At 47.3% G+C, this 71266-nt stretch overlaps 2 protein-coding genes across 3 annotated transcripts; one reads left to right on the top strand and one right to left on the bottom strand.

Moving 5' to 3' along the window:
- Positions 1-25593: 25593 nt before the first annotated feature.
- Positions 25594-28813, top strand: LOC122898593 (group IIE secretory phospholipase A2-like). Its single transcript, XM_044236301.1, has 4 exons — positions 25594-25634; positions 26400-26538; positions 26708-26814; positions 28671-28813. Exons 1-4 carry the CDS (start codon positions 25595-25597, stop codon positions 28811-28813), a joined length of 429 nt encoding a protein of 142 aa, XP_044092236.1. The 5' UTR covers position 25594.
- A 6002-nt stretch (positions 28814-34815) lies between these two features.
- Positions 34816-65435, bottom strand: OTUD3 (OTU deubiquitinase 3). Of its 2 annotated transcripts, none has more exons than XM_044237310.1 (8): positions 65171-65435; positions 57708-57856; positions 53022-53134; positions 48518-48640; positions 42996-43127; positions 42392-42488; positions 40877-41061; positions 34816-39869 (listed from the first exon to the last, which is right to left on the bottom strand). In XM_044237310.1, exons 1-8 carry the CDS (start codon positions 65389-65391, stop codon positions 39693-39695), a joined length of 1197 nt encoding a protein of 398 aa, XP_044093245.1. In that variant the 5' UTR covers positions 65392-65435; the 3' UTR covers positions 34816-39692. The 2 variants fall into 2 exon arrangements, with proteins under 2 accessions (XP_044093245.1, XP_044093247.1); XM_044237312.1 differs by having other exon boundaries at positions 40877-41055.
- Between the last annotated feature and the right edge of the window lie 5831 nt (positions 65436-71266).

Genomic DNA, 71266 nt, shown 5'->3' with positions numbered 1-71266 from the left:
GAGACTAAAATCGGCAGTCCCTGGGACTGTGGGCTTGGGAGGGGAAGGAGAGGAACAAATGAAGGGCTAAGGGCAGCCGAGCAGCCTACACTGTTTTCAACAGTTCCTCACTCCAGCAGGGCTTTGGACAGTCCTCATATTTGCCTCCAGAGCTTAAGCATCTCAGGGTGAAGAAGCAAAGGGACAGGAAAAAGAGCATTCCGGAAGATTCCTGTCATCTTAGCCAGTCATTGCCAAAAGAAACAGTCCTCTGCTTCGGGGCATGGCCGGTCCCTTCTCCCCAACAACCATCCCCAGCAGTGGAGATCAGATTCCTCTCTCCCTGAAAAACCCAAGCTTCTCTCTCTAATCTGGCTTGGCCACATTGGCTTCAGCTAAGGGAGCCAGACACCTGGGCCAGTTTGCAAACTTGACAGAAGAGAAAAGGGAATGTATATCACAATACCTTATGTATAATTTGAGAGCACACACAGAGGCACTAAATATCTTTCAAGCAACCATATATCTAAATAAACATATGAAGAATAAATCCCTAGGGGAGAGAAAGAATGAAATTAATAAAATAAAACGTGTCTTGCACAAACCAATAATAACAGCATGCTGGGAGGGAAAAGTGTGGTGTAACAGGATAAGCAACTGGTCAACTACAAATGCCTTTGCCCTTTGACTTAGCAAACCTACTCCTGGAAATGTACCCCATCATGCACATATGCACACACAATGTGCACAAGCAGTGTGTAAGGAACAGGGAGAATTCAAACCCAGAGCTGTCGTGATCCAGAGTCTGGTTTTATTGCCCCTGATATTAAAAGCTTGACCAGAATGTCTGTGTGAGTAGCAGCCAACACACCTGCCCGGCAGGCCTCAGGATCCTAGTTTATACAGAACGTTGCTTTTACAACCTCACCTGGCCAGGATGAAATCCGAATTCCCCAATGTTTGCTATTGCAGGGAAGGAAAAATTCTTCCTCTACCCTTCGCGGTCTTCCAGCAGGACTAAGCATTACATTTACATGAGACAGATTGATAGGAGAAAAAAGGAGGGTTTTATTACATGGTCATGGGGGCCCAATAATGAAATTGAGACCTACAGAAATGACCAGGACAGGCAGTTCTTATACTTTTTAGACAAGAAGATAATAAATCTGAGAAATCAACAGAACAAACAATACTGAAGTTTGGGAACTTCGATTAGTAAATAATTTTACACCAAACTTGGGCTGGGGTAGTAAGTGAGTAAAAAGTAACAAGGGTCGTTTATATGACCTTCTTGGCTCAAATTTCCCATCTCTGGTGAAAGGGATGTCTCTTTACCTCTTAACAAGGGAGGACACCTTTCACATGGGACATTTATTTCCTGCTTTCAAGAGGGTGGGGGGGCGGGGGCAGTGTCTGAGAGTCCTTTTTGTGCAGGCTGTCCCTTAAGTAATGTTATTTAAAATAATCAATATGCAGGGGCACCTGGATGGCTCAGTCATTGGAGCATGCAACTCTTGATCTCGGGGCTGTGAGTTCGAGCCCTGTGTTGGGTGTAAAGATGGCTTAAAAATAAATACATAAAATAAGGGATGCCTGGCTGGCTCAGTCAGTAAAGCATGACTCTTGATCTTGGGGTTGTGCCCTACATTGGGCATAGAGATTACTTAAAAATAAATCTTTAACAGTGATGATCCAAAATTTTTGCCTACAAAGCATGTCAGCCTAAGCTGGAGCTACAGATCTGTTAACACTTGAAATACAAAGCAGTAGTTGGAGCAATGACAATAAATAAAATTCTTAGGAAAATTGTATAGAAAAGTAGGATGGTCAAATTTTAGAGAGAAAAATAGAAAGAAAGACAACTAAATAATGGTGCTAAGTAAGTTTACTGGTTCTATTTCTGCTTTTCATAACTTTCTGGCCGATCTTTTATCAGAAGCAGAAATAGAATCAGTAAAATTTGTTTGGAAAGAATGCTAAAGAGTAAAGAATTCAATAAAGAGGTTATGGTGGACATTTAAAAACTCTTTAAAAATTAAAATTAAAATTAATAAAATGAAATGAAATGATCAATATGTCAAAGTGACATATTTGGGGGAAGCCTGCCCTTGGCCCCTGCACTATTTCTCAGCTATCTTAACAGAAATCACACATAATCCAAAAATCATTTTTGTTTGGCCTTGGTCCTGAGTTTTAGGACAGAGTTCAATGGATGCAAGTAGAATAAAGTCAGGTGCATACCAAGTGGCAGGAAGGGGACCGACTGAGACTGAAAGTCTTCTATACACAATACAGTGAGATGTAATTAGGTGCATGAAGGAGTGAATAGCAGATTGGGAGAAGCTCAAGGATAGAAACCACACCTGGTTCATCACCGGAAGCCTGGCCTAGATGCAGGCTGCTGAGGATCCAGGACACAGGTGGGGCCTCAAGATTCAGGGGGCACCTGGGTGGCTCAGTCCATTAAAAGCATCTGCCTTCGGCTCAGGTCATGATCCCAGCATCCTGGGATCCCCCACTCTTGTGTGCTCTCTCTCTCTCACTCTCAAATAAATAAATAAAATCTTTTTTAAATATTAAAAAAAGAATATATATTCATATATATAAAGAATTTGGGGAGACACATCAATGGTGTCTGACACAGTCCTCCCCTTGAGCCAATGAGTTCTACTCAATCATCCCATTCTACCCAGCTTCCACTGTAAACATGGGGCCTCCATCATCTCATGGTAACAAGGTGCCCTCACTCCTACACTGAGAGGGAGGCATAAGGCCAACGGTTCACAGTCTTTTTCAAGACCCAGTACATATCTCCTAAAAGACTTTAATCAAGAAGGTTAGTGATATCGCCACATCCCCGCTCTTTCGGCTACTCCTAAGGACTTAGATGATACTCACATCTGCTTCCTCCCACACTCATTCCAGATTCCTCTCATTCTCAAGCCAGCACAGTGGCTTATTTCTTGCTCACATAGCATGGCATCTGTCACCTTCACTCAAGAAGATGGACTTGGGCAAACAACCCACAGGGGCCCTGGAGATGACTCAGGGTCATTTGGGCAAGGAAATTTCAGAGTCGCGAGCACCAAGAACACAGTCTAGAAGGGGAACCACAGGCACCAGGGAGGCACAACCTTGGCCTGCAGAGTCCTCACCCCAGGGCAGGGGCACTAACTAGCTCTCTGGGTCTGAGAATGGGACTGCTTCTCTCTTGGCTCAAGAAACTCCGAGAATGGACTCTTGGAGAGAACTGCCCCCAAAGAGGGGGCTGTTTCAAGAAGGGCTAAGCCTTTGGAAGAAGCCAAACTGTTCTAACCACCTTCCTGCAAAGATATCTTTATTTGATTTCCACGATTTTATTTGGCCAGTGAAGCAAGGAAGGTTTCACTGGTCTCTGAGGACCTTGACAATGAAATCCAGACCATCTGAGCTTCCCACATTTAGTTCAAACCTAGCCCCAGAGACTTTTTTCAAGGGCAAAGCTACTGATGAATTCCCTTCCCTAAGGGAAATAAATCACATCAACCACTTTATGTTGCATGGATGAGATGAAAAAGCCAGCTGGCTGACCAAGGGACTTTCCCACTTTTCAACTGGGTCATGGCCTGGGAGTAATTTCCATCCGAATGAGACTGTGATGGAGAAAGGTGTTTAGAAATTGAGATATTGACAACAGCAGCAACAACAGTGCGTCTGAACAACTCCCACTCGCTGGCACGCACGTTGTGGCAGGCCCCAGGCCAAGTCCCCCCCTTTTTTTTTTAACTGAAGTATAATTGACATGCAATATCTTACCAGTTTCAGGTGCATAGTATGGTGATCTAACAGTTACATCCATTACAAAATGTTCACCCCAATAAGTGTCTTCACCCTCTGTCTCCACACAAAATTACTAAAGTATTACTGATATTCCTTAATCTGTACTTCTCATTTTAAATGCATTTCTTGCATTCAACTCACTTAGCAATCCTATGAGGTAGATTATATTGTTTTTCCTGCTTTCCATTCATTCATTCAATAGGGTATTTATCACAAGAACTTTTAATGTTTCAGGTGTAAAACCAGGCACTGCCAAAAAAAAAAAAAAAAAAAGCCTGACAGGCAAAGTCCCTGCCTCTTAGACTTACAAGTCCCTGGGAGGAGATGGAGATAGCCAATAAACAAAGCAAAAGGGGAAAAAGATAGTCATAAGTATATAAAGAAAATAAGGCGGGAGAATAAGAGAAGGCAGGATATGAATTTGAGAGAGAGTGGCCAGGAAAGATATTGCACAGGAGAAGATTTCTGAAATGAGGCCTTCATGATATGAGGAAGTCAGTCCTAAGATGATCAAGGAAAAATCAAGCCAGGCAGAGGAAGCAGCTAATGCCAGGGCAAAGAGACAGAACTGAGCTTGACATATTTGAGAACAGAAGAAAGAAAAATGTGGTGCAGAACAGAAGCATAGGGAACCCGAAGAGGAGCAGTTAGCAAGCAGGAGAGTAGAGGAAATAAAATCGAGACTGCTTAATCCTACCTATGTGGAAAATGTTTTCTCAGATAAGATAGATAAGCAAACGGGGAAAAAGGAAAGAAAAAAGTCTTAGATATCTGGAATAAAATATGGTTAAACGTATATAGAGATCTGGAGGTTTTCAGAATTGATAATGATAATAAGCTTGTGTCTCTGGATCAAACTGTACCTGAAACCCCCTAATCTTTTTTCTTTACAGAAGTCAATAGATTTCCTTTATTGTTTAAACCAGTTCAAGTCAGGTTTTCATTTACTTGCATTAAATCATCTTAAATTATTTGCATACATCTTTATGTTTAATATTTTTCAACTTCCTTAATGAAATAGTTGTAATTAACGCCACCGTATAGGTGAAAAACTGAGAATGAAAAAGGTCAAATGATTAACACAAGTTCTTATTTCATTAGTGGCAGCTGGAATGAGTGCTTAATCTCTCTGATATGTCAGGGCTATGGAACCACAGTGACAAGTCTTCACAAAGCCTGAATCCCAGGATCTTTCCACATTTCAGCCAGTCCCTTGGAAGGGCCAAAGAGAGAGCCAGGAAGTCCACCACCAGAAAGGAAGAGAGAGAAGAGAGCATCACTTCCGTGTGCTTTACTGTTTGATTTTTGAAAAAGTCTGACATATACAAAGTAAACAAAATTATATCATGAACTCCTCTGTGCTCATCACCATGCCTCAACATTTATCAGCATCCTGCCTTCTTGTATCATCCGTCCCTCCACCCACTCTGCACCTGCACTCAGCTCTCATCATCATCATTATATTTATGGTTCTTTCTTAGAGGGAAAATATACATATGCTGAAATGCGCAAATTTTAGCCGGACAAGTTTAACAAATGGATACACCCACGTAACCCACATCCCATCATAGTATAGAACATTTCCGCTTCCCAGAAAGTTCCCTCCTGTCTCTGCCCAGTCAGATCTCCAGATTGGGTATATTAGTCTGTTCAGTGTACCATAACAAAGTGCCACAGACTGGGTGCCTTGAATAACAATTTGGAAAGCTGGAAATCCAAGATCAAGGCCTCAGTGGGGTTGGTATCTTCCTGTTGGCTTGGGTATGGTTGACTTCTCCCTGTATCTTCACAGAGTCTCAGGGTAAATCCCCAGCCACTCCCTTGTGGGTATTTGTCCTGCTTCCACCCCAGAAAGAGTAGGGTTTTATCCTCCAGGACTTGGGGCCTTTTTGCTGTTGTGTTTTTGTGTCTTTCAACCCCAAATACTCTCACTTTACAACAATGGCGCCTTGTGGCATATAAAGAGTAAATGGACTTCTCCAATCCTGGCTCTGTCACTAAGAGCAAATATCTTAACTTCTCCAAGCCTCGCATTTCTTAGGAGAAAAGGACATGAATACCTAGGGACTTTTTGTTAAGATTTAGGTGTAATACCACTCCTCTCCTGGGGGTGGAGCTCCGGCACAACAGATGGACGAGGGTTGCCCCAGGAACTCACTTGGGAGGATGCTGCCCCAGCCCTACTCAGGGAAGGTCCCTGCAGGGAGCTTCAGAGGAAGAGGGCGCTTACTTCTGCAGCATGCAGTATGGAGGAAGAGAGGAGGTCTGTGGTGGGACAGGGCAGAGCTAGTGGGGGGACCCTTGTCCCTAGGGTCCACCAATAACTTTCCTGCCCAAGAAAAGAATGAGCTGCACAGCGCACACTGGGCACCCCCACCTTTGGCAGCCGGGGGCTCAGGGTAGATAAGGGCAGGCGTCGGGACAAAAACAACTTGAACATCCTTGGGAGAAGCAAGCTGAACTTCTCAAAGTTATCCAGGTCCTGATCCCTGGAAACCGTGACTGTCACCTAATGTGGTAAAAGGATGTGGCAGCTGTGATCAAAACAGGAATCTGAGATGGGGACGTTATCCTGAATTATCCAGGTAGGTCCTAAATGGAGTCACAAAGTTGTCCTTCATTGCAAGAGGAAAGCAAAGCGAAGGCTAATACCACAGAAGAAGAAAGTAGAGTGACCACTGCAGCAAGACTCCTTGCTGGCTTTGCAGACCAAGGAAGGCGCCATGAGCCAAGGAATGCAGCTCCTGAGGCTAGAAAAGACCTGGAGACAGATTCTGCCCGGGGCCTCCAGAAGGGAGACCAGCTCTGACTACACCTGCATTTCCACACCATGAGGACTTCTGCCTCTGATTCAGTAAGAGAATCCCACGTGTTATTTCAAGCCACCAACTTTGTGGTAAGTTTAGAGCAGGCATAGGAAGCCAAAACGGAGACTAGTAAACAGAGGTGAATTTGGGAGGACTTGGACCACCAGGAAGGAGGTGGGAAGAGCCTGTGGTTGACTGGCAGCTGACCCTAGGGCAGCCTTGGGCACCCGAACAGACCACCAACTCCAGATGGCTTTGCCCCCAGAATAACACGTGGGCGGGAAGGGGTGCTGACACCAGAGCAAGTTCCTGGCTTGGCAGCTCAGAGCTAGGGCCTTGCAGAAGACTTTGGAAGTAGCCCCAGCATGACTGGTGACACACTGACCAATGACCTTGCCACTGACCAATGACCTTGCCACTGTACAAAGCTCACCTAAAAGGCACCGGGCCTGCCCCTGTTTTGCCTCTTCTTCCACTGTCACTAATAGCCTCATTCTGGTCTTGGACATGGGTTCCAATTCTGAGTGCTCCACCTTAAGGGCTGAAAAGGGGACTTCCTGATTTCCAGAACCACTGAGCAGGTCTTGAACACCCCAAACCAGGTGACTCTCACTGGGTTCCCCTTCTCAGGCATCTTCCCTCTCTCCAACCCTATAAACCAGTGCATTCATCCTCCACCACCTCCTTGAAGAACTGTGGGAAATCGACCCATTCCCAAGAAAGGAACAACCAGGATCAGATAAATAGGTGAACCAAGCCAGGCCAGAGAGGACCTCCAATTGCCCCCTCTCTCAGAGACAAGAAGACAACGGCAGGTGGATCGACCCAGGCTGCTGTCTGCAGGGTGGAAACCCAGGGACATCTCTTGGAGACTTCAGGACCCTGGTCAGTGGTTTTGGGAATCTGGAAGCCCCTCCCTCAGACTTTAAGGTGAGGGACTCGGGATTTGAGCCCATATCGAAAGACCAGAGTGAGACCAATAGAGACCATAAAAGAAGGGGCACAGGAGATGGGCAGTTTTGGTGTTGCAAATGGAAGAACCAAGCCAAGCAGACACAGTTAACTTCAACAGGCAGTGAGAGGTCTACCCCATGTTGCAGCTGACCGGTAAGGAGCTTGGCTACCTCATCTCAGAGGTTCGGCTGTGGTTCAGCTGTGCCCATCCCCCGTGCCCTGGGAGAGGACAACATGGATGCTGATACCACCACCACCTCCTAAGGGATTTCTTGTCTCCTCCTAATTCTGCACATTTGTGCTGCTCTCCCTTTCTCAGGATCAAGCTGACTGCAGATTATGTTATTTCAGATTTTTTTTTTGCTCTTGAATCGGCTCTTTGTCAGTTCTGCTTTTTTTCTGTATTATCTATTATCATATTTTCTTGTCTCTCTTGCTTTCTTCCTGCTTATTTTGTCCTCCTTTTTCTAACTTCCTGCATCAAATAATTCATTCACTTCTCATATTCTTCCTGATTTATTATAAATGTCTTGAAGGCAGTAAGCTTTCTGTACACGGTTTGATCTGTAACCCTGAAATGTGAAATGTTGTGTGTTCGTTGTTATGTTTTTCACTATCCTGTAAGACTAAAAATGTCTTCGTGTTTGTACGAGTCGTTTAGAAGGATTACCTGTCCAGGTGGCTGGGGACTCTCCTTCTGTCTTTTGTTAATTATTACTGCTTCTTTGTGCCTAAGAGACCAATCCACCCTCTTTTTGCTTTTTTTTTTAATTTATAGGGCACAGAATTAGACCAATTAGATTCTTTATAGCATCATCTAATAAACATTGACCGAGCATTGACTATGTTTCAGCACTGTTCCATATGCTCAGAGCACATCACAAACAAAAGTAAACTAAACTAAACTAAACACAGATGTCTGACCAAGGTCCTGGGGTGGCCACGGGGAGCGAAGAGGAGAGAGGAGACAATCAATGCTCAACAAGCCTAATTAACAAGTAAGTTACATAGTATGTTAGAAAGTGACAAGTGCTGTGGAAATAGGAAAAGTACAGCAGAGGGAGAGGAAATGCAGTCAGGGGAAAGGATTGTCATTGTAAGTACGGTTGGGGGTGGGGAACCTCAGAGAAAGTGACATTTGAACAAATAGCTGCAGGAGACCAGGGTGTGGACCATGTGGCTATCTGGGAGGGGACACCTGCCAGGCAGAGGGAACCAGCAGGGCAGAAGCCCCAAGGCAGGGCAACCAGAGCCAGAGTAGAAGGAGCAAGAAAGCATCCCAGGGATTGGGATTAGGGGGTTGGACCACGTGGGGCCCCGACCGCCACCGTGAGACTGTGCCTTTCACTCTGTGACAGAGTGAGATGACATGACTTGCACGTGACATGATTCACTCCGGCCGGTGCGTGGAGAAGAGCCTGTAGGAAGCAAGGAGGGAGCTCGTGGCAGCCGTCCAGGTGAAGGGCGTGTGACAACGGCGCGGACAAGGCGGTTTCCGTGGAGGCGCTGAGAAGCCATCAGTGGCTCGATGCCACTGGAAAGCAGAGCCAGCAGAACCTCCTGACAGACCGGATCACCGGAGTCAAAGATGAGTCCAGGTGTTGAGTCCGAGCTCCTGCAAGGAGGCGGAGCGGTTCTCCGCAGGCAGGGCAGGAGTTGGCGCCGCGTCTTGCGGAGTTTGAGACTCCCAGGGGACATCCGAGTAGAAAGGTCAAGCAGACAGTCGAATACATGCCCCTCGAGCGGCCGGGCTGCAGGGATAGACTCGGGACTCACCAGGCACACAGAGCGGTGCTAGGAAGAGGATTGCAAAGCTGGGGGCGGGGTCGGTTGTAGCACCCTAGGAGGGAGTAGGAATCCATGCCCCATGGGGTTAATGAGGCTGAAACCCGCAGAAAGTTTAAAGCATGTTTTTCATCGAATTGTTTCTCTCTAATCAGCTACTATGTCTTTTCAGACCTCACGAACTAGCTCTCTCTGCAGAAGCCTGGACTCAGGGTCAGCTGGTAGGGTTCTGGCCTGGGAAGGAGGGAGGCCCCACCTTTCCTCCCCGAGATAAGGAGACACCGAGCCCAAGCCAGTTTGCACCAGCTCTCAGAGCGTGCCCATAGCCCTTCTCCTCATCCTGAGAACCTCCGGAAGGCTGGGCTGAATAGGGCCTGGTTCCAGTGTCAAGTCTCCCCCAGCCCAGGTGGACATGGAATGTTACATGGATGCCACTCCATGCACATGTCTGTTCTTTGTCGTGAATGCCCCCTAGTTTCCCAGCCCTTTTCATCAGTATGTGTGCTATCTCAACCCCTGTGATTATAAAAACCTGTTCTCACCCCTTCAAAGGCAGATTTTTGAAGTTTGTCCTCTGGTCCCCTCCTTCGGCTGCCTCTGGAATAAACCCTTTCCTTGCTGCAGACCTGATGTCTCAGTGACTGGCTTTGCTGCCCATCAGGCAGAAGGACTTGGGTTCGCTTGCCGGTACGGAGAAGAGAACAGGTTCAAAGACAGCCTGGGACACCCCAGTGGGAGGGACGGGGAAGGAAGACTCAGAGCAGTCAGCAAAAGGGACTGGGGGGTGGCCAGGAGGTGGGAGGGTGACCTGGAGAGGAGAGGTCCTTTTGGCAAGGATGAGCCTGGGCTTGGTAGGTAAGGGAAGGATCAGTGTGTTCAGTGCTGGGACAGGTCCACTAAGATGAGTGTTGAGAATGAGCCTCGGACCGGCAGCATGGTAGTCATCAGTGACCTGGGGGAAGGGCCATGTGAAGCCCTGGGAGGGAGGCAGACTGACCAGAGTAATATTTTTAATTCCATGGTGCCCGATATGAGCAACAGAGCTGCACAGGAAAGAAGTACACGCTCAGGACTTACTGAAGGGAAAGACCATTTTTTCAGTTGAAATGATGAGGTCATGAGAAATGTTATTTGTTTTTGTGGGACGGATCTTTCAACAGAATGTTTCTAAAGAAAGCAGAGTAAACGATGTGACCAGAGAAAAACCACAGTGGCCCTGATCAGAGTAAGAATGAGAAGCCCTCATGCTGCTTCCTCAAACTCTCCCCTCCTTTCCATCCACACTCTCCTGATTTTCCCCTCACCTCACTGGCCACTTTCTCTATCTCCAGGGCAGGCATCCTCCTTTATTTGACCAGAGTTCCCCTGAAGTTGGCCCTCATCCTTCTCCCTAAGTGGAATGTGAACATGATAGCTGGCACTCAAGCAACCATATTGAGCCATGAGGTCCTACACTTAGAATAGCAGAGCAGCAGGATGGAGGACACCCAGTCCTCAGTGCTTATGAACTCGTTTTTATGTTCAAGAGCCCCTACTTCCAGACTTCTTTTCTGCGAGAGGGAAATAAACTTCCATCTTGTTTAAGCCATCATTATCTGGGGTTTCTGTCATTACAGCTGAACCTAGTTCTGATACACCACCTTGAACCCAAGGCTGAAAATATATTCCACATTCTGTTACCCATTTCATGTTCAGCCTCATTGTCCAACACAGCTTATTGGGTTCAACAATGAGTTCAGATGACATCAGAACGATACTCTAACAACAAATTCCTCCATTGAAATGAACCCTCTTCTGTTAGTCAAACCCCCAGGAAGAAAGTGAGGTCTGAAAATTACCCTAATACATTTATTCTAAATTGCACATTTCTCCACTCATGTTCATGCATCCAGACTTGATGCATTAATACCATCCAGACGCAATGACAAAAAAATCAATGACAATTGACAATTGTCTGACAGGGAGCATTTTCTTGACCCAGTGGTGTACAAATCTTCTGCTGACCACTTCAGGTAAGATCAAAGCAGAACCAACATCAAAGCATATTAGATTAAAGAGAGTATAATTTTGCCTTGCATACTAAAATCCAAGGGAATTTTGGTTCAAACTGTGTCCTCCCCAGCTCCTCATTGGCTCAGTCTCAGTGGCAGATCTCAACTTCTCCGGTGTGTTTCTATCTTTCTAGCTGGTTCCCTGATATCTCAGCCTTTCTCCCAAGGCAGTGGTTCTCCAACCAGCGTGAGCAGCAGAATTACCTGAAAAACTTCTAAAAATGAGTTCCAGGGCCCTGGCCCTAGAGTTTCTAGTTCAGAAGGTTTGGTTTGCATTTCCAGCAGGTTCCCAGGTGCTGCTGCTGCTAAGAACCATAATTCGAAGGAAAGCTCTCCCCCAAATTCACCTGCCTGTTTCTATTTTGTTTCCCTTCTTCTATTGCTCTTGTTGAGATTAAAAAAAAAAAAAAAGGTAACTTATCAAATAATTCTGACTCTTAAAAATTTCCTGTATCCCGGAGTAGTTGCATCATTTCTGTACTCAGTACAAGTGGGTGGTGTGTTATGTTTATAATAAGAGTGCCTGCTCCTTTCTCATTATTTTCTATTATAGAACCTACCCTCTGTCAGTGAATCCAGTGTTCGGCCATGATCTGACTTCTGCAATTAGTAAATTGGAAATAATAAAAGCTAACTGGAGACTTCCATGGGACTGACCACACTGGGCAAGCCATCGAGATACAATGCTGGTCCCTCCGCAGGAGGGTTTTTCAACCTCACACTATCAACAGTTGGGGCGGGATCATTCTCGACTGTGGAGCCATCGTGGGCATCATGGGATGGTTAGCAGCTGGCCTGGCCTGGCCCTGCTGGATCCCAGGAGCTTCCTGCCAGTTGTGACTGTCAAATTCATCTCCAGACATTGCCAAATAACCCCTGGGAGCCCAGATCCCCCTTGGTTGAGAGCAGTCCTCTATACCATTCTGTCCCTTGGCTCTGAAACAACGCAAGTGGAAAGGAATTTGGGCAGTCCATCTACACCAACCAGACAGGGCTTTAATGCTAAAAGCTAAAAGCCTCGTGTCCTAGAGTGGACTTCTCCAAATTTAACATGCCCCCAAATCACAGGCAATCTTGTTACAATGCAGATCCTGATTCCAAGGTCTGGGTGGGACCTACCTGGATGCCCGAAGCGTGGTCCAACCCAGACTAAGTGAATCAGAATCCACATTTGAACATGATCCCCAGGTGATTCATATGCAAGTTAACAATATGAGAAGCACTGCTATATAAAAACACTCGAATTTTGCCAAAGCTAAAGTCCTGGCCTGCGGGCCTGGCCGAAGAGATAGGAAAGGCAGCCAGTAGTCCTTCTGCCCCCAGCCTCTGCAGGACTTGCCTGGGGAAGCCTCTCTCCCCATCCAGCCCCCTCTTAAAGGAACCATGGCTCAGCTGCCCAGGTTCCCCGAGGCTCCCACAGCCCTGGGACATCTGCTAAAGACCCCTGCTATCCCTTGCGCTGTGCTAGGGCTGGCCTCTTCTGATTCAAAGTCAAGGTGAAGTAGTCTATACCCCAAGGCCTGCATGGCCCATGTTCCCGCTAAGTCCCTCCCAGGAACCCGCCCATGTCTGCTAAGACTGTCCCCCAAAGCTTCAGCTATAGGCGAGCAGCAGCTTGTCACAGATGTCCCTCGCGTGTTCCTCCCCACGGCTCTCCTCCTTACACATTTCTTAAATTCCTAGCCAACATCCAATTTGGGATTTGCAGTCATTAAGTAATATGTTTTCCCCTTCCTATGTTAGGTGGCTGTTGCAGCGGGCCTTAAACTTTCTTTTGTTAACCCATTCCAGAAGACCATCTTATCTTTTTTAACATTTTAACACAAATACTACAGAATTACATTTGTAGGGGCGCCCTGGTGGCTCAGTGGGTTAAGCATCTGCCTTCAGCTCAGGTCGTGATCCCAAGGTCCTGGGATCAAACCCCATGTCACTCAGCCAGGTGTCTGCTTCTCCCTCTCCCTCTACCCCTCCCCCGCTTGTGCTCTCTTTATCTCTCTCTGTGTCAAATAAATAAGTAAATACAAATCTTAAAAAAAAAAAAATGAATGACATCTCCACCTCTCCTAAACCTGTCATAAGCTGTTTATCAGCTTCTACTGAGAGTTAAAGTTATTTCTGCACCTGCTTGTCTCCTCTGTGGGACAACAAACTTGGAAGACAGGCTACCTATTTGATTCCTTTTTGCACCCGGGGAAAGCTTGCACTTAAGAGATGCTCAGTAAACATTTGTCTCATGAATGGTTGTGACTGTTTTCACTATGCCCCTTGGTCCATTTTACATATGAATTAGGTAATTCTTCAACTCCTTCCAGATGTGATATAGAGCCTGGTTCTCTGGGTTAGACCACCCAGAACAGATCCGCTCCCACACACCGGAAGTCTGACATTTCCATCTTATAGATCATATGCCACGTTGTCTGATTTGCTGATTGATTTCTCCTTGTATTTTTCACTGCTAGCCTTTAGCTAATGTTTGAAGTCCCTTGTCTGCTTTCATCTGTTCTCAGATCACCTTTCCTCCATTACCTAGGCAAAGGGTATGATTAACAAATTATTTCAGATCTAGATCTGAAAATGTTCTCTGCCTAACATCAAAGTATAACAAGGTGACTCTGGGTAGGAAAAGACTCGAAGCTGTTTTAGTCCTTGGTGAGGAAAAATGAGACAGGGATGGGCTTGAGCTTGGCTGTTGGTATCTCCCACATGGGCAGGGGGAAAACATGATGAGGACAATAAAAATGATCGGATAGAAGGGGGAGTCATCAGGATGATTTCTTCCACGACACTCAAGTATAAAGAATATCTAAAACAGATCAATTTGGCTCACCTTGCCCCAGGTTGGTACACTATGGCTGTACTTCCTGGTGGTCAATCAGTCTGTTTACCTCCATAAACCACCCAGGGGTCTCCTGATTATGAGTAGACTAGATTTCCCAGATGAATCTGTATCCTTTATCAGTTTCAAATGGCAGACCCAAGTCAAGCGAGCCTAAGTCACAAAGAGAATTTACTGGGTCACATGATTTGAAGGTTCAGAGTGGGAGTCAAACAATGGTGGATCCAAGGGTCTTTGTCTCTGGGAATCCCTCTCTGCCTCCAATAGCCCATTAGCTCCCTTCTATAGGCAGCTGCTTCCAGGTAGGTAAGAAAGACTTGTATGGTCCTTATAGCCAAGGCCCCAGAGAAAAAGAAGACTTGTAATCAAAATCTAATGAAACGTTCTGAGTGGTACCATTTGGGTGCTTACACCTGGAAATTTCCCCATGGTTAGGAGAAACGAAACTAGTGTTTGGACATCATGAGTCACAAGCCGACCCTTGTGGCAAGTACAGGGCCCCATGACAAAACCCTGCAGGATCCCATACTATGGAGCAGAGTGATGGTTTTTCAAGGAAAAAAAAATTATTACTACCAACAAGATGGACAGAAGGTATTGACATGAACTGCTCACTACAAGACACACACACACACACACACACACACACACACAGAAAGCCTAGTGCCTGGGAAGCCATTCTCCCCATGCCCTACTGTACCACCACCACAAACTCCAAGCAAAAAATCAGAGGACTTTTCTCTATATATGATAGCTGGAATTCTTTAAATCAAGAAAGTGTTGGAAGATAAAGTCAAGATATTTCTCAGAAAGTAGAACAAAAAGACTGTAAAAAAAGAAAATATTACAGAAAAGATAACAGACTCAGAGGATCAGTCCAGGAAGTCCAACAGTCAACTTTAAGGAAATCCAAAAAGAGAAAACAGAGCAACAGGAATTCTCAAAGAAAGATGAGTATTCCACAAAACTGAAGAATAACAGTCCTCAGACTGAACGATCCCACTGAGTGTTAAACACTCAGGTGGGAAAAAACACTTATGCCAACCCCATCATGGTAAGCTTTTAGAACAATAAAGACAAAGCAGGGATCCTAAAGGCTTCCATGAAAGAGGGGGAAATATACAGTTTGTCTACAAAAGAACAAGAACTGGGCACAAGGTCCATGGGCCCTAGTCTGCCAACCACTGGGCTGGACTTCTACATCCAGAAAAAGTATTAGGGAGCCACGATATTTGGGGACACAGAAAGATTCAGATGTTTGCTTGTTTTTCCCAGAAAATTATCTGAGAATGCATTCCAACAAAGTAAGAAGGTAAGCTAAGACAAAGATATAAAGTCAAAAAAACAGTGCATCAAACTCACAAAGATACTAAAACGAAGTTCTACAAATGAATGACAGCTGTGTCTGATAGAAACTCAATGCCAGTCTTTCTTCTGACAGGCTCCAGGACTCTAGGGATTTCATTCAGCTCATTCAGATGTGTCAACCACACAAATCAAACGAAACTCAGAGGGTCACCGGCCCCACCCATGCTCTGAGATCTCATCACCTCACCCACTGACTACCTGTCATGGTGACCCCACTCATTTGTCCTGGTGACTACCTGCTGCCTCCTGGCTGTGCATCCCTGGCCATCCCTCAACGCCTCTGAAATAATTTCAGCTTCAGCCCTTCCATCAACATCTCTGGTCAAGAAAGAAAAGCCCAGGATAAGCTTTCTTAAAATTATGACACCCCCCCACCCCAATCAGGTTCTCAAAGTGAGAGTGACGGAAGAGAAATCTGGACCCTAGGAGGTTCATTGGGGTGATGAGTGAGAGAAAAGCCAGGGAGCATGGGATAGAGAACAATCAGAAATTCCTGTCTCCTCCTCGCGCATCAAAACAATGAATCTGGCTTTCCATGCTGTGTAGCATATACCAGTATTTGAACTTGCCAACCCAGGCAATATTAGACTCAGAGGGTTGCCCAAATCCTCACCCCGAATTGCAGAACCATGGCCAGGGCACCCATAGTCGTATGTCCAGCCTGACCCAACATCTCATTCTTGATAGAGGAGCCCCAACATCTATGCTCACGATTTCTCCCCAGATTTTGGATAACATGAATTAGCAAATCCCTTGGATTCTTCCTGGGATAACTCTTTGCTCCTTGCTCTGGAAATCCTCAACTTGAGCTAGATGTTTATTCCCACCTGCATTTGCCCGTGGAATGCTGACATGCCTACTGGGTGCCCGGCATTGTTCTAGGGCTGGAGATGGAGCTATGCTCACCACAAAGTGTTTGTCTTCAAGGAACCCACATTCTCTTTGGGAAGAACAAAAAAAAATAAACAAAAAGAAACCTGACATGGATTGTGTAAGGCGAGGCCAGGTATGATAAATATCTCCCTCTTTAATTACCCTTATTTTGTCAAAGCAACCATCCCATCATGAGGCCTCCCCATTCTTCATCCGCTTTAAATTGTTCTATGTCAGCAACCACCCAGTCCTCCAAGGACTCGGTGAGCAGGAGGCTATTTAGTGACTGTCGGTATCCCGGTCCCACCTCTGCCTAGTTCCACCTCTCCCCTCCGGGCCTGAGGCCTACAACCTTCTTCCTGGTATTACTGAAATATCTTTGCCAACCGTAGAAGCTTCTGCCCAACCAAAGCCAAAAAAAGAATTGGGTTAAAGGAAGTTGGGTGTCTCGTGAAATAGGAGGGAAAGCTGATCCAGCAGGGCTTGGGAAAGACAGAAGGTGAGGAATCGCCAGCGAGACCACGTTAGTGTCTTTAGGACACTAAGGACAGGGGCACCTGGGTGGCTCAGTCAGCTGAACATCCGACTCGGTCATGATCCCAGCGCTCGCTCGGGTCATGATCCCAGCGTTGTGGGATGGAGCCCCAGGTCAGCTCAGCACGAGTCTGAGATTCTTTCCCTCTCTCTCTGCCTCTACTTCCCCTACCCCACACTTTTTTTTTTTTAATACATTAAGGACGGAATGGCTCTGTCCATCTGCCCCAAGCTAGGGCCTGGTTCCGCGGAGGAAGTGGAGTTCCTGTCTGATTGGTCGCTTTGGGCCATGTACCTCCCCTTGAGGGTGGGGCCTCACTGTGATTGGCAGCTCCACCAGGACCACCTAGAATTTGAGGCGGAAATTGGGATGATGGTATCCAAGGGGAGGAAGGGTTCCGGGCAGGGAAAAGCAAAGACGTCCACAGGACTTCTGAGCCCCTGGGGATCTGTACCCACGGCTCGCGCTGCGTTTCCCTCCTCGGGGCTTCCATCCGCTGGACCCAGTTCGCCCTTCAAGGCCCAGCTCAGGTGACAGCTCTTCTCCGTGCAGGCAGAGGGAATCGTTCCCTCGGTCCTCCACGGCTCCTTGGCGCTCTCCACCAGCCTGCTGCAGGGGTGGCCCGCGCATTTGCTCGTCTGTGCGCTGGGGTCCGCGGTGGGGCCTGTTCCTCTCGGCGGTGGACACGTGTGAGGGCCCTACATGGTGGCCAAGTGGAAGGTGTTGGATTCTTTTCTCTCGTCGCGGGGACTCGGTAACCATTAATTTGCACCTACTTGGGAATCTCCAGGCGACCCTGGGGCGTCCGTTCGCTGCTGCCCTGGCAGTTTCTCTGACTTCTGGTAGCTCCTTTATTTCTGCTGGGAGCCTCCCTAGGAGCCTCTAAGCTTTGTTTCTGAGATGTGCTCTTTGTCCTTGCATTTGACCTTGCCGGGCTATCTTCCTAAGGCCAGCATTTCTCTGTAAGGAAATCCAGTTGTTTGCTTTGGGTTCTGGCTGCCGGGGAGGCACCCCAGCCTCCGAGATCCTCCGTGCGCGGACTTCCCGGATATCACACACACCTCTTCCAGCGACTTCCGACAGCAAGATTCGTGTCCTTGGCAGTCAGACTCTGGGGCTTAGAGAAAATACCTCCAGAATTGCCCAGCCCCAGCAGGGGTCCTCCTGGATTTTCCCTGCCCCACCAGGTTACTGAGTCGACTTGGATCTGGTTCAGGGGTTAGTGGCAGAGCCCGAAGCCTGAGCTCTCACCTCCTTGTTTGGAATTCTTTCTTCGTGCCTCTGTCTCGGGCCTCTTACGTTCTGACCCTTACCATGGGTCACTGGGGATGTCAGACGCTGGATCTCAATCAGAGGAGGAAGTTCTCAGTTTCAAGGAATCCAGGTCAGGAGCCAAAGAAACCTTAAGGATTGGGTTCTGGGTACCTGGGTAGCCCGAGGGAGGGCAAAGCATCAGGCTGGTGGAAAACCAAAGTGCAAATGGTCAGAGGAAGCCACCGAAGTCAGCTTCAGTGCTTCCACGGAACTAGACACCAGCTTCCAGGACCCCCTACCGAGGGCACCTGAGCGAGCAAGGACGGCAGGCCTGTTCCTAAACTCACCACTGAGAGGCAGCATGGAGCAACAGCAGGAGACCGGCTTGGGAGCCATCCCGGGAATTGGGCAGTCTGTGGCCTTGGCTGGTTCCTTCCTTGGCAGGGCTCTGAGCCTAAGTCTCGCCATCTGTAAAACAGCAACAACAATGCCCACTTCACAGCGTTGAGGTGAAGGTTAAATGTAAAGTCCCTAGAACACACAGGAGGTGCACTACACCAGGCCCACCGTGGCTCCTGTGCTCCAGAGGACCCACACTTCACACAGGTGCACACACAAGCACGCACAGACACACACATGCACACATATGCATACACACAGATACACACACACACACACACACACATGCACACACACACCAAATTTGTTGGAAGGCCCTTGAGTGCCACTGCCAGCACCCAGCTCTAGGTCAGCACAGTTCCTGGCCTCTTGGCTCCTCGTTTGCAATTCTCTTCTCTGTTCTCATAATTAACACTGTTCGGCCTGGTGAACCACTTCTGGCATCTCCTGCCCCGTGTCCTGGCAACGAAAGGCGTCTGCATGGAAATCTCAGAAGGCTGTGAGCCGTGGCTGCTACCTCGTGGTCACTACCTCGTGGTCACGTGGTTGTTGGGGGCCATGGGTGGGCAGTGGGTGCTCCGGGACGGATGACCTCATCAGAGCCTTCCTCTGGAAGACACACCAGGTCTTGCCTAGCAAATATCACTTCCCACCTGTTCCAAACACCCATTTTCTTGTGCATGGTCATTTCCAGTTCACGGTGTCAAGGCACTTGTGGGCCCCAAGTTTGATAAAACCCTGGGCTTTATCAAACAATGCCTGTCACTGGGGAATGTATATCAGGCAGGTTGATGCAAACACTGTGTGGTGGGAGCAGTGTCTGTTATAGGTAGCTGCGTGACGCCGAATGCCTGGATGGCCAATAGTCTCATTTTTTAAAAAAAATTTGGCAAGGGACACCTGGGTGGCTCAGTGGTTCAGTGACTGCCTTTGGCTCAGGTCATGATCCTGGAGTCCTGGGATCGAGTTCCACATCGGGCTCCCTGCTTGGTGGGGAGTGCTTCTCCCTCTGACCCTCCCATCTCTTGTGCTCTCTCTCATTCTCTTCCTTTCAAATAAAATCTTTAAAAAATATATATTTGGCAAGATGTGATTCAACAAAAATGCTTCCAAAGAGCCAGCTCTATTCAAATCATTTAAAATTTTTTATATTCATTGCCTATAATTTATATTTTGCCTACTAAATGTAATAGAGAGTTCAGAGTATTTTAGAAGACCTTTTTGCAAGCAACAGAATATTTTCAATTTTTCTCCTTAAATTTACTTTTTCTTTAGATTTACTTTGTTTTTTATGAAACAAAGAATTTTTTTGTTTTGAATATTGTATTGAAATTTGTATTTGATATTGTATTAAATTGGAACTTAATATTTGTATTTAATATTGTATAAATAAATTATATAAATAAATAACTATATTTAATATTGTATTAAAATTTTATTTGAATCATATTCGCTTTGAATACAATTACATTTTAAAAATCGTTTCAATCATTATGATCAGAGGAGCAAAAACTACATAAAAATTTGATTATAATGTATTTGATTATAATGTAATTGGAGATTTTGCTGAAATGAGAGCAAGAAAAAGGTACAACCATTTATGAAATATGTTTGTCTATATTCTATAAGTGATTCAAACATGATAAGCCCATCAACAAAACACCTAGACACACACAATAATAATTAAACTTGAGTGACTTGGACGTGTCTGACTTGATTCATGTAAGAACTGTGACTTTCCATATATTCTTTAACCTATTGTTAGGAAAGCATATTCAGATAGAAGGATAGAACATATTTTATTTCCCACCTTGGCAGCTTGATTATAACTTTTCAATATTTAGACATATGACATGGGGATCCTCACATGTACTCTTGACCCAGACCCCCTAAATATTAAAGTCTAAGGGGTGAGCCCCACCACCACTACCCAGAACAGGTTCTGGAGTCTTCTGGGAAAGAAAGGATGGGGAGGGGGCTCCAAACAGGAAGGGGTTTTACAAGGGAGGCCCGCTAGTTAATCTGTGTTAACTAGTATGACGGCTCCTAACAGGTTCCTCTTCTAGACACTCCGCAGGTCCTGTTGGATTAACTCCCAACCATATCAGGAACGGGTGCCATCATTATCCCCATTGTACAGGTGGGGAGACTGAGATCATGGGAAGTGAGGTTGTTTGCCCAAGAGTATCTGGTTAGCCAATGGTAAAGTCAGGCAGCCCGACCCTAGAGCCCAGAATGTCCTCTCAATCGGGACACTACTGCACTCAGGAGCAAAAGGGTCCCCCACAGTGGGTGGGGGTCTACGTGTCCCCAGCATCCAGGCACTCCGAGACACAGGCATCCCAGCAAAACGCATGGATGCTTGTGCCGCACCAGCCACCTGCCTGCACCTCTGGGGGCATCCCTACACCCCTGGGCCTCCCCACTCCCTCTACCTCCTTGGATCAGCCTCGTGCAGGAGCACTTTCACAGGACAAGGGTCTGTGGTTTCCTGTCCCTCCCCCATGACCCCCACATCCATGAAGCCCCAGTGAACAAGGTGGTAGCCCCCTACACTCCCACCATCTCTCAGATGCCACTACCCCCCTGGTCTGTCCCAGCACAGCCCCTATGTCAACCGATACCTGCAGCCCACACCATCCTGGAGCTGGCCATACCTGCGAACTGCGCTTCTCTTCCCGGCTGGGGTCCCTCCTGTTGGATCCCTCTGCGGCCAGCACCATCCTGTCCAAACACGGCTATGAGCAGGACGCCTCCTGGTATAAAACCCTTCATTGGCGTTGCATTGTTCCCTGGACAAAGACTAACAAGGCACAGCTGTACCATTTTACAAGGACGTTGGCGACCTTATAAAAGATGACAGCAGGCCCACGCCGAGGAGTCTTGTTCTTTCCTCTCCATTACAAATGGGAGAACCCAGCTGTGTGATGACAACTGTACAAAACCTGTTCCCAGCAGAGGGGACTAGTCTCCCTGGACTTCGGGTGCCCATGGTGTCTCCCCATTGGGATGAAAAGACCACAGGTCTCCTTCTGAGAGGGTCCTCATCTTCATGGGGGAATCCAGGGTCCTCTCCAGCATTCTTCAAGCTCTAGACCACCTGCCCCTCAGGCTCAAGCAAAAGGCATACCATGGGGTGAACAGGAGGTCAAGTTCCTGGGGTCAGCTTCCCAGTGAATCATGCCCTTTGAGGCCCGCCCACCAGCAAGTAGCACAGCAACCTCTGCCGCCTCTCAGCCCTTCCTGGATGCATGTCCCTCAGACCACAGGACCTTTGCACAGGCTATCTCCCTATCTAAACTCTCTCTGTCTTCCTCTTCACCCGATTAAATTCTTGAGACTCCTGCTAAACAATTTTTTCCTCAGAGGAGCCCTCACTGGCCCCCTGCCTGGATCAGACACCCCCATAAATGCTCCCATAGGCCCATGGAACATCCTGTCAAACCACTTATGCCTATTTGTAAGTTTCCCTTCAGTGTGTAATTACTAATGTCTGTCTCCCTGCTGGACTGTGAGCTCCACGAGGGCCAGAATCACAGCGTGTGGCTCTTTGGTGTCTGCTCCTTGGTGACTTGCCCATAGGAATTCCCCCGTGGAGGTGACTGACTAAAGAGGCAACAAATCCTTTCAGGAATCCGGTTCCCCCCACTTCACTGGGAGACGTCTGCAGGGGTCCCTGGACTCCGAGGGAAGCCACAGAAGTGATGAGATCAAGCCTTCAGTCTGGTGCCTGCAGCGCGTCTGGAGCTTAGGAGACAGTGAGATGATGACAGTGATGGTGGTAGTGGTGACAGCTTCTAAGCTACAAGGAAGTCACTTACACCACAAGGAAGAAGACGTTGCTTCGAGACTGGGCTCTGTTCCTTCTACGCGCCTCCCCCCGACCACCCTCCATTGAGGAAGTTAAAATTCTATCAGTCGGGGACCATCATCCTATCCTATCCCTGGCCTAGCCACCTGTGCTCCACCCCAGCAGGAGTAGGTGCTCGGAGCTCCTGGGACAGCGACCGTCTCCCCTGTGGCCAGGTAAGGAGGAAAGGAAGGAGGAACCCAACATTTGTGGGTGCCTCCTGTGGGCGCGGCATCCCACAGAGAACTCTACACCCTTCATTTCCTTTCCAAACTCATTTCCAGTCCCAAACTCTGCAAGGTAGGGCCAATGACCCCCCTATTATGGATGACGAAGCTAAGCTCAGAGAGGTGACAGGCCTGGCCAAGGTCACACAGCCCCTACGGGGCTGAGCAAACACTCCAGTCCTAATCCTGTGGGTGCAGAGACCCTGGCCCTTTCCACCACATGGTGTCACTGTGTGAAAACTATAAAACCAACCACATGTCCTGAATCCTGAAACTCTCCTCCACATCCGAGTCCTCCCCAGAACCTCAGCAGCAGACACCTCTGCCTGCAAGCCCACCTAGATTTCTCCACCTGGCTCTGCGACCCACCCCTACCCCAGTCCTTGATTTTCTGCTCCAGGCACACATGGGAAGAGCTGACAGGGGCCCCATCGTGGCCAGGCCAGGAGTCAAAATGGCTCACCCAAGGAACTGCCTCAGAAACTCAGCCCTTCCTGGGAAACACCCTTACGCTGCTGCAGGAAGGGCTAGGGGCCAAACCTCCCAGGAATCAAAGCTCCTTTTCAGTTGTTTAGACTTAGCTCCTCAGTGACTCACTGTTTGGGCTCTGATGACCCAGGCCAGGAGCCAGGGGCTGCCAGGAGGGGCCCTCGTTAAAATCAAAAGGCAGTGGTGAGCCATGGGGAGCCCCCTCTTTGGAGCCCATGACTCACAGCTGCTGGGTGATCCTGGCCAGGTGCACACACCTCCCTGGCCCTTCCCCACCCCCTAGTCTCATGGGGTGGGGGTGGGGGGTGCGAGTTCCCAGAGGATCAGGAGCAGGAAATGGGAGGGGTGCGAGGCAAGCCTGAACCCCAGCTCAGCCAGTGCTCACCCGGCCTTACCTTGCATTAAAAACTTTTAATCCCAAATCGTTGGCTAAGATCCCGTCACCCAGATGTCTCTTCCCCTCCACAGGTGGCACCCGCCCCAGTCCTGGACCCCTGACCTTCACCCCCCAACCACAGTGTCACAGATCTTGTCGGGAAGTCCGTCCCGTCTGCAGGCGTAGGACCCAGCCTCTGCACCAAACCAGCTCCTGAGCGGCTGGCCTTCTGCCTGGGGTCAGTCTCACGTGGCGATTTTCCTCCAAGGGCACTTTCCTCCATTAAAATAGAAAAGAAAAAAAAAAAGTGAAAAGCATATGTATGACCGCATTGGTAGGAAGGCAAATATAATCTAGGCTGTGTTATAATCATTCTGATTGTAAAGAAATTCATGCATTTTGGGAGCCCTTAAAACTACCATGCTAGGCACCAGCCTTACTGGAAGCACGAGGTAGGCTCTTTAAACTGTCCGGGCCCATATTCTGGCTCACCGTGGACTCAGTTTACCTCTCCATAAAGTGGGGATGATCAGAGCAGCAGCAGCATGGGACTCCTTGAAGCCTCCTTGAGATCTTGCCTAAGAAGGGTTTTTGGCACCATCCTGGCCATAGCAAGTACTCAGAGGGGGCGAGCTGCCTGGTGGCATTTGAGCTTCCCATCCTGCCAGGAAGGAGACAAGCTGGGATGCCTTCCGTCCCCATAATACAGACAGGAAAACGAAGGAGACGAGCAAGGCAAAGGACCTGCCTAAGTGGCAGAAGCAGGACCATGAGGCTGCAGATCATGCAGCTCCCAGGTGCTGTGCTGATGGAAATCGCTGGTCAAGTTCTCCCCACTCCAGACCAGGAACAGGGAGGGCAGGGCATGAGGAATCCCAGGCCAGGAAAGGGGGTATCTTGCTTCCCCTTCTGCCTCCGTGGACTCAGGAGTGTGGGCAGCAACCAGCCCACGAGGCCACGGTGCGCACGTGACTGCTGGGACTTCGCAATCTCCTAGCACAACAGAGCTGGACCCTCCTTCCCATCCCTCGGGCCCCTCCCGACCTCTAGCCAAGCTCTGAAGCCTGGCCTCTGTGTTCTGACCTCACCATGGGGATGGCAGCTCATGCTGGGAGACAAGCTGGGCCAGGGGGTACTGTCTCCCCAACACATTCCCTAAGATAACATCAAAAGGATGGAAGTTTCCAGTCCATGCTGGAATGTGGGTTTTCCAGCTGACTCAGACAGAGTCTATTTCTATGGCTACACACTACACCACTGCCTGGGGATCTAGGGAGACAGAAGTCACATCTGGGAGCATTTTCACTGCTTGTCAAACAAGCAGGAGCCTGCCCAGGAAAGAACAATGAAGAAAAATCCCTAAGCTCAGCTGGCTGAGCTCCCAGCCTCTGGCCTATTCGATCTTGGACAAGTGGCCCTCCAGGTCCCCAAGGGTCCTGCCTCCTGGTCAAGCTACACTCAACACTCTCCTACTGGGTAACATGGAGCAGGGGACACGGAGCAGAAGGCTTGCTGCAGTAGCTAACGGCATGGAAACAGGACAGACTTGGCCATGTGGACGTCAGTTTCTTAGCTTCTCTGGGCCTCAGTTGCTGCATCAGTAAAATGGGGGTGAGAAAAAGATGCCACAAATGAGAAGCCTTTGGTACAGCCCCTCGCTCACAGCCCAGCCAGTGAGAGCTATCACCATGGTTTTTGGAAAGGGGTAGGTGAAGGGAGAGGCAGGGAAAAGAGAGAGCCACAGACTGCTCCCTAAAACCCCTTGGGAACCAAATGCATAGGCCCCCGACTGGCCCCTCCCCTGGGGAATTGACCAAAGACCTGGAAGTATAGTTGCATCACTGCGCATTTGGGGGTTAATGATGGGGAGTGGACAGGACCCAGTATTTAACTAACTGGGGAGGTGCCCTGAGATCAGAAGCACCCCACTCACTTCCTTCTCCCGCAGCCCAGCTCCTCTGCCCCCTGCTCACCTCCCCTCCCCTCGGGATGAAGCCTCCCCCTCTTCTGACCTTCCTCTGCCTCCTGGGTAAGTGACCTATGTGATCTTCTCTCTTCCTCCTCCCCAGCTGGGAGCCGAGAACTCCCCGGAGATCCTGGAACCAGGTTCTAGGGAAGTTGTAGGGGGTCAGCTCTAGGCCAGTTGTGCCTGAGGCAGCACAGGCCAGGGAAGAAGGATGGTGGGGGGAGGGAATGCAGCCCGGGTGGCCTGGGAGGGCACAGGAAAGGGGCTGGTGGGGACACTCGGTAACACAGACGGGGTTCCTGCCCCCCGCTCTCCACGTCTTCCCCATGAGCTTCCCTTTGGGGCTCCAGCCTGCCTGGATGGACAAACCCCCACTGCTGTATCAGCAGGATCTGGAGGCATTCGGGGAAGTCCAGGAGGTCATGAAGCCGATCCAGTGGCATCTGATGGGACTTGGTGGGGAAGAGCGCTCTGGGGGCATGGAGCTGATGCCTGGGGAAATGACCAGGACCCGCTGGGAGACATTTGGGGTGCAGTGGGGGGGCAAGCAGGAGGATGAGTGGGTGGTAGTCTGGAGATGAGGGAGGGGGGCGGGAGGAGCCCTGGGTACGTTGTCCCAGTGGGGTGAGCACTAGGGATCGGGGTGGGATGGACGGCGTGGGAATATCATTACTGGTTGGCGTCTTTGTTGTTGGGAGCAAGGTGCGTGGTGAGGTGGGCTGGACGAACTGGAGGTGTCTGACTCAGATTTAAGGGGATGTGAGGGAAGCGGGCTGCAGAGGGCAGGGCCCTGATGGGTCTGCCTGCCTCTACCCTCCGTCCCCGCAGTGGCCCTGGCCAGCGGGAACCTGGTCCAGTTTGGGGTGATGATCGAGAGGATGACGGGGAAGCCGGCGCTGCAGTACAATGACTACGGCTGCTACTGCGGCGTTGGGGGCTCCCACTGGCCTGTGGACCAGACGGACTGGTGAGCAGATGGCCCTGCCGGGGGTGGGGGGGCTCCCGGGGGCGGGGAGGAGCTGGGACACCCTGCGAGAGGAGGCTGACCTCTCCTTGGAGCCCTGGGCCCCCCGGCAGCCCCTGGTCCACCCCAGCTTGGCTCCCGGGCCCCTCCAGACTGACCGTGACACTTCCAGGTGCTGCCATGCCCATGACTGCTGCTACGGGCGCCTGGAGAAGATGGGCTGTGAACCCAAGCTGGAAAGGTATCTCTTCTCTGCCAGCAAGAACAACATCTTCTGCGGTAAGCGAACAGCTCTGGAACGCCCCAGACCCCAGGTTGGATGGGGGAGGGCAGCTTCAGACAGGAGCCCCCCCCCCATGGCGGCCCCTGCTTCCTCGTCAGGGCCGGACCCTGGGCTAGAGGGATGGGCAGGGTGGGTCTTCCATCATCAGGGCATTGTAGAGAAAGACTGAGCTCCCCCCACCAGACTGGTATCCATTCTAAAGATCGCAGGACCCGTGGGCTCCTGCCCTGGCTCCAGGCCTTCTCCCCACCAGAGACCCCCCAGCTCCAGCCTGGGAAGGAGGCACAAAGGAGGCAGAGCTGAGCCAGGCCCAGAGGAGTTATACCCACACCCCCTCTCCAGGTTCAGAGCAATGTCACCAGGATAGAGCCTCGAGGGCACAGTCCCTGACTGAGCTAGAGCTACGATTTGGGCCAGCAGACCCCATTGTCGAAGGCTGACTCCCCCTGGTGGGGCTCTCAGGCTATTTGCTCAGCTTTACCAGATCCAATGCCCACTTGAGGATTAGTTTTCCTCTGGTCCCCAGCCCCATGGAAGCCTCCCAGACCAGGTGGCAGTGTGGAGGGAGCCCAGATCCAAGCATCAAGCCTCCCCGCTGCAAAGCCAGAGCCGCCTGGAGGGAGGGCGGGGGCTGAGTGAGGGGGTGGCTGAAGAACCCAGGGGAGTCAAAGACAGCTCTGATCTCTAAGGCCTGTCCTGGGAGCAGGTGGGCAGAGCCAGGACCAAAACCACTGGAGGCAGATTTAGCTCAGTCTCTTGCTCCCACAGCCATTTACACAGCAAGGCAGCTTTGACAGGTAGTGAGCTCTCCGTCACAGCAGGGTTATGCAAGGTAGGAACGAGTCACCTGTCTGGAATGGCACTGAGGGCATGATTGCGGAGAGGTGTCAGGAGGACAGGGTCAGAGGATCAGGGCTTCACTTTCTCCCCCACTGGGTGACTTTGGGCAAGAGATGTGACCTCTCCAAAGCCTCTGTTTCCTCATCTATAAAATGGAGCCAGTCACACTCCCTTTCCCAGCTTAATCTAGCTCCTAGCAAGAACCACCCAAAAGAACCCAGGCAGCCGATAAACCCCTGAATTTTGCTGGAATAGCAGATGTGGGCAGAACCCTGGTGGGAAGTGGAGGCTGACCTTTGAGGGGAAAAGGAGGGGCCCTGGTCATTTCTGTGAGATGTATTCATGGGAACAGGGAGGAGCCAGAGCTGCCGAGGGCCAACAGAGGCCTTGGAGAGAAGGGGAGGCCGTGGGACCCCGCTGTTTAGAGAACCGAAGCCGGCTGTACCCCAGGCCAGGTGTGAGCACACACTTAGAGAAGGAGTCTGAAGACAAGTGCCAGAAAAACGGGCTCTGTCCCCTCGAATGGAGACAGCCCCAGGGACCGAGCAAGCCCCGAGCTTCAGTCCCAACAGGCTCCAGTCTGGGCCCAGGCTGCTCCGGGACACACAGGTCACCCGGGACTGAGTTGCTGTCATGTCTTGCTCCCCTTTCAGCTCGCTGGCTGCCCTCCAGCACCATCCATGGCTCCCACAGGGAAGGGGTTGTCTAGAAATCTGTCCTGGGGCTGGAGCAGGTGCATTAGAGACCCAGACGGCCGACCAGAGGGCCGGGGCGGGGGTGGGTGCTGCATGGGCGTGGGAGAGGAAGGCAGAACAGCTAGGACAGATGTCCCCCAGCTTCCCAGTGTCCTGGGAGTCCCCCAGACGCCCCCTGGGCCCTGCCCCACCCCCACCCCCACCCAAAACACCCCCGCGGCTGTGGGCTCCCAGCAGAATGGGACAGAGAGCGCAGACCTCAGAGAGTGGGAGGCTCAAGCCCTAGGTAGGGTCCCTGACTCATCTTGTCCCATCAGCCGGCCGAACCGTCTGCCAGCGTCAGACCTGTGAGTGTGACCGGACTGCTGCCCTCTGCTTCCGCCAGAACCTGGGCACCTACAACCGCAACTTCGTGCGCTATCCCAACACACTGTGCAGCGGCCCCACACCGCCCTGCTAGGGCCAGGCCCACCTCTGCACTGGGTCTCACCTCCAGCGGCCCCGGCCTGGGCAGCACTGACACCAAAGGCTCTCCCTCCAGAAAGTCCTTTCTCACACACCCCCTCCCCACCCCCGAGAGCTCCCAGACTGTGGCCTGGACCATTGCTGGTCCTCCTAGGAAGAGCCAAGGGACCCTCTAGCACCCAGAAGATTCTATAACCCAGCCCTGAGATCCCCGTTCCCTCTCCTAAGTAAGTGAATAATGTCCTATGATTCTAATATTCTCTGATTCCGAGATTCTATCATTATAGGATTTCATTAGTCTGTAGTTTCTTTCATTCACTTTTTTTTTTCTTCCGAGTCTCTACCCTGTGCCAGCAATGTGCTAAATAAGCCCTGGGGATGCGGCAGGAACCAGTGGGACATGGTGACCTCTGCGGGTAATTCTAACATTCTGCCCTTTCCATTTCCCCTTATAGTAAGTTTTTGTGATTCTCTTTTTCTAACATTCTACAACCTTATGCAAGACAGTAATGGCGATCTCCAGAAGGAATAGATCTGGCCATATGGTGTCATGTGAGAAGCATGAAAAATACCAACCTAAAAATATTGTCCCCACCATGTCAGCAGGCCTCAAATCCCTCCGATTAGCAGAACGGCTAAGTGTGAAAAAAAAAAAAAAAAGCTCCAGAATCATCCAAATCCTTCCTTTGACCGAAAGGTGGCCAAGGGACAGAGAGGGGACGTTCTACCTGCAGGGGTGTCCTCACTCCCAGCCAGCATGCCTCTGTTTCTTCACGCGTTGGTATCATCCAATGACACCCTGCATGGGCACATATGGCCATGTCAACGTAACCCTCTGGTTGTCATCTTGGAGAGCCCAGAGTGGCCAGAGAAGATCCGCTGAGACCGTGCCCTGGCCAGGTCAGGCTTCTAATGGGGGGGGGGGGAGATGTCAGCCTCCGGCATCTAACTCTGGAGCCACGAAGATTTTAAGGCACTGAAGGGTTCCCCCCAGGTGGGATGCAGCCAACCCTGGAAGCAAGGTACGTCAGCAAAGTCTACTCACTACGGACAGAATTCTCTCTACTCTCTACAGTAGGGTGATAAAGCCTGCCAGGACTGGGATGAGCCCATCCAAAGAGACAAGCATGGGACAAGGTATTACACAGAAGGGACAGAGCTCACAGCAGACACACAATAAATGTTCACGCCATTTGTCGTTTTCATGGCGCGTGTGCAACTTTCTGGACTTTGAGCGGGGGAAAGAGTGAGAAAACATCAGAGAAATGATCGTCATAAACTTTGAAAGGTGAAGATGTTCTATGTTAGCAAAAACAAAAGGGGGAGGGGAGGTGGTGAGCGCACTTTGCCACTTTGAATGATGTGGTCCCCTGCAAGGAGTCACAGGACCATCAGGTCTTAAGAGCAACACAGGGATTGGGGAGGCGAGCGAGCGCGTATGTCGGGAAGAGTGGTCCTAAGGCGCCCTCTGGTGCCCACTAGGTTTAAGCTACAAGGAGGAAACCTAAATTCAGCTCTTAACAGATTTCCCTTCATCAGGGGACAAAGTAGCTTCTGGGCGGGTGAAATGGGTCCCTCGGCATCATCAATAATATGCTGAGAAAAACCACAAAGCCCTTACAGACATCTTAGAACGCTAGATGTCACTGCATAAGCGAGGCACATGGGCAGAGGGAGCTGGCGTGGGGAGATGGAGAGAGGTCACGCTCTGGGCGCGATGGGTGTGAGGCAGCAACAGGACGGCCCCCGGCTCACCCGACAGGTGTGCGGCCATCCGGCCAAGTGAAAACTGGAATTTCCGAGCTAGACCCGTGCGGTCCATTTTCCCAGTGACCCGTAACGGTTCGTGGAATCAATCAATGGGTCTGGACTCCGTGTACATGTCTGTGGTACGCACATTCGCCGCCAGGTGCATACTTGCAGCAATGACCAAAAATCCCTGAACTTGAGGTCACACAGTTCCCAGGTCAAGACCTCTCTGCTCAGCCAGTTAGCCACGGTGCCTCTGTTCCAGGCCTGTGGCTCTGTGCAGCCCGTGGACACCAGCAACTGCATCTTCCGGGAGCTTGTCAGAAATGCAGGCTCTCAGACCTGACCCCAGGCCCACGGAGGCAAAACCTGTAGGTTAACAAGACACCCCCTTCCCCCGAGTGACTTGTGTGGCCATTGAAACCCAAAACACCTGGACGCGGGGCCCACTGGAACAAGGCGGGTGGGTTGTGGCAAGGTTTGAATGACTTAGCATTTGTGAAAGTGCAGACAATGCCTAGCACATAATAAGCGTTCGTGTCCTGTGAATGAATGACAGCCATAATGATAGTTGACACTTTAACAAGTCTTGGCACTTCTAAACGCTTTCTGTTTATTAAAGCACTGTTCTAAGTGTTTTGTGTTTAGTAACTCACTGAATGAACGAAGGACCGCATGAGGCCTGGGGGCTACCTCAGGGCTGGGGGTGGGACCCTGTTACCTCAATGTTCATAGATGGCCTCTCCAATTTTGATGACACAATCTGGATTGATTTGCTTTGTTCCACTTAACCCCTAACATAAGCTATTCACGAAATGCTTGATCAAGTAACTTGCTGAGTAAGTGATGAGAAATCAAAGCAGATGGGAGTTTCCGATTAGGATTTCACCAGACCTCCATCTGCTTCTTTGGGACTCCTTCGTGGTGTCACTGCTGGAGATTTGAACCTCCGGGAAGTGTGTACGTGTGTACACCGGTGACACAGCTGGTCCTTCGCTGAATGCCAGAGATAGAGACATATCAGATGTGGCCAACATGCAGACAGGCTCCTTATTCTACACTAGTGTTTTCCTAGAGCAAGACTAGACCAGCAGGACCCTCTTCTTCCAGCCGGTCACCATCCGAGGCGGACTTCCTCTTCCCCCAGTTTGATTTCCATCATGTCGCTCCCTCCTCTGCCCCCGAACCATCAGTAGCTCCCACTGTCCATCAACCCGTGGTGTTCAGGCGTGGCATCATCTGCTTTTCCAGCCTCGGTGACCCAGCCGTATGTACAGTTCTTTATAGCGCACCATCATCATGAACAGTCCCAGAACCTGCCTCCACCCACCGCCTTTCAGCCTTCACACCTCTGTACAGAGCTGTCTTCAGCCTGGAAGCTTCCCTGTTCACATGTGAAAATCTGCACACTTGAAGCATATCTCAGATGCCACCTTATCCATGATGCTTTTCCAGCTGGAGATTTCACCCTCCTCTGAAATGCCAGGCAACGTGTTGGCACCTTTCCTGGTCCACTTACGCCCCATCATCAGGGTCCCTGTCTGGGGTTCCTATGCGGTGCAGTGGAGGTAGACTGCTCTAGATTCAAATCCTGCTGCCCGTCTGCGATCGTGGGCCTGTTACGTCTTCCTCGTGTGTAAAATGGGGATGGAATCACCAGGCTCACAGAGTGGTTCAAAGATTTAAGTGAGACAATGTATTCAGAGTACGTGGAGCCTTCCAGAAGCTCCATCCCGGCCGAGCTGCTCTAGGCATTTTTGTCTCCCCTACCGCACCCATCACAGTTCATGCTAGATAAGTATCTGTTTGGTTGAATCCATGGACACATGATAATCGGAATTATTTTAGGGGTGTGGCAGCAGGCACAGGATAAATCCTATGCTCATTTATCCAAGGAGCCCCGGAGCTCACTACTCTGAGTGCTCACTGATCTTAAGCTGAGACATTTGAAAATCATTCACTGTCAGTGCCCCAAGCGGAGGTCCAACAGAGGAAACACCTGGCCAGAGAGAGCGTGCGCAGCTCTGTTCCTGGAGGGCTGCGACCTGTGCAGAGCCTCAAAATCAAAATGCACCCAGAGGCCAACTCCCAACACCACTGAACAGTTAGGATGGGCGAAGTCCACCTCATCTTGGGGAGTCGCGCGGCAAGCACGGCCTTGGTCATTCGGTAGCAAAAGCCACAGGACACATGTTTGAAGACATGCCCAGTCTGGGTGCCTCGGTGGCTCAGTCAGTTATGTGTTTGCTTTTGGCTCAGGTCGTGATCGTGGAGTGGCAGGACAGAGTCCCACATTGGGCTCCCCGCTCAGCAGGGGCTCTGCTTCTCCCTCTGCCTCTGCTCCTTCTCCTGCTCCTTCTCTAATAAATAAATAAAATCTTAACAGCAACAACAAAAAGTGCCCAGTCTTTCCCCAAACAAACTGTATATCTTTAATAAACTCTGTCCTCAGAACATGCGATAACCCCCATAGGGTCTCCCTCTCTCCCCTTTCGGCCCAGGCCCAATGTCGCTTCCTCCGCCAAGCCTCCTTGATTTCCCTCGGAGTTCACGGGGGAACTAGTATAGGATCACCTTTCACATCGTGTGTATGTCCCCTTTCACTCCTGGAAACTTGGGAGGACAAGAGTCCATGCCTGATTCTATGCCCAGAAATAAGAACTGGACAATACAGGTCCAGTAAAAGCAGCATGGACTCTTGGATGCTTGGATGGGTGAAAAAATTGAATAAAAGGGGGAGAACCTTGAGGTACCGAAGTCACTCTGCCATAGGGAGGTTCAGACAAGTTTCTCTAGGAAGGGAAGTTTTCCTTCTGCCAAGCCGGTACCTATGAAGCGGCAAGATTGGTCCCGGCCCCTTACGAACAAACAAGTTCTCAATCGCTGAGTCACTGTAATCCAAGTGCCCACGTCGTCCAGCGGCCCAGCCAAAACCCACACTGGCACAGAGCATCCTATGACCAATTTTTATTGTATCTCAAGGCACATCTCCACCTCCCGAGCATTGGGGCACGTGTAAAGTCTCGCGGGACAACTGGTAAATAACAAACGTTACACCTGGGTTTCCAAACCAGCTTTCTCCTAGGCAACCATGAAGTTACTGAAAAGGGACACATACCAGCCACTGTCCCCCTTGTGGTATTTCAGTCTTTGGCATCCTGCTGTCATTCACCCTGAGTGAGCACTGCCGTATAGCCTGGAGGAAAATGTGAACAGCAAGCTTCCTATACTCTGATCATTCCCTACTTGGCCCGAGAACATTTTAACCTCACAGGCTCAGCCCGCCCCATAGACAGGACCTCATGGGTCACCTGGGCCCAGGCAGGAAGCCCCTGGACCCCCGCCTGAGCTAGCAGGTGGCACCTCGGTCTCCGGTGAATCACTGCTGGCTGGAATGGAGGCCAGGGAACGGTATCCAGCTGAGGGAGCACCTGAATTGGGACATCGCTTTGATTCTAGTAGGTTCTTTCAGAAAGATTCTCAGTTGGGTTGACAGGATCTGGACCCCTGGCCTCACGGACTCAGGAATGTGCGCCCAGAGGTCTCTCAGTCATGGACGGAGGCGAAAATCATTCAAGGAGGATAGTGACCATGGGGAAACATCTGTGCCAGTAGCCACATTTCCTTTCACGCAGGGTGCTACTGGATACCTTCTGGCATCAAGGTACCGTGGAGCCAATTTGAGTACAAAATTAGAAAGAGAGTGGGAGTCTCGAGGCCAAAATTCCCAGGATGTGGCAAGGCCCAGTGAGATCGCACCGGCCTTGACCACGTGATTGGCCAGAGCCTTCGTGTGGGTTGGCCCCTGTGACCGCTGGGGACTTCCCTACCTCCTGGTTTTCTGCAGCTGCCCTTCTCCCTGCCCTGCCCCCTGAGGACCTCTCCCGGCGTCTGTGCTCCAGTCACAGCTGCCCACGCGTCTGGTGGGCTTGGCCTCCTCCCAGCATGGGTCAAAGCGACCCTTAGAGCTCTGGAGTGGCAGCCAACAGAAGCTGCTCCGTATTTAGACAACTCCGCATCCTCAGACATATTCCTAGGTATCCACCCACCTTCAGCGCCCCGTCCTTCAGGGCGGCTCTGCCATCGAGCGCGGTGGTGGCGCCCACCTGTACCGCAAGCCTGCTGAGAACCCAAATGACCGTGCCCTCCCTCTTCCATGCCAAGGCCTCTAAAAAGGCCACTTGCTGCCCTGCTCTCCCAGTCTCCTGCCCTCCAACAGTGGTCCCGCTGGTGAAAACAACGCGAAGCTTTGTCTTTAAACTAGAATTTATTGGTATACAAAACTCCATTTCATAGATAAAGTGGCACATCTTTGCAGCTTCTATTGCACCAAGTATGGAAGATTAAAAACACAAAAAAAAGAAACATTTGGTTTTGAAAACACTGCAAATAGCCAAGTACAGTACTTTGGTAAATAAAAATAAAATGGTTCAGATGAACACAATCTGTGAAAAGAAACCACTGAGAGGAAATGAACTATGGACATCAGACAATGGTCACATTTCTCCCCGTCGAGCTCCAGAGATAAGGCAAGACTTGCTAAGTCTAAGGCTCGTGACCCCATGGAGGTCTTAAGTATCTCCAGACTGAAGCTAGGACAAGTATAGTGCAATTAGAAAAAAGAGATGGTTCCTGAGCCTGCGAAGGCCCGTGTTCCCCCCCAGACACACCGCGCTCCTTCCCGGGGGGTTCACGCCCTCCGGCACCTCTGCACCAGCAAGAGGAACACACAGGGCTCTAGTCTAACTCCCGGCCCCTTCCATCTTCTCACTGAGCTCGGTGGTCCTGGAGCTTGCTGGAAGGGTGGCTGGGGAGGCCGAGGGCCCTCCTGCCGTGGGAAATGAACAACGAGGGTGGGAACACGGGGGACAGCCCCACAATAGTGTTCTTCAAGTTTTGGTCAAGGGATGTGCCAGAGGCTCAAACCACAGGCTGAGGTTTCTGACCGAGCTCCAGTGAGTGTCCCGGACCGCTGGCCACGGGGGCCTGCTGGCTGCTGACGTGCGCAGGGGTAGGGGCAGCCCTCACGTGCTTCGTCCGGGGATGGTCGCCCACCTGACGACAGGCACAGGGAGTAGCAGCCGTTCTGGAGCGCGGGGCTGCTCTGCTGGAAACCGAGCCACCGCGCAGAAGTTCATGCTTTACAGAAACGTTCTTCACGACCGCAGCCCCTTCTCCGTTAGCTCTGCAAGAGCACTAATCATTTTAACCAAGCTACAAAGCACCCCTAACTAGCAGAGAGAGACCAGTATGCTTAGAAGACATGGCTAAGGGCCTGAGGTCACCAGGAGCATCACCTGGGGCCTGAGCAGAGCGAGGCAACCCGTGGGCCCATCAATTCTCCAGGGGCCAGACCCTGGGACGGGCGGGGGGGGGGGGGGTGTCTCACCACCTCCGCCTCATTCCAGTAACTCATTTTCCCTCTAGTATGTGGCAGATTTCCCTAAACACGTCATCTAGAAGACCTTCGCTTCAGTGTCAGCAGAAAAACACAATCTGCTTTAGAGTCAGGAAAACACAGGTCGTAAAAAAGTGCTATTATTCAATCACTTCCGAACAACTGTCAGAAGGCCCCAGAGTTTCAGCCACGCCTGTTCTGAACGTGGAGGTGGACAGTGACGAATGAAAATGACCAAACAGGAGAACAGCAGCAGACTCTGAATCTAGATGTTTGCTACAGACAGACAGAGCCTTGAGGTAAAAAGGTAAAAAGGTGAAGAGCCACGTGTCTGCCCAAAATGGGAGTCAGCGAGGGCCCCAGATGTGACCCACGGAGACCAAGCGCTCCATTTGCCTCCACTGACTCAGGGAGACCGATAGCGTGGACTAGAAATCCCAGTTTCCGGGAACCGACTGCACATTCGAGCTGACCGTTTCACAGAGGTCAACTGACAGCATTCTATGGAGACCCAGTAAAACCCGGGCAGAGTCTGAAGTTTCTCAGAATGAGAGAACCTGCACATTGACGACAGGGACGCACCACGAGGACAGTTCAGCGCTGAAGTCCCTCGATGCCGACCGACTTCACGAGTGAGCGGCTCTCCCCGACGTCGCACGGCCCCCCTCGCCCAGGACCGTGTCATTTCACATCGTAAACCCCAGGGAGAGGAGGCAGGGCGCTACCGATGACCAACTCAAAGGCTCCCGTGACGCCTGCTAGAGCCGCCCCGCAAGGGAGACCCCACTTCACAAGCCCTCGGGATCAAAACAGGTTTGGAAGTGTTTTCAGAGCTTATAAAAGAAAATACAGACAACCACCTCCGCTGATATCGAAGATCTTGCTTTCTGCCACCATCCCTCAACCAGGCTCTGCTCCAGAAAGCGTATGTGCACACTACTGAAAATTACATGTACATGTGTGTTCTCTCTAATACCTCCTGATGGCAACTGTGTTATTTAGAAGGTGTGGTTCTAGGCTGCTTTAATATATCCACCTCTCTAGTACAAAGCTGTTGCCACTAAAATTTTATTTATTTTGACCTTTAAAAAAATCTTATTTTAAAATCCATAAAACCTTTATATACAGTTTCTAAGACGAATAAGCAGCTACAGACCACTGCCCCATCCCCTTCTCCTGACCTCACTAAAGACTACCGAGACAACCCCAGGTAACATTAACTTCTAACAGCCAAAATGCAGCCCAGAGGCTAAGCAATGCGCGCCTCCTAACGTGGGGTGCACATGAGTCACTGGGCTGGGGATGAGAGTTCCAACAACAGTCAGCCCAGAGCCAAACACACTGGGCCTCCACGCTGGCTGCCAATAAAGTAATTTTCAAATGCCTACAAGGCAACTAAGTACACGGATCCCATCTACCTCATCCTTCAGTGAGACTGAGGCAGTAAAGTCTAAACTCACACACTTAGCGAGAGAGATCACTAAAGTCGAATACGTGTACCCCATTCCTAATAACTAACGTTTTAAATGCAGACCAATTTTAACTGGGAAACTATGAAATGGTAGTAAGAGAAAATTCCCGAAGCCAGATTAGTTTTTAAAACCATTGTTATTTTACCCCAGAAATGCTGAAGTCTATTATCAGAATTTGGTAATTTGTTAACAAGTGTGCCCAATATTATTTAATAACTTTTTAGCAGCTTCTAGTTAAACTTCTAAAACCCAACAGGGCCCAAGGCCACCTTCACTAACCAGGTAAATAAAGCAATTCTATTGCTCCCAACAAGGGGTATCCCTTATGGTTATTTCAGATTCCTAATCCTGCTGAGTTTCCAAAACCACAATCTTGACCTTCCTGAGAGGATCTGGTCTCTTGCCCTCTAGGCCTACCGGATGGACAAGAAAGAGTGTTCGTTCAGGAAAGATCAGCCACAGTCAGGAAAGTGTCCAGAGTCAAAAGCCAAGAGAACGATCGATCCGTAAGCACTGGATCTCACTCCCTTGGAAACAGTAAGGCACCAGAGCCCATGAGCAGGGACTGAACACAAGAGCCTCCGAGTCAGGACTCCACAATGTGCAAAGAAAACATGCTCGGCATTTTCCAAATCTGCTGACTATTACAAAGCCCTGTACCAGGAAGAAACCCAAATTGCAATGGCCTAAGAGCAGTTCCAAGAAACTACAGGTGCTCCAACTACAAAAAGTCAACAAACAAAAAATTAAAACACATCATTAACACTGAAGAAAGCAAATCATCTGCTGAAAAAAGCAATTCAGTGAATCCAGGCCCAGCCCAGATAATGGTACATCCGTTCAGTCAAAAGGTTTTTATTGTTTTCCCTTGTCCTTGGAACGGTTATAATTTTGAAACCTGAGGTGGAGAAGTAACTAATTTACCTTCTGATTCAGCAGAACTTATCTGTCCAAATACGGGGTCCCCAAAAGGCCAAGACTGTCCGCAACTGTCCAGTTCATATGTTCTAGGTTAAAAGTTCACAGTCACCTGTCAGTCTTAGGACTGACCCCTCTCCACCTCCCAAATTCACGTCAGAACTGTGGAGTCAGTCATTCCATGGCCTCTGCCCTGTTGGGCTAACCTGAGTCCCGACAGGTGCTAGAGTGCGGAAGAATTTTTCCAACATCAAAATCCCAGATAGGGCTGGAACAGAAAGAAAGAAATGCAGCATTTTATGGGATTCTGTTTTCACAACATTAAGAAAACTGAGCATTCGGTCAAACTACTTCTCCGAAGGTATCTAAGTCTAGAACAGCGAGGAAGAAAACAGTTAATTCTTTAAAAGGTGAACCTGAAAGGCTTTAGTTATTCTTCCAGAGCTCTGCCCGCACAAAATCAAGTAACTCCTTAGTCTCTGCAGACCAAGACTGGACTCTCTTCATTTCTCCCTTTATAACCCTGGGTTCTGCTCTCCATACGGTCAGAAGCTCAGGATTACCTCATAAGCAGTAACATGCCACCTTCTCTGTGTCAAGAAACAAGTACCACTACCACTTTTCCAGCAAAGTCCGGGCCTAATCAACATCGGGCACGTTTCTGAGAAGGCGTGCGCACAAGCAAACTCAGCACCTGCATCCCACCTGAAACCGCCTCAGAGTGAGGAAGGAGAGAAACGGAGCTGTTGAATTTCCACCCTGACTACAGCCGCAACCCTCATATCCTATCACTTTGGGAAAAATACTTCCTGAATTAATTTCTGATTAACTTGGACTAGTAGAAAATTAAATCTACACATGTTCCTGAGTTGAAGACTGTTTACAAACTATCCTGTATGTGAATATCTGCTTGAAAATGAAAGGAAACTTGTCATTCTGAATTTCTAACAATTAATCTAAACTACTTCGTGAACAATTACGGCAAAACTCACCCCAAGTGCTCAGGAAAAATCCCAGGGTCACTGAACTCTGATTTTCAAGGCAAATAAAACCACACCTAAAAGGTTTTTGCCTGAACTAACTATCCAACCCTAGGGCTCGATGTTTTAATTGCAGAACAGGAATGGCTTCACTGAACATTCCTCAGACAGGACACGCCACTAACAAAAGTCTGAGCCAAACAGAGGCAGCCTGAAAGGAGACTGACCCCGTGCACGAGCCTGTGTGGGAGTCTGGGGGCTTGCACGCCACTCTGAGAGAGGTCGGCCGCCCTGGAGAGCCTGCTTCGCGGCGCTCCTTTTCCTTCCACTCCTCGCGGCTCCCAGAAGGCCAGAGAGTCAGATGTTGAGAGCGGCAAAGGTCTTCACCAAGGTGACCTGCGTGTTCGCATCCGCTTCGCTTCGGCTACTGTCCCTGTGGCCGCTCCTGCTCTCCAGGGCCTTGTGACGGTGCCTCTCCTCCTGTCGCTTCTTCTTCTCCAGTCGCTGCTGCTCCCGCCTCTGTCTGTTGGTGACCTGAAAGAGAAGGCCGTGTGAGCTGCCCACGCAGCAGACTCAGGTGCCACCAGGCCAAGGGGACACATGGGGACACAAGGGGACAGAGCCAAGAGGTCATGGGCTGCTTCTCAGCAAGAACAGAGAAAACGCACCTAATAGACCAGAAGTGATGCCTTTCCCATCACAGCTCCAATTTACATTTAAATTTCTATCTCTTTGCTGAGCTAGCAAAAGAAATAAATTCCATTCTTCTCAAAATCCAATACACAATGACCTAAGAAAGATTAACCCCAGTTCTGCACGAGATAATGCTCAAACATGCCAGAGGACCCCTTTCTCTACATAATTTAATGCCCCAGGTAACCCTAATAAAACCCTCAGAAGCTTACTGCATTTTTACCACTGCCTGTGGCTTTTGACATTACGCTGCATTTGGGGCTCAGAACTGCTTGGTGAAAAATCTTTAAAATGAATTCCCAATTCCATAAAAGGAATGGTACCATATACTACTTGCAGGAGTCAGGGGCGGGGAGAGAGACAGACAACCCTTCTGGGAAACATCTGACAATTTATCAAAAAGCCTTAAAAAGATTCAAATGTCCATACCCTTTAACCTATCCATTCCTGTTCTGGGACTCTAGCCACAAAAAAAAAAAAAAAAAAGCAACATACAAAGATTTACACACAAAGTTTTTCAGTGCAGATGACGGCATTTATGGTATAACACAGGTTAACCTGGCAGCACCGGGACGCACAGTAACACTGGGCGGGGAGGGAGGCTGTATGTGTGTACACAGAGCAGCACGGCCGGGCCCACCTCTATTCGTCACTGCATGCAGCAAACTGGACAAGCAAGGTTCTCATTCTGCTTCTCGATGCCCCCTTGTGCACTTCCCACTTTTTCTGCAATAACTACTTTCAAACCACCAGAAAACAATGACACACTAAGATGAGCTCCCAGTTCCCACCACTGTCACTGAGTCACCGCCGCCCACCACTGGCCCTTGCGAGCCCATTTTTCATACCTTTGGGAGCTGGTTTTTATTTGCTTTGTTTTCTTCACTGGGGCTGGCTCGCTCTTTGTTGTTGTCAGTTCTGCCTTCATTTAAGCCCTGATTTCCAAAGAGCCTGGTGCCACTGCCGCCCTCCTCCCATAAAGCGCCACACGGCTTCAGACTCTGGCCGCTGGACTCAAGGTTCTCCTCTGCATCTTCCAAAGAAAGGTATTTTATTAAAATTGAGAACCTAAGACAGTTATACAACCTAACAATGCATAACTCCAAAGAGAGCAAGTTTCCTTGAAGCAAAATTCTAACATCAAGTCAATACAGTGGGGAACACAGTGGGGAATGACTGGTACTATTTGGAAGATAAATTTAAAAAGAACCTGCTGACCAGCCTAATCATCAGCTTCCCACCTGCAGAGTGTCTTATTAAACCACTTTTTAACACGTATTTTTAGGAGGAAATCTTTCATTTGCACCCAAAACCCAGGAAGGAAACAGACTCCAAATCCGTACTGCCTAATACAGCACCCGCCAGCCATAGGTAGCCATTTAAATTAAAAATGATTAAAGTTCAATGAAACTGAAACATCAGTTCCTTACTCTCACTCAGCCATACATGTCAACTACACACTACACCGGATGGTGCTGGTTTTTTAAAAAAATATTTTATTTATTTATTTGACAGACAGAGAGAGAGAGCACAAGGAGGGAGAAAGGCTGAGGGAGAAGGAGAAGCAGGCTCCCCGCAGAGCAGAGGAAGCCCCATGTGGGACTCGATCCCAGGACTCTGGGACCATGACCTGAGCCAAAGGCAGTGGCTTAACCAGCTGAGCCACCCAGGAGCCCCCGGATGGTGCTGATGGTGTCACAAAGACCAAGTTACTCGCAGCTTTCTGAGAAAGCACAGCAAATATATAAAGAAGAAAATACCCAAACACACAGAAAACGGTCATGCCGGGAGCAGAACCTGGCACATATCTGGCAATATGTACCAAAATCATTCTGAGTAACTTGTGAGGACACTAAGACTGTGTCTTTTTTTTTTTTTTTTCCATCTACGAAGTCACAGAATTAAACCCAGTTCAAGTAAAACAAAATTCTAATTTATCACCAGCTGATGGATACTAGTTATCTATATATTTCCATTAGAAAACTCGGTTATTTCTCTCTCTAGTCTATTTCAGTCCTCCTAGTCTATTTCAGTTATCATTTTGTTATTATAAGGGATTCTTCTTTCAAGAATAATAAAGTCCACCCTGAACTCTCCATCCCTCCAAGACCAGCTTAAGTGGCCTTTCCATGCGCCCCCCCACCTCCGGTTCTCTATACCTCCACTAGTACATATTATTATGCTGGTTTCCCTCCAGATTATCTTCTCCCTGAGGCAGGGCCAGGGCCTTGTAAAACACACCCGCATGCAGAAAGTGATAAATGGCAGTATAATCACTACCTGTGCCTTGATAAAAATTAAACATTTGAAAAGTCACCAACACAACCACTTTGAAAGCATATAAATATCAATCATGGACTCACTATTTCTTTTCCCCTGGTTCATCTGAAGCATGGCAATTATTGCAGATTCAATGTTATAATTTTCGGCTTCCAGGTTCTGGACAATCAAATTAAAATCCTATCCAAGAAACAAAGGAACACGTCAAGACTGGGTAGACTCTTCTACCTACCTCCACGTCAACAACCTGATACGTGAGAAGAGCTAACAGTGAGAATCAGGGCATGCCTTCAAGACCTTTTCCATTTAGGATATGCCTTAATTTTCAATAAGGCTGGTAACTTGAAATAACTATTTAATATAAATGAGTTCCTTTATATAAAACTGCACTTTTACTAGTGTAAACGCCAGTCAGAAAAAGAAAAACAAAAAACCCACACACCTCCTTAGGGTTTTGAGCAATACTGGGTAAAATCTAGCAAACAAGAGACAAGCGAATAAGCAGCTCTCCTTAGGTCATCTCACTCGATCTGATGAGCCACAAACATCATGAGCCACAAACATCAAGAACCTTGCTTGGCCCATCAGGTGTGGGCGTCCTACACTGGGGCTACAAAACTGGCAGGAAAACTCGGCCCAGCAATGCTTGTTCATGGACCACTATTACTACAGGACAGAAATACTCACTGAACATCCAGTCGCATTGCAGACCTTCTGGACAGCATCTTCTACTTCATCTCTCAGGTCATCCTCAAAATCAACACCCTTCGTCTTGACCTTTTCCCTTTTATTTGACTCATCTTGATGAAGCATCTGAAACTAAAGGAAATATAAAGAGTAATAATCATGGAACATGCAAATTAGGTTCAGAATCTTCCACATAGGAAGACACTTTAATCTCAAAATCATTCTAGTATTTATTGAGGGGGAGAGGATTCCAGGAGCAATCTTCAGGGACTAGCAATGACTAGGCTAAATTTCATCCCGACACGGATATCCAGACCATAAAAGAAGTGTTTAAAAGAAAGGCCCAAGAAACAGGATAAGTTGCTCAGGAAGAACGGCATTAGAGCTCCTACATCTTTCTAGACACCAACATTCTAGCAATGACCGCTGACTTGAACAGCACACATTGTCTCAGCTGATCTCCAGAGCTAGGAGCTTAGTCACAGAAGCTCAACTGATGAGCTTCTGCAGCAGGACAAGGTGTCCTGAAGAAGCATTCATACATCCCTCACCTGGGTCCCAAAGCCCTATCTGATCATCAGCAAGCCCTGGTGTGCTGAAGTTCCTGTCCCAGCTGGACAGTCACAGGTGAGCGTGACTCCTCTAACCTCATCTGACCTCACCTAACCACAGGCATACCACCACGTGCAAGGGAACCTGGCAATCCAAATCCTAAAAACAGAAAGAGCAGTTCGTTTGGTATCCGTGAGGCCTTTCCAACCTAAGCTTATTGCACAATAGCTAAAAATCGTCCCTCTGTGGTGCTCAATCACCTTCTCTCTTCACTTCTGCTAACACAGGGAGATGGGAAATAGGCAAGGACAAATTCCTACTTGTTTGCCTGTAAAAGCGTAAGTGGAATCTAGCAGTGTGCAGTCCATTCCTTCCAGCACGAAGCGATCTATTGTAAAATTACACCCAAACAACTTGGCCAGTCTTTAAAATGTATCCAAAGGAAATAATGTCAAATAATGTCAACTTTAGAAAGGGTTTATGTGAAAGTGCTCACCATAGCACTACAAATGGTGGTGAGTAACTGGAAACCTGAGGGTTTCAGTGTATGGATAGTTAAATAACCATGGTAAATCCATACAATGATGCTTCATTTCTGTTAAAGTAAGGAGCTCAATAAACACTTTCACTCTCATTATTATTTAGCAATGTTTTGGCAATAGCAAAAAGCAATTAGCCCTCTCCCTGCAAAAAAAAACAAAAACAAAAACAAAAACAAAAAAACCCCCCAGAAGTATGAAATTGAAAAGAAGAAAGATTACCACTATTTGCAGATGATATAATTCTATACCAAAAAAAAAAAAAAACCCAAGAGAATCAATCAAAAAACTACCACAAACAAAAAGAATTCTGGCAAATCATATACTTACAAGAATCTAGTATCCAAAATATATAAAGAACTCTTATAATTCAACAACAAAAGCACAAATACCACAGTTAAAACAGGGGGCAAAGGACGTGAGCAGACATTTCTCCAAAGACACACAATGGTCAACGAACACATGAAAAGATGCTCAACATCATTAATCATTACAGAAATCCGAATCAAAACCATGAGATAGCATTTCATACCTGGTAGGATGGCCATAATTTTAAAGAGAAAGAAGGAAAAATAGCAGGTTGGTTAAGAGTGTGGAGCAAGTGGAGCCCGGAATACGCTGCTGATAGCATGTGAGACATGCAGCTGCTGGGGAACCGGTGCGGCAGTTCCTCAAGAAATTAAACATATGACCTAGCCATTCTACTCCTGGATGTGTATCTAAGAGACTGAAGACAGGGACTCAAATGCTACACGCAAATATTCACAGCAGCACCATTCACAAGAGCCTAAAGTGGAAATAACACAGATGCCTATCGACAGACGAAGGGCTAAATGAACCGGCTCTATCCACGCGATGGGGTATGACTCAGTCTTAGGAAGGAAGTACGGACACCTGCCACAAAATGAACGAACCTTGAAAACGTGATGCTAAGTAACATACACCAGTCAGAAAAGCCCACATATTGTATGATCCCATTTATATAAAACGTCCAGAACTGGTAAATCCATAGAGACAAAAAGCAGATTGGTGGTGGCTGAGGGAGGAAAGGAATGGGGAGTGACCTGCTTCATGGGCACGCGGTCTCCTTCTGGGGTGAGGAAAATGTTTTGGAGCTGGATGGAGGAAGGAGTTGCACAGCTTTGTGGGTGTATCATTGGCACTAAATTGTACACTTCAAAATGGTTAATTTGGGGGTGCGTGTGTGGCCTAGTCGGTTAAGTGTCCAACTCTTGATCTCAGCTCAGGATCTCTTGATCTCAGGATTCTGAGTTTGAGCCCTGCATTGGGCTGCATGCTGGGCATGGAGCATACTTTAAAAAAAAATCTCTAAAATGGTTAATTTTGGGGGCACCTGGGTGGCTCAGTGGGTTAAGTCTCTGCCTTCAGCTCAGGTCATGGTCTCAGGGTCCTGGGATCGAGCTCCGCATCAGGTTCTCTGCTCAACAGGGAGCCTGCTTATCCCTCTCTCTCTGCCTGCCTCTCCGCCTACTTGTGATCTCTCTCTGTGTCAAATAAATAAATAAAGTCTTCAAAAAAAATTAAAAAATAAAATGGTTAATTTTATGTTACATGAATTTTACCCAAATTTTTAAAAAAGACAGAATTCTGCATGATAGCTGGGTGCGCACATAATTAACATTTTGTTAACTACTCTCATATATACAAATGATAACCAGCAAGGAAACAGAAAAAGAGGAAGATCCTTTCCTTATAATAGAAACAAAACCGCAAAATACCTAAGAACAAACTGCAAAAAATTAGCAAGATCCATATATAGGAAATGCTCCTGAGGATCACCCAAAAAGTCAATTACACAGGAAAAAAAAAAAGCTTTATCAGGTTCTTGGCTAGGAAGACTCAAATGCCATAAAGATGTCACTTTTTCCTGAAGTTTATCTATTAATTTAATGAGATCCCAATAAAAACAAAATCAAGAGGACGACTTCTTTTTAACTTGACAACCTTATTCTAATAGTCATACACAAAACAATAAAAAGCAAGAATATGCAGAAAATTATATAGAAAAGTAATAAGTAAAAAATTCTACCAGATTTCAAAATATACTCTTAATCAAAACAATAAATACATCAACACATGAACAGAGAAACCAGTGAAACAGAACCAACATCTAGAAACAGATCCAACTACATATGGGAATTTTATAGGGGAAAAAGTGGCATTTTACACCAATGGAGAAGAGATACAATATAAATACATGGTTTTGGTAACCACAAGAAAAAAATATAAGGTTGGATCCATACCTTCACATAATTATAGGAATATAAATTTCACAGAGAGATTAAGACTTAATTCTCTTTGAAAAAAATGAAACCACAAAAATGCTAAAATAAACTATGGAAGAATTCTTTTTAAACTCAGAGAATGAAAAAACCTTCCTAACTTTGACTCAAAACCTAGAAGGCATGTTAAAAAAAAAAAAAAAAAAAAAAAAAAAACCTTGATAAATTTAACCTCATAAAAATCTAAAACTCCACCACAGACTGTTGGGGAAATTAAAGACAAATGGACAGACTGGAAAAAATACTGGCAGATCCCACCACAGAAGGGTTAATTTCCCTAATATGTAAAGGTTCCTGAAAGATCACTAAAAAAAAAAAAAAAAACCAAACCAAATAGGGGGGAAATGGACCAAGAATATGAATACAGCTCACAAAAAGAAAGAAATACAAATAGGTCATAAACCCAGGAAAAGAAGCATAACTCACTAATATGAAAAGCACAAATTAAAACTGTGAGGAAAACCATGTCTCCCACGGCAAGGACCGAGGTTGGGAATGCAGCACCACGCCGGCATGGAGGCAGAAAGCCTTGTGGGCGGAAAGTGGGGGTGCGACCTCACAGACAGCAGCGAGGCAATACCTGTCACTATTATAAATGCAGGAAGGACTCTGTAGGAATCTCTCCCACAGACACACTTACACAAGTGTGAGAAGATGTACATAAGGCACCACATGTTGTTTCTAAAAGCGAAAGCATGAACACCGCCTCCGAAGTCAGCAGAGGGACTGGTCAAACACTCCGCAGCGCGTCCACCGGACAGAAGACGACGTGGCCTTACGGACCGCTGCAGCGAGCAGCGAGCCTCCAAGCGAAGGGCAACATGAAAAGTACAGTCCACAACACGGCGTGCAGGATGCTCCAACTGGGGGCAGAGAGCGAGCAAAGACCACAAAAGCAGAATACACCCACAGACACACACACGCGCTTGCTCGACATGGACCTCCGGGAGGTTTAATGACACGCCGATAATACTGGGTGCATTCCAACAAAGTTGGAAGAGCGATTTCACTTTATTTTTTTTTAATGACAAAGAAAGCTTTTAGTAAAGTGAGAACAGGCTCATGAAATAATGTTAACTGAACAAAGCGAGAAATACTGCTAGGTAAGCACCAAAACAGTAACAAAAATTGTGTCCGTGTGGAGTGCCTGGGTGGCTCAGTGGGTTAAGCGGCTGCCTTCAGCTCAGGTCATGGTCTCAGGGTCCTGGGATCGAGCCCTGCATCAGGCTCTCTGCTCAGCGGGGAGCCTGCATCCCCTTGACCCGCCTCTGCCTGCCTCTCTGCCCACTTGTGATCTCTTTCTCTCTGTGTCAAATAAATAAATAAAATCTTTAAAAAAAAAAGTGTCCATGTGGCTGACTTTATATACTTTTTATTTTCTTCCCTTTTTCTATACTTCCCAAACTCCAGAAGCACAGATTAATTTTTTTTTTTTTTAAGATTTTATTTATTTGACAGACAGAGATCACAAGTAGGCAGAGAGGCAGGCAGAGAGGAGGAAGCAGGCCCCCTCCTGAGCAGAGAGCCCTATGCGGGGCTCGATCCCAGAACTCTGGGTGACCTGAGCCGAAGGCAGAGGCTTTAACCCACTGAGCCACCCAGGCGCTCCAGCACAGATTAATTTTAAAACACAGAAGTAAGTTCAGAATGTTATATAAAGCCTATTCACGTAATCACAGTCATCAGCTATTAGGAAGAGCAAAAGAATGTTAAGCAATCTTATCTGTTGTTCTAAGACTAAAAAAAAATAAAAAATATAAAATCAAGCCCATAAATTCTTAAAGACAGCTTTCCATAAAAACATCACTGGTTTTGGGGGCACCTGGATGGCTCAGTCAGTTGAAATGTTAGACTCTTGGTTTCAGCTCAGGTTAGGATCTCCAGGTCACGGGACTGAGCTCCAGGCTGGGCTCACACTCACCGCGGAATCTGCTTTAGATTCTCTCTCTCCCTCTCCCTGGCCCCTCCCCACCACTCATGCTCTTGCTCTCACTCTCGCTCTCTCAAATAAATAAATAAAATCTTAAAAAAAAAAAAAAATCACTGGTTTTTAGCTTCCAGGGCACACAGCTCTTGACCCGGTTCCACCAGGGCTGAGAACACAGAAGAAAACAGGGGCCTCACTCACATCTGTCTGGAGGTGTGCAGGGGCTTCCGAGTTGTCATTCAGCCTCCGAACACTGTCATAGTGCTCTCCGCACCGATATGCGATGTGTAACTCCCTCACGCTGCTCTTCTCTGTGCCACGAATCTGCAGGCAGAAGGGAAGACAGATGCCAGCGAGGATCTGGATGGTGTCAAGTCTGGGAGGGAAAGGCCCCCAGGGTTGTCCAGGAAGCCCAGTGAGCAGGCTCTATGCACAGACGAATTCTGGATAGGCTGGGATATGCCAGGGGGCGGGGCCGGAAGAACAGATACAGGACAAGCATCTGCTGCGACGAGAGATTTAAGTAACTACTGCATTCTCTTTCTCCTACCCATGTTACATAGGCTTCAAACTGCTTAATGTGTAACTATATGGAAATCCATCCACATGAAAAAACATAGTCAAAAGCCAGAGCAGATTTACCAGGAAGTTACAGCAGCTTATGTTTCAGAGGCTTCCGCACCCCTCAGCCCCTCCATGCACAGGCCCTTTCCAGGGTGGAAGGCCCAGGGGCTGAGACAGATCTGTTCAGCTTGAAGCTCAAACAACCTGGGGCCCTCTTTGAGAAAAAGAATACAAAATTACAAATATTAAATTGCTATAACCCCTCCCAAGACCTTGAAAGGGGACTGCAAAAATGAGGGACCTGACACTCACAGTAAATCCGCCCACTGTTAAAACAAAAATAGCATTTTCCATCAACTGCCTACTAAGAAATTAACAAGAACAAATTCAAAAATCTCCCACTTATACCAAATTCAAAACAAAACGTGATACAGTCAAGCAGTACTACTTGGCCCAATGATGAAGGCACTGTTCCAAGGCGCTCCACGCGAATGGTACCCACGGAGCGCAGCCCGAAAAGAATGGTGTTCCCTGAAGTTGTGCTGTACCGAAGCCCTAAGGGTCAGGCTGGGTACGTCCCCAAGAAACCACCACCTCCACAGAAACTCTGAAGTAATTCTGAATCTGTCCCTTAAAAAGGCCCGTACCTGTTTCTTTGTTAAACACCAAAACATCAGCACCTCTTCTTGTTTTTACTGAAAGTCCTAGGTAGTAAGATTCTGCCATTAATTCAAACAGTATCTATGGTCTAAAACACAACAAAAGCCGGAACCACACAAGTCTAGAGATCAGAACCATGGAAATTTCCTCCAGGTGGAATACTTAGGTCTCAAAATACAAACAGTCTGATTTTGACATATAATAGAGCGAGTACCATTTATCTCTCTTGGGAGGGGTTACAGCAATTATAAATGAAATCTCCAGGAAGAGTAATAAAAAAGGAAACTAGTTGATTAGAACCTTTGAATGACATTGTTCCTAAAACACATACACATTTAAATAATAGTAATATACACACAGTATGAATAGAAGAAAATAACTGGACTAGTCACCAAATTGTTAACTGTGACGTTCAGGGGGAAAGAGATTACAGAGGACTTCCACTTTCATGCTACACATGTCTACACTGTTCACAGAAGCACATACTCCACTTGTAACGAGGGAAAAAATGCAGGTTTCAGGGTCTCCATGTTGTGAGTAAAGTCTACTCATTATTCATGCAAGAGCTCTTACCCCAGACAGTAGCAACCAATGCAGTTGCTACTTAAATTTTATAAGTTGCTTCTTAAATTTTATAAGATCTGGGGCACCTGAGTGGCTCAGTAGGTTAAGCCTCTGCCTTTGGTGTAGGTCATGATCTCAGGGTCCTGGGCTTGAGCCCCGCATTGGGCTCTCTGCTTAGCAGGGAGCCTGCTTCCTCACCCCCACCCCCACCTGCCTCTCTGCCTACTTGTGATCTCTCTCTCTGTCAAATAAATAAATTTTTAAAAACTTTTATAAGGTGCTTCAAAGGGGAGTGGGAAGATGGAGGAGATCCAGTGCACAGTTCCATTATACAGCAATTATACTTATTTTAAAAACATATACTTTCAAAAAAACAAAACAAAAAACCAAAACAAACACTTTCAGTGTTTAGCAATCCATGAAAAAGAACACTACAGAAATATATTTGGAAAAAAATTCTAACTATGCAAAATCACCTTCCACAACTACCTAGATAATTTAAAAAAAAAAAAACCACTTAAAATAAATAGTTAGGGGAGCCTGGGTGGCTCAAGTCGGTTAAGCAGCTGCCTTTGGCTCAGGTCATGATCCCGCATCGGTCTCCCTGCTTGGTGGGGAGCCCACTTCTCCCTCTCGCTCTGCCTACTTGTGCTCTCTCTCTCTGTCAAATAAATAAATAAAATCTTTTTAAAAAATAATAAGACAAAGAAAAAGAGTTATTGGAGTTCCTGGGTGGCACAGTCGGTTAAGCATCCGATCTTAACTTCAGCTCAGGGCATGATCTCGGGGTCATGGAATCAAACCTCTGCACTCAGTGCGGAGTCTGCTTGTCCCTCTCCCTCTGCTCCTTCCCTCCCCACGCACACACACTCACACTCTCTCCCCCTCTCAAATAAATAAATAAAATCTGTAAAAACAGTTCTCAATGGAGGGAAAGGCAGACTGTGGCTACTAAGCTGGCCCAGATTATTTTTCATCAAGAATAGGGTCATTATGCTATAAATTCAAATGATCTTGATGACTTCTGCTAACCAGTAAAACTTTAATGACCAGAAACTGAGACCATGGAACCAGTAACCAGTATTCTTGGTTGTAAGACCAACCTTCGAAAGAGAGAAATCTCAGAAAATATGATCGTGTTTCCTGGTGTCAGTCCACCTGACAAAACTGCTCCAAAACAAAATATGTACAATCACTGTACCCCCACCCCATCCCTACATCTTGCACCAACCCATGAGTATCCCGTTTGTTCCGCTATAAGAGAATTTCCTTAAAGCATGTTATGACAGATGCAGAAGACTACAGACTTCATTAATACGACGTTCTGAAAAGGCAAAATTGTAAGAGATAAATGACATTAGTGTTACAAGAAGCAAGGGATGGAGGGAGAGGGAACTGTGACTGCAAATGGCCATGAGGTGACTTTTCGGAGTCATGGAAATAATCTGTACGTGGACAGTGGTGGTAATGACATGACTGTGTTTGTCAAACACACAGAAGTATACGTCAGAGAAGGATGAATTTTGCTATATGTAAACTGTGTCTCTATAAACTTTATTTTTAATGAGGAAAGGCTAGACACAAGCAATTTACAAAGAAATACTTATGTGCAGGTGGTATATTTAAAAAACGAGGGGAAAAAAGGTCATCATTGCCTTTACGAAAATAATCAGAGAGATGTGTAAGAAGTGTGTACACGTGCACACAGACGCATCTCCGGGTGCGCAGATGGGCTTCCAACAGGCGTGAGACCACTGCGATGTGTCTCTTTTCCAGGTTCAGCAAACAGTGCACGTGAATGCCACGGATACACACTAACGTGTTAACAGTAATAACCTCTGCGTAATATGACACTCTGGGTGATTTTTACTTCCTTTTATGGGCTTTTCTGAATTTTCAAAATTTTCGATGATTAACATGTTTTAGCTAATTTTAAAAAAAACAACTTAGAAATGGGGGAAGTGAAGGGAAGAAGAGAGGACTAGTAGAAATCCTATGCACAGTTTTTAGGAGCAGAGCCACAACGGGAAAGCAAGCATGCGAGTATGAAGAGTAAGGGGATGGTAGCCTAGAGACACTTTCCCCCTGACCTGTGGCTTTCCATACTCCAGAACGTTTGGTTTGATGGACTGTTTGGAGGAGATGAGGTTAATTTAGGATACCAAAGGTAATGAAAGGCGAAAACAGGTGAATGGACAAGTACTTCATGACAGGGGCTGGGGGACCACACCAAGTACGTGTTGTTAAAATCTTATTTGCTGTAGAAAAACCACTAAAACCATTCTGTGTGGCTGGGCAGAGCACAGAATAGAGCTTGACATCCTAGGCCATGAAATACATTTTGCTGTTCAGAACACACTTTTTAGCAACACTTACTGAGTGCATTTGGTTTTTGTCTCCCTCCACATAAAAAAACAAAACATACCCTTGGGTTAGGCATACCTCCAACTGGAATTTGTAGGTCCGAATCCTCTGGATTCCCACTTTACTATTTTCTACAACGTGATCTAAAGTATTACCATATTAGGCTGTCGGCCTCAAATTACCCAGTTAACTGACTGCTAAATAAGATATATTTTTTAAGTTGTTATTTAAAGTCAAGTTAGTTAACAGTGTATTAGATTCAGATGTACAATTCAGTGACTCAACACTTCCATAGGGCACCCAGTACTCATCACAAGTGCCCTCCTGCAACCCCAGCACCTTGCTGAATAATACTGTTAACCTTCTAAAGGTCTGTGCCTTATAATTCAGACTCCCTATGTACATAGCACGGGGTTTAATTCAAAGCCACTGGCAGCTTCCCATCTGTGGTTAGGCCAGCAGTCCAAGTGACCCTGTACAGTACAGTTCACCATCTCTGGACACCCCCAATGCTAATTTATAAGTAAGAGCTTAAGACAAGTAGGTGACGTACCTGCCACAAAGGGGCATTAAGTTGATGAATCACCACATTCAACTGATGATTTCTTGCAAAGGCTACGATTGCATCATTGCCAGCAAAGGTTCCAGGCTTTGCCAAACTGGCCACTGCACAAAACAGGAGAGAGAGGAAAATGAACTCTTCGGAATGGAAAAATCCAAGTGCTAGCATGCTTTGGTATTTGCTTAGTTCCAAATAGTATGAAAGAGAAGGATCCATCTGAGAAATCCATAAACTCTGTCAGAACCAGGAATTCAGTTGGTTGCACAGTATGCCGTCTGCTACTTGGAAGAGTACCAATCATTCATAAAGAAAGAAGTCATTTCTTCCCTCATTAATTACTTACTGTGTCCTATATGTTTAACTCTGTAGGACTGGAAACGGAACAACAACCAGAGTAACCTTCAGTTTGCATTAATGAGTGTGATTAGGTGTTAAGCACGGCTCTACTCACTTCCGGATTATTACTTTTAATCCTCAAAACTCTCTGAAAGAGACAGCATCATGCACACCATCCTCCAGGTAGAGCAGTTTGTAACTGAGCCCGAGGTCACAGAGCCAGTACATGGCAGAGCAGAGACCGCATCCCAGGCAGCCTGACTCCAAGCCCTGGCTCTTGGCCACGCCATTACACAGCTGGTCACAGTCTGAGCTCAAGGAGTCTACAACCAGTGGGGGACAAACAACAAGAACACAGGCATTGCTGATGCGTAAGTGTCACAGGGAAGGGACGTATAGTAAGGAACCTGGCCTCACCCAGAGAGGTCTGGCCTTTGTCCCTGACTCCTAGGTAATAACCTCTAAACCCTTAAAATTTCCCACGTGAAAGGATGATGGGCCCCTTGGCCCCACTTGAGTTTATACTAATGAGGTGACTCGTGGTAGGCCTCTCTGGCCACATGACAGTAGGAAGACCTGGGGGACTGGGAGCTGGATACTGAGAGCAACCACCTAGGCAGTCAATCAATAATAGCTACGTAATGAGGCCCCAGTAATCCAAATGTGGAAGTCGGGGGGCTCCCTGGATGACAGTATTCTGTGATTGTGTAACCCTCCCTGACTCTAGCCCTTGGCTAATTTTGATCCATATCCTTTCTTGTAAAAAACTGTAACTGTGAGTATAACCACCGTGAGTTCTGAGTCCTTCTAACAAATTATTGAACCTGAACCTGGTTCTGGGAAAACCCCAATTTGCAGCTGGTATCAGAATAGGGAAGTCGGGTATGTGGGTGGCTCAGTCGTTAAGCGTCTGCCTTCGTCTCAGGTCATGATCCCAGGGTCCTGGGACTGAGCCCCGCATTGGGCTTCCTGCTCCTCCCACTCCCTCTGCTTGTGTTCCTGCTCTCTCTCTCGCTCTCTGTCAAATACATTTTTAAAAATCTAAAAAAAAAAAAAGAAAGAAGAGAGGGAAGTCTTATGAGAGACTGTGCCCCCAAACCCTGCCGTCTGGCTGACTCCAGGTCAGGACCACAACGCAGTCTGGTAGTGGGAAGGGAGGTAAGGTGTATCAGACAAGCTTCTCAGCAGACAACTGCACTGACTCCTAAAGGGCGAGCAGGAGACAGACAGAAGAGGAACGGATGACGTTCCAAGCAGAGGCGAGAGAGAGAGGATGAGCTTGTGCGCTGTACAGTATGGCGCGAACTTGGGACTGCCGAGAGCCGGGGGGCGGGGAACAGAAGACAGAGCGGGAAACAGCAAGAGACGAGGGTAGAGAAGTAACAAGAGCTGAAGAGTTTAGACTTTATCCTCAGGTCCGTGGGGAGCGGCCAACAGGTTTTTGATGGGGAAAAGAGGTCTTAGATGTATGTGCATTTAGCTCACTACTCTGGCTGCAATGTGGAAGACAAACTCAAGGGGTCAAGAGGCAATGGAATCGGTCCAAAAAGTATTGAAGAAGTCTAAGCAAATGGCCCCGAGGCTTGATTTTATGAGGGAGAAGCAGTGAAAGAAAAAGACATGGAGGTAGAAGTGACAAGCCTTAATAAATGACTGGGCATAAGAGGGGGAGAAGGCACTGAGCATATTCAGGTCTCTGTACAGTTGGAGAGCCAGAGTCTAAAGGAAAGAACAATCCTAAACAACACAGCCGTCCACCAGGGTAACCAGGCCCCAAAGAGCTAAGTGAGCCATTTATTTATTCACTTAACAAATGTCTTCCGAGTGCCTACCACGCGCCAGGCAGGGCCACTTTGCGGAACAACCACAGTCCTTGTCCCCAAGAATCTCACGGTGTAAAAAGGCAGGCAGGCGTTAAAACCACATTAACCAGAAGAGTGATACATGGAGTAAATCCAGCCTTCTGGTGACCCTCGAATGGAATGTGCAGACTTCGCAGGGTCCTTTCTTTCCGCCATGGCAGCCAGAGCCACCTCTCACCCCTCTGATGCTCAAATTCTCACAGAGCACCAACCAGCCATCAGGCAAACCCAGTGGCATTTCAACAACACAGCCTCCCATTGTGCATCGACAGGGACCATCACATCATGCTGCTGGCTGCAGGCTGGAGTCCCCTGTCCTGCTGCACCCCAAATCTACCACGTGACTCCACTGCAGATATCCACAGGGGATATTACAGTGTTTCCAGTCAAAGTGAAAACTCTCTCCATCCAAAATGATATTTTACTTGGACGAATGACCCCATTCATTTTATATAGCACTAAACTGCAAAACTTGCCCTGTAGACCCACACTTGTCAACAGCTGACCATCTGGTAACCTGGTATCTGCCAGACAGAAATTGAGCCAGAGAGAGGAACCATCAGAACTCAGTGACTGACAAAAACTACTCATGGAGGGGGTGGTTTGCTGCTGGGCCCCTTTGCTGCTGGTGCCTAATGAATGAGTCCTTTCCTAGGTAGGAATGAAAAAGGCTTTGGGGTCATGGATAGTTTCCCTGCCAAAGGTCTTCCTCCTGCTGCCCTCTCTCTCGATGGAGGATATAAGGATACAACTACCCAGCCATTCTCCAGAACGTTCCAAATCACTTTTGTCTCCTCCTCCTCCTCCCCTCCTCCCCACTTCCAATGAGGCCTGTCAACTACGATACCAAACTGTGTCCTGGCTTGAACTCTACTGATTACCCCCAAGTAGCTGGTGGAGACTCTCTTATTGTTTCATCTGGCCAGTGTGGACAGGCTTCTAACTCATCCTCCTTCTCAGTCTTTCTCCATCCATTCCTGACATGGCATCCACAATTAGTTCTCTAAAACACAGAACAATCCTGTCTCTTTCCTAGTAAGGGTATTATGTGAGCTCTGTGATGATAATGTTAGTTGTAAAATACAAATATATCAATACCTTGTTTAGCAGATCCTTAAAGTTTTTTGTTTTTTTTTAAGATTTTATTTATTTATTTGAGAGGGAGAGAGCGAGCACAAATGGGGGAGAGACAGAGGGAGAAGGAGACACCCCCCTGAGCGGGGTGCCTAATGCAGGACAGGGCACTATCTCATGACCCTGAGACCACAACCTGAGCTGAAGGAAGATGCTTAACCGACAGAGCCATCCAGGTATCCCGAACCTTAAAGTTTAAAAGCTCAAATGTACCAGGGCTCCTGGGTGGCTTAGTCAATTAAGCATCAGACTCCTGATTTCAGCTCAGGTCATGATCTCAGGGTCCTGGGATCAAGCCCCGTGTCAGGTTCTGTGCTCCCCAGGGACTCTGCTTCTCCCTCTCCCTCTGCGCCTCCCCTGTGCACACTCTTTTCTTTTTTTTTTTTTTTCTCTCTCTCCCTAAAATAAGTAAGTAAAAATCTTTTAAATAAAAGGCGGGGGGAAGCTCATATGTACTTTCTACCTAGATCTGAGCTAATTTAAATCACTGACTTGCCTCAAAGAAAAGTGGTTGTGTTTGGGTTTCTGGTGAGAAATTGAAATGACTACTGCTTTTTCTGATTATAAAAGCAATACGTGGGCGCCTGGATGGCTCAGTGGGTTGAGCCACAGCCTTCAGCTCCGGTCATGATCCCAGGGTCCTGGGATCAAGCCCCACATCCGGCTCTCTGCTCAGCAGAGAGCCTGCTTCCCTCTTTCTCTCTCTCTGTGCCTGCCTCTCTGCCTACTTGTGATCTCTCTCAGTCAAATAAATAAAATCTTTAAAAAAAAGCAATATGTGGTCATTTTGAAAATCGGAAAAATATGCAGAAGAACATTTAAAGTTGTCATAGTCCCGCCACACCTAGACGGCTGGCATTTATTAAGAACTTATTTTAATTATATTATCTAATTTAATCCTTATCAAAAACCCTATAAATTGGTGTTATTATACCTCCAAGTTGTTGAAAGGAAATGGTTTCTGAAAAATAAGGAGAGCCAAGAATTACCAACCATAAAATGTTAGGACTTAGCCACTTTTCCTAGTGTGTATGTGTGTGTTTATGTACCTTTCAAAATAAAGATCAGTCTGTATACATTTTATAGGCTTCTTTGACACCCCCCCCCCACTGAATAAGAAGTTCTAAATAGCTTTCAGGTTAATTAACAGCATCACTTTTATTAAGGGTACAGATACCTTAACCTATTGATTCCCAACTGCTAGCATGCTGCCTATTAGAAGGCAGACCAATATTCGTTGAATAAATGAATGCCATCATTTATGAAATGAAACCCCTGAATGCTGATGGATTTAATTATCCAATGCATTACTCCTGGAGGATCCAGTGTCCCACAGTGAACCTACCATGTTTCTCAAAAGGAATGTCATCTTCTACAAAGGGTTCAAAATCTTCCCGCTGCTTTATCATGTAATCCACTGTCTCTTGTCGGTGCTTGAGATGATTTCGTGAGTGTCCCTCCAACTGATCACCAAGTGCTCTGAACAGGCAATTGCTATCAAAACAAAAATGTTGGTCAAGACCTCTTAAAAATGAACTTAGTTCATCTGAAATGACGACGCTTTGCACTAGGCCACTGATGGGAATCATTCCCCTGGAGATAAAGCTTCCATTCTGACAGTCCAGGATTCTTCCCAAATACTGTGGGGAGAGCACTAGGGCAGGCATCCAACCACATCATCTTCTTGAGAGGCTACAAACTGGACCTCATTCCCCACTTAGCAGCTAGCTGACTCAGGAAAGACAATGAATTTCCCCAGTCTCAGCTGCTTCGATTCATGCAGGTGGTGATACAGTAACCGCCTGAAGACAGGGTCCAGACATTACAGGCCATTCCACACCTAAGGACTATGATTCCCAGAGGCCCTTTCCAAGTAATAAATCCTATCTACCGCCTCTTTTCTGAAACGAGCTCCGCTGCAGCTGCCCAGCTACCATCATTCATCTAACAAGTTAGAGTACCCAAAAGACAGCAATTTGTCAAGCTCCTAATACAAGCAATTGAACTCTACATCCTGTTTGGGTCCTATAAACATAGTGGAGAAGACCAGGAGAAGGAAAGCCCGTGGACGACACAAAGCTGTACTGTGCAATGACACTCTCCCTCCTGGGCTCCTGTCCTCCCGCCCAGGGAGCCACAAAGCCACTGTTACTCCTGCCAGATGGAAACTTTAAACGCCATTTTTTGTTTCTCAAATTAAAATGCTGATAATAAACTTTAAGAGCTATCTTTTCTTGGAAACTCCTCAAAGGCTTCTAAAATTTGAAATTGTATCACGAATACAGAGCCCAGACACACGGAAACCAAAACAAGACAAACACCAACTAGTATCCTTAAAACTAAGGCAATAAGCCATTGGGAAGCCCAACAGTTGCCCAGTTTCACACCAAACTGTAAGCTCTTTCAAATGAAGAGGAAACTCATCACAAAAAATAAATCCTAACTTCCATAACTTCAGACCTAAATGTGCAGGAGAAAGAGGTTTTTGTTTCCAACTCAGAAAAATGAGTTTTCAACAGAAAGCTATGGAGAAGGCAGGAATCTCTTCAAGCATATAAAGACATATACTTTATTTATTTGTGAAGGTGGAGGAGAAAATTTAAAGAATGCAGGTTCTATAAACTAGAAACCAAAAAATTATGCATCAATTTGGGGTAAGATTCAACTGGAATATAGCATTTGTGCATACTACACTGAGGTGTCTTTTACTAAAATAAAACAGCCACCTTTTTCACCCACGGGAAAAAAAAGTAACCTAATGGATAAGATGTTCTCAACTTTAAGCTTTTCTCTCAAACTTCTTTAAACCCTTAGTACCTGCCACCACTAGTCAGTCTACTTTTGGGGGTGCCTGGACGGCTCACTCTCTTGATGTTGGCTGAGGTGATGATCTCGGGGTCATGGGATCAAGCCCCGCGTTGGGCTCTGTGCTCAGCACAGAGTCTGCTTGTCGGCACATGTGCTCTCTCACTCTCCCTCTAAATTAAATAAATAAATTAATGAATGAATAAAGATTTTTATAAGATTTTAAAAAGATTTTATAAATCTTATAAAAATCTTTATAAAGATTTTAAAAAAATAAATAAAATCTGACAGACAGAGATCATAAATAGGCAGAGAAGCAGGCAGAGAGGTGGGGGGTGATGGGGGGCGGTGAAGCAGGCTCCCTGCTGAACAAAGCCCAATGCGGGGTTTGATCCCAGGACCCTGAGATGATGACCCAAGCCAAAGGCAGAGGCTTAACCCACTGAGGCACCTAGGCACCCTAATAAATAAATAAAATCTTTAAAAAAAAAAAAAGAGGTGTGATTTAGCACAAAATTATGTATTTAGTTATTTTACATTAAATTCATGGTATTCAGCAGAAAGTAACATGCTTTCTAAGAACTTTCAGTAACACGGGCAAATGTTCTCTATACAAGCCAAAAAACAGGGATAAAACTATGTACACTGCGTGAGCTTGACCATGTCCGTCTGCACACTATATATACACACATAAAACACACAGAAGTGTATGCAAACACTGAAACCATCGCTTCCATAGCTCTTACGATCTGCCACAGACTGTTCTGAACTTTATGTACTAGATGTGTTTAGTCCTCACGACTCTATGGGACAGCTTCCATCACTATCTCCCTCGGGTAACTTGCCCACGGTCACAAAACCAGTAGATGGGGGCCCCAGGATTCAGACCCAGGCACCAAAAGGTTACCTGTAGTTATCCCTACACAGTGGAATTATAAGTAACTGCTAAAAGTATTTTAAGACATGTGTCTCTATTTATCAAACTCTCCTTGAGCTTACTAAAAATAAGTAATGAAAATGAAAAATCAGGATAGACAAATCACTTTCTTTTCTGACAGAGTTACAAGAGAGTGATACAGGAAAACTGAACAAACACCACATGCTTAGCAGAGTGGGCGGCCTTGGTGAGTCCAGCAAGAGCACAAGGTGACCAGTGCCCAAAGGCCCTCTAGGAGATCCGTTTCCTGAGCCCACACCTGAGCCCCATACACTAGGGCAGGGCTTCTCCACACTACTGCCCTCTGGGGATGACTCTTTGTTGTGGGGGCTGTGCACTGCACCTCAGGATGCTGACAAGCATCCTGGGCCTCTACCCACTGGATGCCAGCGGCACCTCCACTGCCTCCCTGTCAGCTGGAACAACCAAAACTGTCTCCAGACATCACCAAACGTTCCCTGGGGGAGCATCAGAATCATCTCCCGGTGAGTACCACTGCACTACCAGGTTCTATGTAAGGTCTTGCATTTGAGTTCACAAAAAAAAAAGCAATTACATAAGTGGTATGTAAGAGTTCTGGGGGCCCGGTGATAGTTCAGAAGGAGACAATACTGTAACAGCCGCCAAAAGAACTAACTAATGGCCTCCGAGGCTGCAATCATAGTAGTAAATGTGCAGAAAGGGCAGGGTGGGGGCAGGGGAGGGACAGGGCTTGTCCTCTTGGAGCTCAGACCACAGCTAGAGTACTAGATGCGATTCTAGTTACCACATTTTCAGAGAGACATGTTCCAATGGGAAGTGGCTTTAAACCACAGAAGATGAAGAACATGAACTACAGCTTAGCCTACAGTGGGCTCGGCAGAACACAAGATCTACCTCGAACTGTGTGTCATGGTGAAAGGCACGCTGTTATCTATACAATAAAACTAAAACACGGGACCTCTAGAGACACAGATTCAGGCAAATGAAAGGAAATTTTAGCTCTATGGAAACAAGTCATAAACTAAGGATCTTGTAAATTTCTGTCTACTGACAATCCTCAGTGTCTACATATGTGCTCTACACAATGGTAGCCAACGGCTACGTGTGACTATTGAGCACGTGATATGTAGTTAACTGAAACTGCGGCGTGTTGTAAGGATAAGATACTGGATTTTGAATAGTATTTTAAGACATAAAATATCTCATTAAAAATGTTTATATTGACTGTCAAAACAATAATATTTTAACATATCAATACTATGACATACAGTGACATATATTAAAATTAGTTTCACCTGTTTCTTTTTACTTTTTCAATGTAGCTAACGGAAAAATTTTAGATTACATATTGGCTCCTGTTTTATTTCTATCGGACCAGCACTGGTCTGGATCACTGATTCTCAAAGTGTGATCCCACCTACTTGAAAACTTATTTGCAATGAAAACTCTCAGGCTTCACCCCAGGCCTACTGACTCAAACCTTCTGGGGTTAAACCCAAGAACCTAGCTCCTTGAAATGGTTCTGTCAAATTCTAAAGTTTGAGAAACACTAGCCTAAACTCTAGACTCTAGCTCCCTGGTTTGCAGTTACAGCTGCATATTAGAATCACCTGTGGATATTTTAAAGGTTCTCAATAACCAGGTCCCACTGCCTGAGATTCTGGTATCGTTGATCTACAAGAGGCCCAGACACTGTATTTTTTCCAAAGTTCCCTAAGTGTGCCAGCAAGGTTGAAAACCAGTGAGCGAGATGCAGAGCAGCTGTCCACGGGATACAGGTAACAAGGTGATGTGGCAATACCCTTCCATCATTGGAATCCTAAGATTCCAAAAGCAAAACAAAAACTAAAAAAATAACTTGCTTAGGAGAGATAAATGGTTAAAATTAGTGATTCTTTAACGTTTTCATTGTAGAACACTACTAATTAGTTAGGAAGTTGAGGCCAAGATTTAGTAAGATGCAACTAGATACGGTTCAGAGATGCTAATATTGTACTACCTAATCCAATCAGACATTCTTTTCACACTATGCCAATCATGTTTTTAAGGACAACACCAAGGTTAAAATATTTCTTTGTTTTGAAACGGAATCTGATTTATGTTGGCCCTCCCTCCAGACATGACAAATACAAAGGCGGCCCATGATGCATGACAAACCCCGTAAGTAGCTCCGAGATTAATCTAGGCTAAATTGACTCATCTCACGTAAAGGCTACATTAGAGGACAGCAGGTGCCCAGAGGTGCCAGGATGCTCTAAGTACCATACCGCCTACAGTGAATATGCCTCCACAGTGAGATGCTAGGTCAGGCTACTCAATATGGTCATCAGACCAGAATGGAAAGACCGAAGAGTGGAGGCTGTCAACTTCTGTTATCATAACTTCATTATATTTCACCGAGAGTACGCAATAAATATTAATAAAGAATCTGATGATACCTACTAAGCCATCACATACACAGGGAACCCCACTCACTGCATAGTGATAAAGCCTGTTGTCATTATATTCAAAAGCACCACAACACTAGAAGGCTGAACCACAGCCCATCTCATGGTCCCTGTGGGAAGAATGTGTGAACCAAAAGTGGTGAGCCTCATGGAACACACAGAAGGAATTATCATTATCATTTTAGCCAACATTGTCTCAAGAACAGTGACCCCGGAAGGGAGAGACATGAACATTCCTCTGGCTCCGCAGGCTCCCCGCCAGTGTTCTACCCTTCTACCCTGATACTCTTGCATCCGAAGCAACTCCTATCTCTCTAAAAAATAAAGCACTCCTGTGCTTTTACATGTATTATATTACTCCTCAGCCTGGAATGTTCTCTTGGCATATTCCCATTGGTATGGGAATGACCCAGTCTGAGTATGACCTCCTCTGAGAGGCAGCTGGTATTGTGTAAGCTCACTGAACATTGGATGAATGAATGAGAAGGCCTCCCTGATCGCTTCAGGGAGTGCTGGCCACTTCTTCTCAATAATACTATAATCAGCCAGTGTTAAAAATATACCAAACTGTAATTATTTATATCATCCATTCTCAAAGTGGGGCCCAGTTTGGGAGAGGGGAGGGTAACTCTGAGACCCTTTCAGGGTATTCCTGAGTTCAAAACTAAGATGTTACTTATCTTTTGCACCCTTACTCTCTCTCAAGTATAGAGTGGAGATTTCCAGAGCTTACGTGTTACGTAAGGTTATCATTCTGACAGTTAATGGAATGTGTGTTTGTGTAATCTTGTGTTTCTAATTTTTGCTTTCCTTTCAAATACAGTAAATATTGATAGCTATAACCCACATAAACAAAAGCTCTTTGGAGTTCTCGGTAATTTTCAAGAGTGTAAAGGAGTCCCTAGGTCAAAAGCTCCCTTTTTCATTTATCTCTTACTAGGCTGTGAACTCCTTAAGTATGTTAGTCCTCATTGGATTCCCAGCTCTTGCTCAACCAACTTTTGCTGAATTAACTAAATTATGTTCTCTTGGGGGCAGAGCAGAGGGGAGGTAGTACCCCCAAAGTTTTCCATCGCATTGTGAGAGCTCCCTCAGGATTTTACAGTTCCCTGTGCTGCAATTCCTGCTCAGAAGCAACGTTCTGTTGAGTACTTCAGTTTCCCGGGCACCCTGACATTGAGAATACCATGTCCAGTATAACAGACACAAGCAATCCAATCATTTGCAAGGAAGAGCCTCACCTCAATCCCAGTGTAAAATATTCAACTGTAAAGTATTTTGGTTTATATAGCAGTGTCTTGTGCTTGTAAGTTTGATTAGGATAAGTAAGGCCCAGAATAATTAATAAACTATATTTGACGAAATCAAAGTACTAGGCTAAAAGCAAGACACAGCAAAGCAAGTCTTTAATGGCAGTGACTCCACTAAGAAAACACCTCTTTGCAAGCCCCTCCTGAGGGTGTAGTTAGCCTCTGTGACATTTTTATCATTCATTCGTACAACAAAAATGCACTGCATGCCCTCTATGTACTAGGCACTATGCTAGATGATGGTGAGTAAAATGCAACCAAGCTCTAAAGCCAAGTGTCTAAGCACTGAACATATGCAGGAAAAGATGGGAAATATCAATTAGTGCCAGTTCATACCCTGTCTTGATCAATAAGGTACAGTGTGATGTGAAATTTAAAAAAAAAAACAAAAACAAAAAAAAAAAACACTTTCTTCCCTCTTTTGAATGCAGTAAGTAAGGCAATTCTATATGGTCTTGAACTGCATCTTATTCCCCCCTCTGCCCTTTCTGAGCCCTTAAATGAAGGGAAGAACAGCAGCAGCCAGGCTATTATTAATATTATCTCTTCCAGAGTGACCCACGCTGGCAACCCGACTCCCTCTGACCTACCCCTGCAATGAGGATGCTAACTGTTCTCCCCTCCACTCTTCTTTTTCCCGCTGTCCTCCATGCTTCTGGATCCACAGCCCCTTCCCTTACCCCATTTTCTCCCTCCCATCCCACTTATTTAGCTCGTGTTCCCTAAAAAAAGCTTGCCCTAGATTCCAGTCTAAGCCCCAAGCAAGCTGGAGTGAAGCATCAGAGGAGAAACTCGGGCACACAGAAGTCAGAACTGGAGAAGTTACCTTCAGTTCAGTAAACAACAGGCCCTCAAAGACCTAACTTGCTAAGTGTAAAAGGAGGGCAGCACCCAACAGTAAGAACTCGAGAAGGGCAGAGTGTTGGTAATACCAACACTTCGCCTCTTTCTCCCGGTCTCAGCGTCGTCCTGACTGCCCTACGTGCTGTCCTGCTCTTCGAGGGACCAGCTCCAACTCATTCCTCCAGGTCTCAGCTTAAATGTCACCTTTCAGAGAGGCCTTCCTGGGCACCTATCTAAAGGAGACCTGCTCCACTGCTGTCTCTTGGGACCACTTCACAGTTTCCTCGCGGCCTCTGCCACCACGAGGTCAATTTGAGATTACTCGAGCGTCCCGAGGGGAGGGATCCACGCCCACCCCCCTCCCGCACTGGGAAGCGGTGGCGCTCGGCGCCTCCTGAATGAATGAGCGGACGCGAGCGGGCGACGGTCGCCAAGCCCCGCGCGTCCCCCGGCGCCGCCTCCCGCGCTCCCGGGCCCGCCTCACCCGTCCCCCGGCACCTCCCGCAGCTTCAGCCCCAGGGCCTGCAGCTGGTTGGCGAAGCTGACGAACTCCTCCTCGCAGCCGCCGCCGCCGCCGGACTCCGGCCGGTTCCGCCGCTCTTTGGCCAGGGCCCGGCGCGCCGCCCGCTCGTCGCGCTTGCGCTCGGCCTCGGCTTTCCGGCTGCCGCTTCCCGGCCGGCCCTTGGCCGCTTGCTTTCGGGACATGGCCGCGACGCGCGGCCCGCAGCTGCAAGACGAAAGCCGCAGGACCGCCCGGCGGCAGTCTCAGGTGCCAAAAAGGTGAAGCGGCGCGGGCAACGGAGCCCGGCGACGGCGACGCGGCCACCGCGCCTGCGCGGGAGCTGGGCTCCCGGGTCACGTGATGTGCCCCGCCCCCTCCGCGCGGCTCTGTGGGCAGGCACCATAGAGAGCTCGCCTATGAGAGCCAGAGGGGCACCGAGCTTTGTTGGCTCGGCTCTTCCCCCCGGCGGTGGGTGGTGCTCCGAGTGAGGAGCAGGTGGCTGCTGAGAAGGAGGCAGGGGAAGGTCAAGGGGAGAAAGAGAAGGATTGAAAAGTCGGAGGCCAGAGCAGCGACCAAAGTAAGGAAAGAAAGGAAACTAAAAACTTTTAACTCTACTTCTGAGCCTACGTTTGGGATAGGCCCGTTCACATGGCTCAGTCATGTTTAATTATCCCCATATTACGGGAAATGGGATCTGAGAGGTTAAGGAATTTCCGGAAGATCCCACAGCAAAGAAGCAGAGCTTTGCCCTGGTTCCAAAGCCCATACGCTTTGTTTCTTTAATCCTTCCCTCTCCACCATCCTCATAAAGGGAGAGGTTGCCCTTGTCCAGAACTTCTGACAACTCCGGGAATCTGGATTCCAATCTAGGGTGACACACCTAGGTTTGCCTCGAATTCAGGGTTTCCTGGGACGCAGGGCTTGTGGTTTTAAAATCGAGACAATCCTGGGTAAACTAGGATCGTTGATTACTCTAACTCACACCCACCTACTCTGGAACCTAACCCCACTGACAGGTAACCCCCTGTCTCCTGCAATAATCCCGTTGTTAAAAGGCAGACTGAGGCACATCAACATTTTCGAGGGTTTATCTTGGGCATACATCATAGGAACGGAGCAGTGCCAAACCAAAGGTGGCTGGGGACGGTCTTCCAACAGTAGCTAGGAGAGAGGATTTTATAGAGAAGACAGGAAGCTAAGCCAGGAAATTATTTGATGGTTGTAGCATGAGCCATTGACTTATTTGGGAAAACATACTTGACTGTGCTTGGTTCTTAAGCTTCATTTTCTGGGATTTGAGTGCATTGAGTCTGGCTTAGGTTTTGGTTCGCTTCTGTAGTTACAAGGCATTACAGCCACCTTGGTCTAATAGCCTCCCCGTTTGGTTACCGTAACACCCTCTCCTCCCTCATCTCAGCCCCTTTTCTTAATTCCTTCCCTTCCCATAGTCATGCTACTGCCTTCTCTTCATGGCCCTCTAAACTAATCTCACCATCCCTGGGAATGTTCCTAATGTTTCCACCCATAATAATTATCTTCTCACTCTACTTACAAGGTCCTCTTGGGTCATGGCCAAAAGCAGCATTTGCACACTCCGTTTCAACCAGCGTCCATATTTATCTCCCACCAGTAACTCTCATCTCGGGCCCTGTGCTGGATGCCCAGCGTAACTCCGAACCAAAGAGATAGGGGGATTGCCCTCAGGAAGCCCAGGTTCCAGTGGGACATATAGATAAGGAGACAGCAAATTATAATACTGCATAAGAAATGCTATCAAGGCAGAGGTATAGATGCCTTGGGGGGGGGAGGGAAGTGGAGTGAAAGATGCAAAAAGGGTTCCGGGAAGAACTGAGTGCCAGGCTGAAGCTGAAAGGGTGAGGGGGACGTGGGCAGACTGAAAGAGCTCAGAGGGAGGGGACAGTGTGCTCAGTTTTGAGAACTGAAGGAGGTACCATCTGACAGAATTACGAGGGCTTGAGCAGGAAGCGGAAGGAAAGCCCAACTCCAGCGCGATCTCCATAGAGCATACGAAGGGACTCAGCCCAAGTCCTTAGAGCCCTGGCGGGGCAGACACAATCAGGTGTATGTCTAGAAATAAGTCTTCGGCTTTGATGAGGCGAATGAGTAGGGGGGGATGTCACATGGGAGGCTCCAAAGACGGATGACAGTGATGTGATTCTGGGTCAAGGACATGACGCTGGGTCTAGGACGGAGGCGAAGTGAGGGCGATTGGAAAGATAGATTCACGTGCTAGTAAAAACACCTAGAAGGGAACTGGACCAACTCGTCTTGGAATGTTTCACAGGCTTCACTGAAGTTCCTGAAATTCTTCCACTATAGATCCTTCTTTTGTTCTCAGGAAGAAAGAGTGTGAATTGTGCCTGGACCCACCTTTTCTTGCACAGACATTCCAAGATCTTAGATGACCCCTCTGCTGTATTTAGTAAGGTGGGGGGAGGGGACAGGAAGTGCTGGGAGTGCAAACCTCTGGACAGGAAGGCTGAGACCCAGGTTCAGGGCTGGGTCTTTCACCAACAGATGCCACAAGCTTGGATTGGTTACTCCACCTCCCAAGTTCCTTTTGCTCATCTGTAAAATAGCAGTAATAACAGCAAAGACCAAATACAACAGTAAGGACAGTAATGACAGACTTCTGTGGGGTTACCGTGTGCCTGGCACTGCACTCATTGCTTTACAAATACTCTCTTATTTAGTCATTTCAACAACTCAATGAAATAGGTATTGTCTGAGGCACAGAGGGGTTAAGTAACTTGCCCAAAGTCACAAAGCCAGACCATTTCACTCCAGACGATATTTTTTTTTTTTAAAGTAGGCCTCACACCTACCATGGGGCTTGAACTCACAACCCCGACATCAAGAGTCCCACACTCTACTGATTTGGCCAGCTGGGTGTCCCAGGACTATATTATACTCTTAACCACTGTATTATACTGCAGACATAACTTTTCACAAACTGTACAAAACTCTATATAACACATAAATTATTTCATTATTAGCTCTCTTTCCCCCACATTCATTATTAATACAGTCTTTCTACCACCTCTGTTATCACATATCACTGTTGTCTGATTTTCTATTTAAGTTTTTCTGTTGGGGCGCCTCTGTGGGTCAGTGGGTTAAAAGCTCTGCCTTTGGCTCAGGTCATGATCCCAGGGTCCTGGGATGGAGCCCGCTCCCCCTCCCCAACCCAGCCTGCCTCTTTGCTTGCTTGTGATCTCTGTCTGTCAAATAAATAAATAAATAATCTTAAAGTTTTTCTGTGTTAAAGCAGATCATAACGGTTTAGAGCCTGATAGACCTAGATCTCCAACCTGGGTTCACCTTAGGTGAGTGATTTAACTTCTGAACCTCGGTTTACTATTCTGTCAAATAGCCATGCTGTTGTAGAAACGGGAGGGAGAGTTGTAGACATTAATAGAAACATAAAGCCCCAGGCTCACTAGCTTAACAGAGTTGCTTGAAACGTTTCTCTGTGGTGGAAAGCTCATGGGGGCAAGGCAAAGTCTGGCATTGCAAACTTCAGAAACCAGAAGAGGAAGGCCTGTCTTCACAAAACATATGGAAAGCCAGAACATGAGCAAATAGTGACAGAAATGCAAACACTTGTCCTTCTCATAAAATTCTTTTCTTCCAGAGGCCCACGGCCTTTTGGCCCATGCCTAGAATATCTTTTTATCTCTTTTTTTAAAGATTTTACTTATTTATTTGACAGAGAGAGATCACAAGTAGGCAGAGAGAGAGAGGAGGAAGCAGGCTCCCTGTTGAGCAAAGAGCCCAACTTGGGGTTCAACCCCAGGACCCTGGGATCATGGCCTTAGCAGAAGGCAGAGGCTTAACCCACTAAGCCACCCAGGCGCCCAATGCCTAGGCTGTTGAAGGAGCTAGTTGCTTGTCCCTCAGCAAAGAGCTGTGTTAGATGACATCTCCCTTTGAGTGGGAAGGAATAATGCTTATATGTTCTATCGAAAGGCCAAAAGGAAGGAGGACTTGTGTGCTGAATGAACGCTCTACAAGCTTCATCAGAGTTTATTCAAAGACTCATGAAACCTCACTTGGTGGCATGTAGTAGAGGAGTCGCCCCTTATGTGCAGGGGACACATTCTAAGACACCCCACCCCCACGGCAAATGCCTGAAACCGTAGAAAGTACCGAGCACTGTGTATATACTATGTTTGTCCCTATACACACAAACGTATGGTAAAGTTTAATTTATAAATTAGGCACAGAAGGAGATTAGCAATAATAATGTTTAATGCCATAGAACAATTACAACAAAATACTGTAATAAAAGTTATAAGAGGGGCACCTGGGTGCCTCAGTCAGTTAAGCGCCTACCTTCGGCTCAGGTCATGATCTCAGGGTCCTGGGATCGAGCCCCGCATCGGGCCCCCTACTCAGCTGGGAGTCTGCTTCTCCCTCTCCCTCTGCTGCTCTTGTGCTCTCTCTCTCTCACAAATAAATAAAATCTTTTTTTAAAATTTATGTGAATGTGGCTTCTCTCTCTTTCTCAAAATATCTTGTATTCACCTTTCTTGTGATGTTGTGAGATGATAAGATGCCTGTGTGATGAGACGTGGTGAGGTGAAGGTGAATGACCAGGCATATGATGTAGCCTTAGGCTACTACTGAACTTCTGACAATCCATTAACATCACCAGGGAGATCATCTGCTTCTGGACTGGGGTTGATCGCAGGTAACTGAAATTGTGGAAAGCAAACCCTGGATGGGGGGCGGGAAAGACTTTCAAATTAGTTTTTTTTTTTTTTAAGTGTGATTGGCAGAATTTTAGTGAAGAAATGCAACTCTAGGACTTGTCAGAACGCACCATAGAGGGTATATGAACTCTCATGCACTGCATTTTGGAGGTAAAATAGTCTGGACCCATGAAGGACAATGGGGCAGTCCCTGGTAGCATTTTAAATGTCTAATGACCCAGAGAGGCCACATCTCATTACCCATTCTAAAACAAGTCTTGGGCCATGGACCTGGAGTTATACCCACATGGCTTTAAGGCACAATGGTACGTAAAAGCCAATAATTAGAAACAATGTAAATATCCATCCATAGGAAAATGGTTTCTTAAATTACAAAGCAGCCATTTATTAAATGCTTTGCAACAGTTCAAAAGGATGAGGGGGAGGGAAATGAAGGTGGTCTAGAATTCACGTACACAGCTCTCCTGGACCTGTGGTTGAATGAAAAACCACAAGGCAGAACAATGCATTCCAAGTAGACTTTACCTAAAACACGAAAATAACATAAAACAAAACAGAAGAGTTATGTTTTCTGCAGGTCTATATATGGACAGAAACATATGGAAAAAAATGGTCTGGAAAGATAAATGCCAACCTGATAAGAGTAAGGGCGGAGGCAAGAGTGAAAGAGACCATATCTTTATAAGTTTTCTTTTTTTTTTTTTTAAAGATTTTATTTATTTATTTGACAGAGAAAGATTACAAGTAGGCAGAGAGGCAGGCAGAGAGAGAGAGGAGGAAGCAGGCTCCCTGCCGAGCAGAGAGCCTGATGCGGGACTCGATCCCAGGACCCTGAGATCGTGACCTGAGCCGAAGGCAGCGGCTTAACCCACTGAGCCACCCAGGCGCCCTATAAATTTTCTTTTTTAAATAAAGGCTATGTAATTGTGTATGATGCGTATAATTACATTACATTATTTTTACTGGACTAGCAAAATCTATTCTTCAAATTTCTTTTCTCTCGGTCATTCTTCGTTTCTGCATCTTTTATTTTATGTTGTTGTTGTTGGTGTGTGTGTGTGTGTGTGTGTGTGTGCACGCAAACAGGGCGTGGGGGGGTCTTGGGGGAGAGATTTGTCACTCCTTTGTCTGTTTTTCCTTTTGTGGCTCCTGCTCTCAGTGTTGGTCGTTCTGGTGCCTCCTTCTGTCCATCCTGCTCCTCCTCACGGACATTATCCTCTTTCTCAGGACTTCCAGCGCCCCTTTGCCTCACCCACTTAGCATATGGTAGACCAAAAGGGAAAGAGTTTGGGAGTGGTGGGATTGAAATAAACCCAAATTCCATTTCTGCTGCTGAAACCCA

This window comes from Neovison vison, chromosome 2, assembly GCF_020171115.1.
Source record: "Neovison vison isolate M4711 chromosome 2, ASM_NN_V1, whole genome shotgun sequence".
Lineage (NCBI taxonomy): Eukaryota > Metazoa > Chordata > Mammalia > Carnivora > Mustelidae > Neogale > Neogale vison.
The sequence above is the reverse complement of the archived record's forward strand: the minus strand, read 5'-3'. Positions and strand labels throughout refer to the sequence as shown.

Excerpts from the sequence above, each read along its gene's own strand:
- LOC122898593 (XM_044236301.1), top strand. The coding sequence starts at position 25,595 with ATGAAGCCTCCCCCTCTTCTGACCTTCCTCTGCCTCCTGG. Across the intron at positions 25,635-26,399 it reads GACCTTCCTCTGCCTCCTGG|TGGCCCTGGCCAGCGGGAAC; the intron begins GTAAGTGACCTA and ends CCGTCCCCGCAG. Across the intron at positions 26,539-26,707 it reads CCTGTGGACCAGACGGACTG|GTGCTGCCATGCCCATGACT; the intron begins GTGAGCAGATGG and ends TGACACTTCCAG.
- OTUD3 (XM_044237310.1), bottom strand. The coding sequence starts at position 65,391 with ATGTCCCGAAAGCAAGCGGCCAAGGGCCGGCCGGGAAGCGGCAGCCGG. Across the intron at positions 42,489-42,995 it reads GCAATGCGACTGGATGTTCA|GATTTTAATTTGATTGTCCA; the intron begins GTGAGTATTTCT and ends TTTCTTGGATAG. Across the intron at positions 39,870-40,876 it reads ATAAAAACCAGCTCCCAAAG|GTCACCAACAGACAGAGGCG; the intron begins GTATGAAAAATG and ends CTTCTCTTTCAG.